Source organism: Lagopus muta, chromosome 3 (genome assembly GCF_023343835.1).
Source record: "Lagopus muta isolate bLagMut1 chromosome 3, bLagMut1 primary, whole genome shotgun sequence".
Taxonomy (NCBI): domain Eukaryota; kingdom Metazoa; phylum Chordata; class Aves; order Galliformes; family Phasianidae; genus Lagopus; species Lagopus muta.
Window position 1 is genome coordinate 34,046,567 of NC_064435.1, and position 71,012 is coordinate 34,117,578.

A 71,012-nucleotide genomic window follows, 5' to 3' on the forward strand; every position below is an offset into this window, starting at 1 on the left:
GTCAGATGAGAACATGCATTTCTCTGCTATTGAACGAGCTTTGGATCAGACGAACTTCTTCTGTTTTGTTCCTCCCCCGCCCAATGCCCATAGTGAAAGTTTGTATTTGGAGTTCTATGGCTACTCATTCTGGATGTTTAAAAGATATGATTACATACAGAGCCTTCTCTTGTCTGAGTAGATGTTTCTTTCCTATTTTAGTTACTATGATTTTTCTTTTCTGGTCTCAGCTAGCTAACTCATTAAAATTTTAAGCCTCGGTATTTTGTTTTTATGCATATCAGTTGAAAATGAGCTTTGGGAAATCAGATACTGTAATTTCTGAGCTACTTACCATATTAATGCTGACTTTTTTTTTTTTTTAAGCTTTCTCCCCTGTTTTTGTTTAGCTCAAAATATACAATCGTCAAGGAAGTCAGTACAGGAAGTTTAATTCTGCATTAACATAGTAAAAAGATAGTATTTTCAAACTGATGTAATTACACCCATGCAAAACTACCTGGATGTGTGCAAGCCAAATATGAATCTATTTTAGTCAGTTGTTTTTGCATTGATAAATCCATTGGTGCACATGAAATTCAAAGAACCTGGTTTGAATTAAGATTATTGATTGATGCCAGGATTTGCTTGGATTGAAACAGCCCGTTTTAGAGCCAGATGTAGTTCCTTGTAACCTGTGATTACCAGCTGAATTTTTGGTTTGTTCTGCACTCCTGCATGTCTCCTCTGCTGTGCAAAGCGATGGTCTCGGCCATGGACTGGCAGAGGTTAGCGGGCACCTGCTCCTCAAAGCGGTGCATGGAGCACGCTTGTGGGTAGAATATTCTTTGTTTGTTGCCACTCCTCATGTTGTGGGGTTGAACTCTGGTCTGAGGGAGTGTGTGCTGTGGTGATAATAGCGTGGAGAACATCGTCTCTGATAAATGCAGCATCTGCAGGGAGTTTGTAATCTAAATGATCTCCCAACTGAACTTGTGGCCTGTAAGCATCTTGCACTGTAGACAAAACCAAAACAAACAGTGAAACCCAAATGGGAGCAAAAATGTGTAGACCTCAAACACAGTCCAGTTCAATCTTACCCAGTAGTTACTCAAGTCTGGGAAAGTCCAGTTGCAATTGCTTTGGTTATTTTTGGTGTTCCAATCTCTAGCAAAACAGTGTAGGTTTTTTGTGTTTCTTTCGGTGGCTGATGCTTTTGTTTCTTGAGCCCTTCTCCCTGTACTTTCCAGCATGTAGTCCTTGTTAGTGTTGCATCAAAGGCTGTCTAAACAATGGTGCTTCTCTGGTGCAAGGCTTGAAAAAGCTGGCCTGCAGCACACGGATATCGTTTCTTCTTGGAAAATGTCTCTAATTTATAAAAGTGGGCCTTTACTAAAAGCCTAGTGGGGGTCTTGCAGGATCCCTGCAATAAAAATGAATTGCTAAACGCAGCAGAACAGGAGTCTGCAAATGGAGTCAGCTATTGTGGCTGCTGGCTGTGGCTTCTCCAAGCTAAGGCAGACTGAAAACTGTTTTACTGCTTATCAGTGTAGTGGTTGTTTTGGTTTCTGCGTACAGTATTTAAACTGACGGAGGACTTCAGGTTGCTGCTGCTTGAGGGGAAAGCAAAGGGCCACAGCTGTGATAGTGTGGAGCCACTGCATAGAGAGATGTCTGTTTCCAAATGTAATTGAGAACAAGGATGCAGGATAGCAGTGAGCCTCTTTTGAAATGGCAGAAAATAGGAAAATGTATTCTCATCGGTGAGTTCCCTCCCTCTGTGTGTGAAAAAGAGGGAAACTGTGGCAGTTGTGAGGAGGGCAAGAGACTGCTTCCTTGAGCTGTCTTTAGTGAGGTCAGTGAGAGCTTAGGAGGAGCTTTGAATTTGTGAGTGAATCCAGAGATGGGGGTTGTCAGGATAAGGTCAAAAGATAAGACACTCTCCTTAGTAGGTCAGGGAAGTAAGGAAGTAGCAGGTGCTCTCACTGGGAAGTGGACGTCTGACCGGATCAGTCTTAGCTGGTGAATCTCTGAGCTTGATGTGTGAAAGAATGGAATGAAATGGCATGTAATGCTTTAATGGAAAACGTTTATGATGAAGCAGATTGTGTAGGGCTCTTTTGTATATGATATCTAAAGGGAAAGCAGGAAGGTGTGCTGTCCTTTTTCATAGAGAACGGGGTCTTGAATAAGGCCTGGAGTGGAGAGGAGAGTGGCAGAAGTGTTCTGCTGGGGAACACAGCGAGCAGGGAGCATACAGGAGGCCCTGCCTGGCAGGGAAGGGAGCTTGGGAAGTTGAGCAATGATGTAAAGGTCTCTGTAGCACAGGGCAGCACATAGTGCTGCTGCTGTGGTGGTCACCTGGCCTCTTACCTGAAGTGGTAGCTAGCACAGTAGCTGCGGATACCTTGTGGGATGTGCAGTGAACAAAAGGGAAGAAAGCATTCATTCAGTATATTCAGCACGTGTAAGCTATAGCTTCTACCTTAACAAGCAAAAAAATTTGGATGGATGATATTTTGCATCCCCATGCCTTCCTACCATATCTATGTATCTATATTCCATGTAGTAACTACATTCACTGATTTTAGTTGGTTATTTACATTCCCCTATTTTAATAGAAAACTGAGACAAATGGTTATTGAGAACTTAATGCCTACAAAAGGATGTAATTTGTATTTCAAGTATCTCAATACTTTCCCAGGAGGTTTGATATGAAGTAAGGAAAAGCCTTTTTGAATGAATGAATATCCTTTAATTTTTCTGCCTCAGGAGGATGGAACTTGCTAGCATTTGCACTACTTTGTCACTACACCATGTGTTGCCTCTGCAAGGCAGGTGAATGGTTAGCAAAATGAGCATAGGTTAAAGTGCAGCTCTTACCTCATTTATTGGGTGCTCTGTCAGGTCACTGCTGTTGTCATCATAGTCAAATTGCTCAGTTCTTTACATCCCTTACAATATTCTAGTGATTTTTTTTTTTAATTTTATTTTATTCTTGTTCATTTTTTTTTAATAAACTTCCAGCAACGTTTAAAGTTACCACGTTTCAATGCCATTTCTGGCATCTTTGAAAACTGCAAGTTCTGTGGGGCTGGTGGGTCCCCAGAATTGCTGTTTCATTTGTATGTGCCCAGAAGAGCACAGCGTGGCCACAGCTCCTACCTGGCTGCCTGCATGGAGATCAGTGCTGCAGCTGCAGGGTGAAGCCTGTACATCAGCTATGTAATGGAGACGTGGCTTTGGGAAAGGTGTAGGGGTGTACAACTGACATACAAGGATATGTATTTGAATTTTGGGAGAGTCTTAGTGATTTTCTAGCATGAGAAATAGGATAGGAGGGGAATGGAGACTTGAGTTTACAGCTTGGCAAAGAACCAGGCGCTGCAGCTTGGATCAAATCAAATTTGGAACCTTTGTACTAGAACCTAAGAGGTTTGTCTGCAGACTGTGCTTTTCTTGAAAGCTGCCCAGGTGTCCTGGGTTCCCATTGTATAAGTTGCAATAACAATTCAAATTCTTAATAGCATTGACGAGTGAGGATTCAGCTTTTACTCAAGCAGTTATGTTTTCCAGCCATTGCCTATAAACTTAAAATGAGAGCATTTAATTCTAATGATTGCGTTTGACTTTTACAGGAGAAGATGTCTGGTCTTATGCAAAGGGCCTTCCTCAATTGTTTCAGCAGGGTGGAGTATTCTACAGCATAATGAAGAAAACCACAGGTATTTTTTTGTTTTTGTTTTTCTCCTTTTGTTTGTCTGTTTTCAAACCTTTAACACCGTAAGTTGTTGTTTATTGTCATGGTACATCTTTCCTTTTTGTAATATTAAGACTTTTGTAATAATAAGACTCCTTGTACACTGCCTTGTACGACTGAGGAATCAGATTATGGCTGGTTCATTCAACTTATCTTGCAAATAACCATGCATCTCCATTTAAAGTTACTGACTCGGATGAACAACATCAGCAAGTCAACTGGAAAGATAGAAAAACAAGAAAAAGCCATGGCCTGTTCCTATTATGCATTTAAACACTTGCTGAACAGGGAGTTCATCTTTTTAGTCTGCTTCTTATTAGGTATTTTATACAGGGTTAGTGTGTGTGTTTGAAGTGGTTGGTTAAGTTTGTTTTTTGTATTCTTGAGATTGTTGTCCAAAAGGAAAGCTACCCCTGCACTTGTGTAGATAAATATCTCATTTTGGGCTGTATGTGGAATAATGTAGCAAACAATTGAAGTATTTAATATGTTAGATTTGAGATGGCTGTAAAAGTGCTACCTACAAAGAGTAACATCTGATTCTTTACAAAGCATTTAGTATTGAGTTCTTTCCTTCATTTGAAGTTTATTTTCTTGTTGAAGTCTTTGCAATTGTAGCTTAGCTCTTTTGGTTTCATCTGTTATAAAGCTTCTTTTGCTGCTTTCTTACTGCCACTAAGCAGTTTTATCAACTGAACCTTGGTTATTTCTGGAAACAGGTGTTTTATCACATCATTTCTGTTACATTTGCAATAATTAAATGTGTCATGTACTCACTGCATGCTGCATCTCACTGAATTACTAGTCTGAGAAATAAAATGGACCTGCAGGTGTCTTAGAGCAAATCTGCTTTGTTTTAGTTCTCTTCCTATTACTAAGCTTGTGCAGTAAAGGTTTTATTTTTGTGGCAAGCAATTTAGCTTAAACGATGCCCAATTCTGGACTGATTAATAACTAGCTGGATCTGAAAGCCTGAAACAAATGCCAGAGATGTTAACCCAGCTTGTCATTAACTCACAGAAAATACCTGGCTTAAAAGTTATTTTTGCCACCTGACTTGTAAGAAGTAAGGCCGTGGGAGGTGATGTGCTGTGTTCGAATGTTATTGCATTTCTGTTTGTTCAGGTATCTTGTGCTGCTGACACTTTGGTAGGGAGAACCATGATTTCAGCATTAAGATACTGGCATGATTTTAGCATTTTATAAACTACTTAATTTCCATGTCAAACAACGAACTGTGCAACTTTTTTTTCCACATCAAGAAGCTCCTTACATGTTTGGGATGTTTTGTTTAATGCAGTGATGCAACTGTTATACTGAATTTTTGGAGCAATGCTGTCCATCCAGCATAGGTATAGTAATTGATTCAAGTTTGATTTAGCAGATACAGTTTGAGAACTCGTTCGGTTTTCAGGGCTGGTCACAGAAGCTCCTACGGGCTTCTTTTGCAAGTGAAGGTTGAGTTGATAAATTAATGTTGTTCAATTTTGTTCTTCAGGCTAACTTAGGTGGTTGGAGTTAAAACTTGCTCTGTACTGTGTTTTGGCTGGTTGGCTATCAGTTCCCATGATATGTAAACACAGGAGCTCTGTCTGAAGTTCTTGAAATAAAGAAAATATCTGTAGATTCCCTGCAGTTGTAGGAATGTGTTAATTGGAAGCCTTGGAGGCAGAACTGGACTGGTCATTTGGGTAATCAGCATAAAAACTGGTAAATTACATTTCATATTATTTGAGTGACCTTTTTATTGATGCTTAGAATATTTGTTTGGACTCCATTTTGGATAACAGAGAAAGGGTTTTGTTGACATCTACTCTGTGTAATTCATGGTGGGTTTTGTTTTTGTTTGTTTGTTTGTTTTTTAGTGATTAAAAAGCTGGAAAACTGATTTTTTTTCTTTGAGACAGCAGTTTCAGAACTGAAATTTTCCTAGTGAACTCTCAATTTTAGCACATCTGTAGAAGTAGAAGTAGAATACTGAAACAAAATAATGTCTCATGTTTGTTTTGTAAAGGTTAATACTTACAATCTCTAAGACTACTGAGCATAGTAAGTTTGAAATGCTTTTTTTTTTAAGCTAGCAGCACTTTCTCTCTGAGAAGACAAGAAATAAAGAATACCGACTTGTTCAGGTTTAATTATAGTTGTACACACCCAAACCCTGCTATTTTAACTGGTACAGAAGGGATCTTAAACAATACTTCTCCAGATTTGAAATGTACTCTCTTTGGATGTTTCCCATTGGTGGGTTTTGGGGTTTTTTGGGGGGGTCAGTAGCGAGCTCTGGGTGGTGATGGTTTTTGGCTTTCCTGGTGTTACTGCAAGCTGATACTGTTTCTTCAGCTTCAGTTGCATTAGACCTGCAGGTCCTGTCAAGTTGGTTATTTTATTCAGTAGTACTGCAATCCTGTCAGTTCATTAGAATCAGCACTGAAAGCAGCACCACTGTGGATGGTGACATCATATGGCTGTAGTTGTTTTTCCCCAACAGCAAAAAGTTTGTTTTCTCTGGTTTGGATGCGATAATTTTAAGTACAGTAATCACTGTGCATTGTGAGCATGCCTTTAAAATATGGCAACATTTTGAGTAACTTTTTTTTTTAATCCTTGTAGGTTTGGTCGATGGCAAGCACTGTACTTTTCCACATCTGCCTGGTAAAAACTTTGTGTACAACGCGGCGGAAGATCGATTAGAGCTGTGTGTGGATGCTGCTGGGCACTTTCCTATCGGTCCTGATGTCGAAGACTTGGTTAAAGAGGCCTTAAGTCAAGTGCGAGCAGAAGCTGCTTCACGAAGCAGGGAAGCAAGTCCATCTCATGGAATGCTGAAGCTGGGTAGTGGTGGAGTAGTGAAAAAGAAATCTGAACAGCTACATAACATAACTGCATTTCAAGGAAAGGGCCATTCGCTAGGAACTGCATCTGGTAGTCAACAACATGATCAAAGAGCCAGGGAAACACCACTTTTAAGAAAGCATAGTACAGAAACAGACTTCAGTCCTGCTAAAATTGAGCCTTCTGTATTCCCAGCTGCTTCTGGTAAGAGCGAGCTGATCCGAATAGCTCCTGGAGTTGTGACAATGAGAGACAGCAGGCAGCTCGACCCTACTTTGATTGAGGCACAGAGAAAAAAGTTGCAGGAAATGGTCTCCTCTATTCAGGCTTCAATGGATAGACACTTGCGGGATCAGAATACAGAGCAGTCAGCAGCAGTTGATGTATCTCAAAGAAAAGTAGAGGCAGTGAGTTCAACTGCTAAAACTGGGAGCTTTCAGGCTGGCTTGCCTGAACCGTTTTCTGCACCGGGTGGTACTGAACACTTGAATATTGAGTCAGCTGGTGATAACATGGTGAATTCTGTGGGAACAACTTTCCCTGCAAGGTCTAAAGCACAAAAGGGAAATTCTGTTGAGGAGCTTGAGGAAATGGATAGTCAAGATGCAGGAATTAGTAATGTAACTGAGCCAATGGATCACTCTTGATAGGTTAAAATCTAATAAGGGTAGAAGAAATTACTGTTCAAATGTAATGTTTATTGGCTGGGCCACACAAAGTGATTAGTTATTAAATCTTGTACGTATGTCAAAAAAATTATATCATCTTATTCAGTGCATGATAAGCAAGTGTGTGATTGGCAATAGCTTTTAATATTACCATACTGCTACCCAGGCTGGCTCTGTTACCTGTAAATTAGTTATTAGGAAATGCACTGAGATGAATATCTGCTGTAATGTGGGTTATTGAAAGTTCTTTGTAATTTTTAATTCCATGTAAGTCTTAAAATTTAAGCCCATGCGAGATTCTTACTGTGCTAGTTGAGGCTACTGGAAAGGCTAAACCAGGCAAAACCAGAAACTTGACAAGGTTAATCCTGTCCCAGGTACTTAATTCCACTCAAGAATACACTATAAACATGAGCTACACATGAAAAGCAACTGAAACTAAACTTGTCTTAAATTTTACAGTTTGACATACACATTTCTTTAATTACATTGTACTGGCACTTCCTCAGATGTAAAAACGTTTTCATTCATACAGCTGTATACACGTGTCAGAAATCTTGGAATAAGTGTAACTGTAGTCAATTCTATTTTCTGCATATGTCAGTTTAAGCAAGTTAAGAAAGTGTATGGTGAAGATAAAGTGAACGTGGGGTGGTTATGCGTGGCTGTCTGAGCCAACACAGCCATGTTGATGCTCTGGTATATTTCCTCCCAAATACTGAGCTGGTTCAAACGTTTTATGACTTTAAATACAGCAGCGGGAGAGAAATTGGCAATTGTAAGAAAAAACAAAAGTTCATTAGCAATTCTGTTTCTCTTAAAAGGCTTCAATTACTAGCATTGGTCAGTAACTGGCAAAAAAAAAAAACCAAACCAAAATAAAACAAGGAAATAACAAAGAACCCAAACAAATAATGGCTGCCCTCTTCAGAGCAAATTAGTGATTTATTGGAAGGAAACGACTCTCTAAAACACATTTTCCTCAAGCATTTGTTAGTAGTTGAGCTTTTGGAAGCTAGCTGTTTACTCAGTGGCAGCAAGGAATGTAACAAGGAATACATGTGTTTCATTGGCTATAAAGACTACCCACCTTGATTGGCTTCAGTTTGGGGTGCAGGTTTCCCTGTGTCTGTAATATTATAGCTGGTATCCACATAAGTAGTGTGTTCATCAGACCTGCAGTGCTAATTTTAAGAAGGAGCCATGATGCTTGCTCCCTAAGGATGGAATGTTTATCTGATATTGCACTTTGCTTCCTATCTTCATAGTCACATTTAAGTGCACTGTTGTTGCTTCTTCTAATGGTAAAATAACATTGAATGAATGAAAGATGTTAATACAGCTTCAGAGGAATTAAGAGCATTTAAGATATTGAAGTCAGTGTTTGTGCACATGTGGGTTTTTACCAGTTCAGAAATGTTTGTATTGTATATGTTTGTATTCAGAAAAGTCCTCGCTTTTTACATTTCTAATCACTTAAACTGTTCTGAGCATTAGTATGCAAAATGCCCCATGAAGATTTATTTTTGTATGTTTTAAAGAAAAAAAAAAAAATTAGCTGATGTGATCCACTTAAAGGATAGGCCCCCCATTTTGTGGAAGTCAATTTGAATTTCTCTCTTGACTACCTGCTTATGCAGAGGGAGTGAATGTGTTACAATGTATAGGTTTAGGTAAAATAGAAGAATCACATTTTCACAAATAAATGCAAAAACTGAAGGCCTCCAATCTGTAAGTTAGTGACTTGGCAACTTGAAATGTATAAAGTAGTCTGGCACACCAGAACCAACCTTGCTGATGCATTGATTAACTGGCAGTGCTTATTCAATGAGAAACAGGATGCACATGCAGCAGCTGGAAGCTTGCCACGACTTCTGAAAACATTTAGTCTCCCATGAATCAGTCTAGCTGTCTGAAGGCTATTTCTGTATATAAAATGTCGAGCAGAGGATTGTGCTTTGTCACAGCTTGAGGTTTAGAAAAGTCTGGCAGTGGAGCGTTCCTGGGAAGGAACTTAAGTGAGGAGGGGCTGAGGGGAAGGAGTCACCTGAATCTTTTGCGTTTTAGAGAAGACTGCTATCACTTTGACACTTTCAACCTTTCCTTTGCAAAAATCTTCCTCAGTTAAAAATAAATGAGCACTGTATATGAGAGAATTTTAATTTTGAAATAAATTGAAATATTTATTGCACATCATCCTTATTCCAAGGAAAGGTGCTTACTTTAATGCCTTTGTGGTAAGGGTGCAGAGCTTTGTGTGCCTTTTACTGTGTAAAGAGGAAGGCTTGGTTTGCTTTTGACACGCTTCCCATTTCAGCAGCAACTCGATATTTTCAATCTTCACTAAATAGAAATAGACACAGATAATAGCTCTGCTTGACTCACACTTACTGTCATCTCTGGGATCCACTAATCTCACATAGATCAGAATTCTCCAGTTCCTAAAACAAAATCGTCTCACAAAGGAATGGTAAAATGGTGTCAAAATTACAACATCTGCTGAAATGAACTCTTTTGGTGTCACGTAGGATTGTGCATTTTTTGGTGCAGTGTTCTTATTTCACCTAGCTTTCTCACGCATTTAAATATTAGTGTTTTTGAGAAAGATGGCTTTTGATACTCTCAAGTAAGGCTAAGCTTCATCTACATGCTGGCAAGATGTGTAATTGTACAGGAGAAGTGAAATAAAGAACACTGAAGTGTAAATTTGAACAGATGTTTCCTTTAATTGCTTCCAGTGGATGCAGTTGTAATTTGAAGTGAATCAGAGTGCCTGCATAAGCACCCACGTGCGTGTTAACTTCCCTGTTAGAGTCAGGAAAACTGGTGGGGCACAAGGGCAGGGAAGGTGTTGACTCACTGTGCGTGTGAAGCCCCCTGTGAACGGAGCTTCTGAAGTGATTTGAAACCTACACCTTTCTCTTAAACAGCAGCAACAAAAAAACATCCAGCCCAACTTCTTGCTGCTGTGTTGCCTCTGAATTTAGGCTGTGGCTCTACGTTTTCTTTGAGCGCTCACCTTGCTTACTTTCTTGTCTAGGGGCCAACCACTTTCTAATACAGCATCTCGTGACAAAGATGATATCAATTACTTGAACATTTTAAAATTTACCTAAATGAGAGTAAAACCTAAACGAGAGACGACTACTGAAAATACAGGCCCAGAACAGCAACCCCACCACCCAGCAACAGCAAAGAAAAAACAAACAAAAACCCAAATGGGAAACCCCAGGAGAACAGATCAGTTTTGGGGGCAAACGCAAGAGTTTTACTACTTAAAACGCCTTAGTTAGTAAGGTTGGTTTATTTATTTTTTTTTTATAGTCCTGTTTCTCTGAGAATTACTTGCATTTCAGCGAAGAGAAAGGAAACAGCAACTTGTTAAATGAAATAACGTGAATACCTTTGGGTTGTCCTCAGTGTTGCGGACATGAAGAAGCAGCATATGTTTGTGGTTACAGTACGCACAATGTGAAGTAGACGTGGTCTCCAAAAGAACACGCCAGCAGCTTCACAAAGGCACAGTGCTGCAAGGCTGTCTGCTAACAGCCCTGTACGTATACAACGGGCAAACTTTCCACAGCAAAATATTTCATTTAAAATCTTTGAAGAAGTAGAACCCATTATCGCTGTCGCGAGGTTAGCAGAGCTCATTGCTGCTTTCTCAGTTTCTTGTGGAAATGTCAGCTAATGAAATTTGGGGTATGCTTGCAGTTGGGAGAGTTATGCTTATGCTGAAATGTAAGGAATCAAAATTGATCATTTTAAGAAGATTCCCCTCTTATCTCTACGTTTGGTTGGCTCCCATTTTAAAGAGAGCAAATTCACCTGCTTTTCTAAAAATAACATGAATTTGATCCCTCCCTTTAAAAAAGAAAAGAAAAAAGAAACAGCCAACAGTAACAAAACAGTGATTTCTTTGTTTTGCTTGTGAATATCGTTTTAACTTCTTAAAATTGAAGAAGCTGCTTATGATCTTTAGAATGCAGGATTCCCTCTGAGCCCTTATGCCTGCGGTTGAGCAATAAAAGGTTGGAGTGAGTGGTATTTTCAGAATTATTTTGTTTAACGGGGATTACTGTTAAGAAACGAAAGAGTGCACTTTCAGGAGGGAATGCTATTTAAAATGTATAAATAAGAATTAATAGTGTATATATTTAGCAAACAAATCTTTTTAAACCGTAGGTGCTTTACGTGTTGACTTAAAAAGAAACTAGCGTAGAAACGATACCATCTTCACAGCACTGGCTGTTATCCAGCTTACTTTGGTTTTGTTTTATTTGTGATTGCTGTACTAATTATATTTGATTTTTTTATTTGTAATGTAACAATAGTGTATTATAACAGTATATAGTGTATTATATTACACTTCACTGTACAGTATTTGGAATTTTCTTTGATTGCTATATTAAAACTGTAAGTTAAAACATTTGCTTTGGCTTTATAAGATGCAACTTTTATCTAGCCTTTCTCACAATAGCCTGTTTAATTAACACTGATTTGGCTACAAAATGAGTGAGTTGTAATTACTTCATCTTCCTCATTCTGTGTATAAATTGTTTTCTACTTGCATTCATGAGCACTGGTACAGAGGCTGAAAAACTGGCACAGACTGGTAAGGTAAGCTTTAGTTATGTTTCTGATTAAAAGAGTTTTTCTGAAAGAATGACTAGAGAAAAGCTTTTTGGATTTCACACTTGCTCTAAATATTTCATTAAACACGTAGGACCTTTGAATTCAAGAGTCTTAAAAGTGGATTTTTATATATTTGAGAGTAAAATCTGAACCTGTTCACAGCTGTCACCAATAAGAAGGTGTAGAAAAATGCTGTACAAATGCTGCCATACTCCTATGGTTTGAAACATTGTTTAAAATACATTTCAAACCAAAATTTAAAAACATGCATTTAGTGTATCCATGTGAATAGTAAAATTTGGAAGAAGCAGGCCTTTCAAAACTTGGCAGTACTTAAGAATAACACATTGACAGCTACTTAAATTATCTCTGTGCTTTTTCATTTCATCTCTTTTTCATCTCTTATGCTATTTAATTTCAAAAATTGGCTGTAATTTTATCTTTTGAGCCTACAAAGAAGTCTTATAATCCATCTGTGAAACTTGTGCTGCTCCTTCCTTTATTTACTGAAAGACCTAAATTCAAAATGAAATAGCATTGAGATGTTCTTTAAAGCGATGGATTTAAATGTACTAAGCTAATTATGATTGTGTGTTGTATCATGAAAAATTGGTAATTATCCTTTAAAAGATTTGTATTTTGAAGGCTTAAATGCCTACTGCAAAACTAGACAGTTATTCATCTATTTTTAATGCAGAATTTATAATCTAAACTCAAACCGTATTGTATGAAGCAATCAAGAATATTTTAAATGTTTTCATTTTTCTTTTATTAATTTTGTTTATCAGTATATGTCTTTGTTAGATTACAGCTATTCTTTTTTTTCTCCTCCTCCTTCAGCCTCCCATATTTATACAGCAAATCTAATATAAAAATCTAGCTGCAAAACTTCATCTTCTTGCCAGAACAAGACCCTCACAACTGATTTTTTTCCATAGGATCAGGATGAGAATTAATCTTGGATGTTCATCAGCAGGTGTAGAGTGTCATGGAAGGTGTTCTGGGTACCATGAAGAATCATTTCAAACATATTTTGACTGAAAAAGTTGATACAAACTATTGCCTTGCCTGATGTGGAGTCTTTTTTTTTTAAGGCTGGAATATATTTCGGCTTCTACTGACCTGTGATGTTTTGAATATTTAATTTTTAATGATAGGTGAAGAAAAGTAATAACACTTGAATCCATAACAGACGTGGTGACTTTATGGAAACCTGGCAGTCAGAGCTGGTATTTGAATTAAACAGATAGCTCAGAAAGTAATGCCTCCTAGAATCATAGAATGTCCAGAACTGGGAGGGACCTCTAAGGATCATCGAGTCCAACTCCTGGCTCCACACAGGACTACCCAAAATCAGACCATGTATCTGAGAGCATTGGCCAACTGCTTCTTCAACTCTGGCAGCTTGGGGCTGTGACCACTGCCCTGAAGAGCCTGTTGCAGTGCATGACCACCTGGTGAAGAACCTTTTCCTGCTACTCAACCTGAACCTTCCTTACTGAAGTTTCAGGTTGTTCCCTCAGGTCTTGGCACTGTCACAGAGAGCAGAACTCAGCACTGCCCCTCTGCTCTCCATGAGGAGCTGCAGCCACCATGAGGCCTCCATTCAGTCTCCTTTAATCTGGGCTGAACAAACCAAGGGATTTCGGCTGCACCTTGTACATCTTCCCCTCTAGACCCTTCACCATTTTTGTAACTCTCCTCTGGACGCTCTCTAGTAGTTTTGTATTCTGTTTGTGCTGTGGTGCCCAAACCTGCAGACAGTACTTGAGGTGAGGCCACAACAATACAATGCAGAGGGGGACAATCCCTTCCCTCAACTGGTTATCAGTGCCGTATTTGATGCACTCCGGATATGATTGGCCTTCTTGGCTGCCCGGGTAAACTCACATTCAACTTGCTGTCTACCAAGACCCCTAAATCCCTTTCAATGGGACTGCTCTCTGGCATTGCATCCCCCAGTCTGTATGCATAGGCAGGGTTGCCCCTTCTTGGTCTTGCTAAACTTCATGTGGTTGCTGATGGCCCAGCTCTCTAACTTGTCTAGGTCTCTGTATGGCCTCTCCACCCTTGGTGGAGTCAGCAGCTCCTCCTAATTTAGTATCATCAACAAACTTGCTCAAAACATCTAGTCCTACATCGATGTCATTTAAGAAAAAATTAAAGAGAACTGGCCCTAAAGTGGAGCCCTGAGGAACCCCACTAGTGACTGGCTGCCAGCCTGATGTAACCCCATTTACTAAAATCCTTTGGGCCTGACCTGTCAGCCAATTGCTATTTATTAATTTCCATGGAGACTACAACAGCTACAAAGAGTACAGTAACGCTATTTGATAGAACAAATGTTCAGCTACAAAATGCTATTTTTCAATGCAGTCAGCTATGCATTTTTGCATGGTTTTGATGTATGAGAGTCTGCATGCTGTGCTAGTAAAATTCTGCACCAGAGGAGGTGATCTGCTGTTGCTACTGCTGAAATGCACCACCCACCTTCTTACTGCGCTCGTGTTCACTTTCCAGTCTCCATGAGCATGCAGCGAATGTCAGTGGGTGCCACTGTTTCTGCATGGGGGAATTCCACCACACACCTGTGCTCCATACGCACTTCCACGTCAGACGCCATTTTGTCAGACTGCCCCTCTGCTGCCATCTGTCACACAGCAGCAAAATGGAATGGAATGTTGGTGGGAAGGCTCAGCCTCTGCTGCCGTACCACCAACAGCCACCTCTGATGTTGTGGGCAAACATAATAAAATAGGAAATGTTATTTTCATGGCAGCCCTTAGACTGAGGATGCTGGCTGATTCTGAATGTTTATTTAAATTTTCAAAGACATTAGGCTTCAATGTGAGCATCACTTCTGTTGCAGTAACCGACAGAGGCTTCAGAAGAGACCATTATTCTCTGTTCTGTTACTTTAAGGCATTAATTTGATGATTATGGCATAGCTGCACAAATTGTATTTGGTCTTTATCCACCTCTGTTTTTCTTTAAGACTACCTAATTTTGTTTTCTTCTGGAAATATTTTTAGTGGATTGTCTTGCTGGTAGCTAATCTAATTTCACTTCTAAAGCAGTCCTGCAGATTCTGTTGTAGGTCTGTGCAGGCTGGAAACTTGCATACATCAAAAAAAAAAAAAAAGGAAAGAAAGAAAGGAAAGATGGTAGGTACAAGGAAACAGAAATTAGAAGGGGGTTTGGGAGGTAATGTTGTGGCTCTTAACAACCAATTGTATGCATGGCTTGGCTGTGTGAAAGGCATGAAGCCACCTCCTATAACCCTTTGAGCTGAGGTTCAAGCAGCTTTCAGAATAAGATCTGATTTTATATGTTCTTCTGTCAACCCAGTATACAAGATCTTATTTCAAATGAAGCTTCTTCTGGATACTTACATTCTTATATAGAGAGATAATTTGTCCTCTCACCATGTTACCTCCTAATCCTGAACTTCCTTTATTTTCTCCTATGCGTTTGTGCAGACTGAGAATTTTTCTGAGTTCTAGTGTCATGCTTGTTTGTTTTTCAACGTTCATTTGAACACCTTAAATCCTGAATCATTTTTATCAGAGATTTCCCAGTTCTTACTGTCTTCAGTTAGTACCACTGCTTTTAGAGACAGAGTGATAATAATACCATTTCACACAAACTGTCAGAAATTAAAATCTTGTTTGGCTTGAAGATCTGTGCATATGGGACAAGAAGGAATGAAGGGATGTTCCTGAGAGAGCAGAGGGCTTGTGAGTGCATTTTTGGAGAAGGAAGTTACTATCTGAAGATCTGTCAGTGGTTCTAAAAATCACTAGTAGTTCTGTGGGCAGCGGTGTTCCCTGTTGTTTCATCTGCAGAGTGATTAGCTTTGAATCCAAATCCGGTGATTTCCTTGATGTCCACCTTTCTGTTCTCCTAGGAGCTGAAGCTGCCAAATAAACCATTTTCTACCTAGTGGAAGGTAAGGATTGAGGCCTACCCAGCTGTTGCCACATCATAATGGTTTGTGGCAGTAAGAGAGAAGCCAAAGACAGAAAAGAGGACAAAGGCATAACTTAAAACTATAATGTATGAAAAGGAGTTATTTCATACTATTCACGTGCTCAAATCTGCTAAAGCAGTGCTCAGCACATCTCTGAGTCCTATGCCTGAACACTGTGCTTACAGGAATACTAACTACCGTTCCCCCAGCCTCTATGTCTTTCTTAAAATAAGACTTCCCTAGAGAAATGCTGAGAATAGTAGTTACTGTTGCAGGAGAGATGAAGAAAATAATAGTAAAGAATACCTTCTTCTTTCAAAATAAAAAAAATTCAAGGCATAGTACAATGGAAAAAGCTAAACACTAATACTTAGCTCTTTGCTACCTCTGGTCTTGGTCCTTGATCTAAGGATGAATTAACTTCTGAATTCATAGAGATGACTTTCTAAGGCATAATACCGAAACAGCATGGGAAAATCTGTACTGCTAATACCTGATTAACAAGTGATTTCCAAGGGACTCTTCAATCTTCAAAGTTGCATGCATGTCAAAGAATATTTTTTTTTTCCTAAACAAACTGACCATAACTAGTAAAATTGTCCCTCCCTGATTACCAAAATAAACAAGTGGCAATTGAGAGATTAGTAAGGTCTGTCAATTAAGACTGATGTTGTAATCTGATCTTGAAGCACTGTGATTTTTTTTTACAGGGAATGTTTGATGGCAAGATCACAGGTAACGTATGAGTGTAAAATTGGGAGTGCTTTTTTCCCTATTTGACTGATACAAGGTTGTTCCACTTTTAACCACTACAAACTAATGTTTGCCTGTATAGTGTAAGTCTGGATGTGGCTCTGGACAGCCTGGTCTAGTGGTTGGTGACCCTGCCCATGGCAGGGAGATTGAAACTAGATGATCTTTTAGGTCTTTTTCAACCCAGGCCATTCTATGATTCTATATGATTCTATGCTCTGTGCAAGAGACAAGCATGAGGTCAGCATGACCTCAGTTTTTTTTATCAAGCTAGTGATAGCTTGATAAAAGGATTGCCAGAAGCAAGGCTACAGAGCAGCTCATGAGATATGAAATGTAACATCATCTCTGAGATCTACAGTTATTCTATGTTAAATAACTTCTTTTCTGAGCAGATTCTTGTGTAGGTCTCTGGCAGGGCTATACCACTGGACTTGCTACTAATCTGAACTTGAAAACTGTTGTTTTGTGAGAGGGTGATTGGTTTTGTTTGATTGTTTTCTTTAATCCCAAGCTTGACCCAAAGCACACTTCACAATTGTTAGAGCACTCATACAGCCTCCTTGAGAAACTGATGTATGTTGTTTGGGAAATGTGCAAGAGACTGTTATTTTTTTTGTGCTCTGAAATGATCCATAACTGTGACAGTATAAATTCTAAGCACATCCAGATATACCCAATTATCTCGATATTTTTGTGATACAGTAGCCTTTAATTCTTACATTTCCACTCTCCTTTCACTGGCGTGATATAAATCTGTCAATATAGTAAAGCAAAATTCACAAAATCACAAAGTACATATGATTCTTCTATGTTGTGATTAACAGAACACAAGCTAATTGGCAGGCAGAAGCATTAGCACTTTTTCTCCTCCCTGAAAGAGAATATAAATAGATTGAGTCAAAAGCACTCAAAGCTTCATTCTTGCGAGTAGTGGTTGTTCCTTAAGACTAGTCACTTCAAGAAAATGTAAGGAATAGTCAAGAGAAAATTTCAACAAAAACAGATTGTTTTCAGCAGCCACAAAGAGAATATTGCCCTTCAGAATCTCTGATACTGATATTTGGTAAATATCTTCTGTTCTTCACCAGAAATTTCTCTACCCATGGGCAACAAGCTCAGCCCCCGCAAGGCCAGTGCAGTCAAGATTATCTTTGTTTCTAAATGAGTAGTGCTGTGAGACCAAACCCAGACAAAATGTAGCTGAGCTCAAATCCTGATGGATGCCTGTGCTTTTGATTTTGTGTTTTTGTCACTGAAGATCTCTAAAGATTATAGACTATTGAGACTATAAGGCATTGAAGTCTACTAAAGGAAAACAGTTCAGCAAAAAGCTGTAAGCTCATTTATAGTGCCCTTCATCTTGATGTTAGCAATCGTGTTTCTTTCACTTTATAGGCCTAAGTTCTCTGGGATTGGGAAAAGCTGTTTGTGAGATAGGAAACTTTACAGAGGAAATAACGCTCCTTGTTTTCACAACTCAAAAAACTGATTTCTGGATTTAACCTGTAAAAGTTATGCTGGATTCCAAGGTTGAAGCTCTCACAGCAAAAAATCAGCTGTGTGTCTTGCTGACTGTCTGTGCAGAGATTCATCTTCCTAAAGACTTCAGGATCCTCTGTGGTACAGCTTCCGAACAGCCTACAGACAGATCATGCACTGATTATTTTTAACTTCCTGATAGTGATATTAAGCTCTGTGTCTTCTGAGGTATAGTGTCCTTGTATTGCTTATCTATCCAGATAAATGTTTAACTGCCTGCCTGAATTCACAATGAGATTTTGTGGAGGGTAGCAGCAAATAATCGCAAACTTCTGCACATTACTTCAGAGTCTTTCCATCATTTCAGCTCCGTGAACCTTTGAAACAGAATAGTGACTGGTATTCTTTTTTATTCATTAAAGGCTTTCCCAGGAAATAGATGACACTGCCACAGAACTGGAGCAGTAACAAATGAGCTCAGAAATATACATGAGCTTAATATATTGCCTAATAATCTGGTAACTTTTTACCACTGCAGGTTGGTGAAATTCTTTTGAAGCATCAGCATTGCAGAGAAAGCAACCTGTTACCCTGCAGGAATGCTATTGATCAGAGGCATAATTAATGCATAATATATATGTAGGAAGTATATATAATATTTTTCTGCATTTCAGCAGAAAGTTTAGCAAAAAGGCATGAATAACAGGGCAAATTACAGGATTGTTGCTGAATCGTTCTGAGTACTTTGGCAAATCATCTGGGTAAGAGTATGTATGTGTGTCCTATCTTTGGAATTGGGATGCCCACTGCTGCTAGCACTTCAGGAACACTGCAAAACCAGCTAACAAACAAACAAGAAAAAAAAGCAGAATCCAAATACCAACAGGTGGTTCTGGTGATGTTTGGGGTTGGTTTGTCAGGAGATCCCACCAAGGCGGTGGGAAAGTGGCAAAGTGGCACTGGAAGTAGATATACTCACGAGCCATGAGCATGCAGTGATGGCTGTACTTTGGTTCATACTGCAAACCTGAACTTGCAACAGTGTCTTAGCATTTGGTCTTGTTTGTCAGGTCTAGGTTGGAATGGACCCTTCCTTTGAGACAATGAAGGCAAGCAAAGATGTAAAGCAGTTCTTGCAGAATGGGACTCAGATATTGCAGACTGGGAAGTGTCCTGCCAGGAGTCTACTGAGGCTGTGCCTGATGGCTTATGCACAGTGACAGCCCAGAGAGTGCATTAAAATGGTGGCATGTGGGAGAGATGCTCTTTATCATATTACAGAGACAGAGTACCAGTCTGTATCTCTGTATCTCCTTTCTTATACATGCATCTCCATCCTTTTTTTTTTTTTTTTTTTTTTTTTTGCTTGTGAACGAGTACAAGAAACTGCAAAATATTGGACCCTGTCAGACAATAATACAAATAAGATTTAAAAATGTATATTATGTGAGATGCATATTTGCTTACTGATGTACTCCATGAAGAGTGTCTACTGTATGTCAAAACATATGGTGTTTATGTATACATATACACATTTAACAGGACTGTCAGCACTTACTAATTCAGTAGTTTGACTCAGCTCATGCTTTCATTAGGATCTATTTCCTACAAATTAAGAACATATGTGTTAGTATGGGAACATACAAGAAGGTACTTACTTAAATAACAATATTTTTATTTCAGGCTCCTTTGACTTTAACATACATGAATTCTAAACATTTGACATTTCATACTGCATGATGCTGATGACACAAATCCTGTTCCGGGCAAGTTGAACTTTGTTCTTTTTTTTAATTATTTTTATTTTTATTTTATTTTATTTTTTTTTAATTACAGCTTTTGTCACAGCTTTGATGTGAGTAAGCCTGCTGTTGTCATCCCTGGATATTAAAAGCAAACCCCAGTGAATGTGGGTTGTACAAAAAACACCGAGAGAAAGCAGCAAGCAAAGACCATCTGAAAAATAAAAGATCAGAAAAAAAAACAAAAAAAAAACCTGCGAATGCACTGATATGAGTTCATCCTGGTGAGAGTACGTTTGTAATGCATGTTAATTTCTCGTTTGCTTTTTGTCATTCCTCCAGCGGTGGATGGGATGTGCCACGGGCTGAGGTTCTGGTGTGCGTGTGCAGGGGGCGCTGGAAGCCAAGGTTTCTCACGAGCCCTACTCCAGAGCCGCCTCCCCGCCCGAAAGGAGGGACGTGAAGATGTACGTCTGCAAACATACATATGTGGGGATAGATGTACATCTAAATTCCACACCTGTAAGGCTTTATTATGGAAATAAATGGAATCTTAAGACTTTTGTGTAGGGGAATATCTGAAAAATGGACTACAACGCATCTTGGGAAGATTTTCCTCTCTTGAGCTGTGTAATAATTTTCAATAGATGAACCTGCTTCTGAAGTTGAGACGAAGTTGTATGAAATAAGAAACCATGTGCTGTTCTGATGATTTGTTTTGACCACTAAGCAAAAAGCACGCTAAAATTAATAAAGGAAAAATATTGATGATTTGGCCCCACAATAAACATTCAGGAACCGAGCAAACACCATTGACAAGTATCTTCAAATGCCAATTCCTGGAATGCCTCACTCATTGTTGCAGGATTGCTCCATGGTTTGTCGGCCCAGTCACTCCCAACCCATAGCCTTAATGCTGATGATGACGCTCATTTCTCCTAAAGGCTGTGCAGAGTTCATGTTTCTGTAAATGCAGCCACAAGAGGATGCGGTGAGATGTTTGGGGTGCTTCCTTTTTTAATATGTAAGTGGGTAGTGGTTAGAGCAGCCACCCAACAAGTGGGATGGCTGGGCATGATTGAACCCGCATTTCTCAGTTCTCTCTTCTCAAGTGCATGTGGAACCGCAGGGCATCAGTGTTTCAGAGAAGGAAAAAACAACATAAGGGCACTTTATTAATTTTAGTGTCCTTGTACTTGGTATGGAGACTGTGCTCCTCATGGGGCTGCCAAGGGCTGCTCCTGTATCCCTACCTTGATCCATCACCGGTCAGCAGCAGAGGCGATGCCTTGGAAATGGGAACCTCACTGCTTCCTCTCTAGGAACAGACACTGCTGCTTGCATTTTTACTTGCTCTTGGGGGGAAAAAAAGAAAAAAAAAAAAAAAAAAACTTGGTTTGCCCTACACAACTTTAGAAAGAGGACAACGGGTGTTTCTGGCCCATCTCATGCATACCCACTCCTGCAGGAGGCGCCCAGGGCCCTGTGCAGCAGATGGATATTCAAGAACCAGAGGTTTTATACGTCTCAACGACCTCCTCTTGCCAGGCCTGTGAGGTGCAGATGCCTCTGACTGTTCCTCTAGGAACAGTCAGCCCTGGGGTGTTGCAACACCGTGCTCAGGGATGCAGGAGTTTGTTGTGCTGAGTGATTCTCTCCAAGCAAGCAGTGCCTGCTGTGCAAGTGTGTCCCTGCCTGTAGCAACACCTCACACCTGGGGAATGCTGTGGGGTCAGGATCTCTCCCTTTAGAATTTTCACAGGTTTGGGGCATGTGTGCCAGGAGAGAGCGCAGGTTGGCAAAGTGCACAAGCTTGGTGTGTAAGTATGTGAGGTATTGCATGGCTTTTCACTTTTTCGGGTGGCAACTGCTTCTCATGTGATGCATGAAAAGCACTATTTATTATTATTAATATTAATAATAATAAAGTACTCTCCAAAAGCAGTGTGACTATAACCAACCCCACAGTCTCTCTCCTTGCAAAGAATAAGGATTGCAGGCCGTGTTCCGCCGAGCCCGCCAAGTTGTGAGGGGCGGAACGGCAACGACTGCCAGTTCCCTTCGATAGCTCAGCTGGTAGAGCGGAGGACTGTAGAGGCGCCGCCCGCGGGAATCCTTAGGTCGCTGGTTCGATTCCGGCTCGAAGGAGGCTTGATTTTGCCTCGCAAGGCCGCAACGGTTTTTTTTCCCTCTCGAGAGCGGTTAACCGTCTCTGCCGTCCCGCAGGGGCTGCGCTGGCCTTGTCCGCGCGGGGCGGGCGCTACCAGACGGCGGCGGCGAGCGTTAGGAGGGGCCTCGCGGCCCCGTTACGCGCCCGCACGGCCACTCCTCCTTTCCCCCCACCCCCGCCTCGGGCGGGCGCGAGGATTCGCGCGGCCCCACCTCCCCCTGGCCCCGCCCGCTCCCGTGTCGCGTGCGGCGACAGCAGCCAATGGGGCGGCAGTCCGCCTGCGCAGATTCAAACGGTGGCTCGGGAAGGAGGCTGGGCGCGAGATTCGGCAGCAGCGACCGAGCCCGCCGCGAGTGTGGCGGTGGCGGCGCAGCCGGGGCCGCGGGGGGGGGTGGCTGGCGGCGGCGGCGGCGGCGGCGGGCGGGCCTGGGTGAGGCAAGACGAAGCGAAGAGAGACCCGGCGGCTGCTCGGGGCGGGAAGGCATCGCCGCAGCCCGTGGCGGCTCTGACAGGAGGGGGGCGGCGGGCGGGAGAGGAGCCGCTGCGCGCCCCGTACTTGCGGGCAGGGCCCGGCCGAGCCATGCCTGACGCGCCCGGGCCGGGCCGGGGCTGAGGGCGGCCGGCAGCGCGCTGCGGATGCCGCGGAGTTCCGCGGGCGGGAGGGAGCCGTCCCGGGAACTCGAAGTCTCCTTCGGCAGCCGCCGGCCCTCTCCTCCCCCCGCCCGGCCCGAGCTCGGCGGTTGCGGGGCGAGGAGCTCGGGCGGGGGCTGGGGCGCTCCGCTGCCCTGGCGGCCCCCCTTATGCTGCGACCCGAGGATGGCCAAGAGACCGCGCAGGTGAGTGCACGGCACCGCCCGGCCCGGAGCGCTGCCGGGAGCCGTCCCCGCCTTTCCCCTCCCTCCCCACGCCGGGTGCCGCCCCCTCCCCGCGCAGGTGCCCCCCGCTTGTCTCCCCCCTCAGCCCACCCCCCCTACAGCCGGCCCGGGCGCTCCCCCGGCGGGAGTCCCCTTGTGCTGGGGCAAAAAAGCGTCCTCGGGTGCTTTTTCGCGGCCCGAAGCCTTCCTGGGGGAGAGCTTTCCTCGGGGGCTTCGGCAGCGGCCGCAGATGGCTCTGATACGTTTGTTGTTTACTGATATGGAGATGGGTGTGTCTTCGCTTTGAATTCAAACGTGGGTCTGGCAGAAGTACTTTATTGCTCCTGTCCTAAATAGAAAATCGCTTTTTGAAAAAGTGATAAAACGACGTAAAAGGAGAACGAGGACCGGGAAAGGAAAGGATGCTCAGTGAGCAGCAGCAGTTAAGTGTGTGTGCTACCCGGGGCTGCTGCAGTGCTCCCATGGAGCTGGTGCCGTTCTCAAAGTCGCAGACAGTTTCTCTGGCAGATACTTTTCTTCTGAAAAAGCGCAGCTGAGCCAAGAAGGCGATATGTTGAGTACTTGTTGTGTAAGGAGCAATGGTGTGCTGAAGGCTTTGATGGCAGAGCCTTGGGTCTGCAGGAGCCAGGTCAGGGGGTGTTTTTGTTGCTTGTAGCATGCGTTCTGTAGCAACATATTTTCAGCAGCGCTCCTGCAAACTGTAGTTTCATCTTTACGAAGCTTCAGCTTGTACTCTCTGTCAGGAGCGTGAAGGGCTTTGATGTCACAACAGAAAATGAAAGTAGCTGTGGTAGCAGAGAAGCCTCTGGTTAGAGACCTGTAGCTCCAGAAGAGCGCTGTGGCAGTGAATGGTGATGATAAAGCTCAGAGTAAACCAGTGTAGTTCCAAGTTCCCATAAGGTGATTTCAAGGTCATTGACTGAAGTGTGGTGTGAAAAGAAACTATATATTTTTTTGCACCAAATGGAATGAAGTTTAATTTTCTTAAGCTACAATTGTTTCTTTGGTTGTTTTTTTCTTTTACTGTGCTGGGAAGTAGTTTTATTGTTTTTTCAACTAAGAATTACCAAATAAAAGAAGTCTTAAGGTAATAGATGTTTAAAGGTGGCCTGCATGTAGCTCATGGAACGCTTCATTGTTCCAGTTACTCATTTGATGGAACTTGGTGGCTGTGCTCTATCCGTGCCGTATTTAAGTCCACTTTCACAGCTGCTGTGAGTTGCCAGGTGAACGATCTAACATCTTTGAAAAATCTTTTGTCCCCAGTTGGAATCACAGCAATCCCCAAATGTCCCTCTGTGTTGGTTGTATAATCCTGTGTCCCACTCAGCACAAGACCAATGATGCAGCAGTTCCCTGTGCTGAGCCAGGTGCAGGTGAGCTCACTGCCTGCAATGGAGTGCACTGGCTCCAGAACAGTGGGTGCAAGGCTTTCAGCTACCTCTAGCTCCATTAAAAAAAAAAATAAAATTATTATATTTTAATTATTTTTAAATATCCGTGGCTTTTCACGTAACCTGAGACTCAGTTCTTGAATCTGGTTGTTGCGTCCTGGTTGAGCAGGGAGGTGCTGTTGACAGTGGGCTGAACTGCAAGGCCAAATCTTTGGTTATAAGTAGATTGTATGGTATGAAATAGGATTATAATACCAAGATACGCTCCTGAAGTTGGTCAAGAGCCTGTGGGGAAGAGGGGGGGAAAGGAATCTTGTTGCTTGTGCTCCTAAACCTTGTTTTCTTAAGTCCTAAGATAATGGAAAACTCTTATAATCGTTTTTTTTTTTTCTTTTTAAATGGACTTCCAGCTTTTTATTCAAGAAGTGTGAATAAGGATATTGATCTTTAGACAAGCTGACTGTCTTGTGTTTTATTGTCTGCACAAAGTTTATTAAATTACTTATTACTTGCCTCATGGTGTTAAGTTGGGAAAACCTTCCTGAGGGATACAGCATAGGGTGTAGTAGGCACGCTGAATGCTCTGGCTTTGCAGGTGTTGGGCACGTCCTATCCTGTAGTAATGCTTTCAGGTAAGCAGTGCTCTTCTTAAATGGCTGTGTGCTCGTGTTAGCTGCAGAGAAGGTGTTCACTTCATGTGAAATAACTGACAGACACACTTGGCTGGTCTACGGGCTGTGTGGGTGAACTGTGGGTTCTAGAAATTAATTCAGAGCTTTGCCATCTAATAGTTCTTAGGACACCAGCACAGGTTTGCTTCATTTCTGAGAGAGGATTTATTTATCTTCGATTGAGGGGGGGCAATAATACATTTCTCAAGTGAGAAGGTAAATTTAGTTCTGAATATGAACTTGTGATACTGTGCTTTATATTGATAACAAAATGGGTGGAACTTAAAATGCTGTGTGAAACTCACTATAATGAAGGCTGCATAATTAGATGTATCTCCTCTGTGTCTCTGCTGAAACTAATGCAGAGGAGCTGCCCTTCCTGCTGCTAGGCCTAGGTTTCCTCGCTTGTTTAAATTAGTGCTGTCTAGCATGATTCACTGACGTGTAAGTTTAAGTGTTTCCATGAAGCGTTTCCCTGTGCTTCCTATTTGAAAGGCTTTGTTTATCAAGGCTGTGAAGTATGCATTTCTCCAGTAGATGGAGTATGACCTACATGGAGCTGCAAACATTACCAGGTTTCCCGCTCCTTTGACTCTTTCCCCAGGGGGTCAGCGCATATACTGTACTGATTTCTTGCTGCGGTGTTTCTGTCTTCAAAGCTGTGATTTGTATCTGTAACACCAGACCTGTAACTCCATCGGAAGAGGGGTGGCCAGCAGGGGCAGGGAGGTGATTGTCCTCCTCTACTCTGCTCTTGTGAGGCCCCATCTGGAGTACTGTGTCCAGGTCTGGAGCCCCCAGTACAAGAAAGACAGAGATCTGTTGGAGAGAGTCCAGAGGAGACCACAAAGACGATCAGGGGACTGGAGCACCTCCCCTGTGAAGACAGGCTGAGGGAGCTGGGCTTGTTCAGTTTGGAGAAAAGAAGGCTGCGGGGTGACCTCACTGCAGCCTTTCAGTACCTAAAGGGAGACTACAAACAGGAGGGGAATAAATTCTTTGAAAGGGTTGATAACAGCAGAACAAGGGGAAATGGTTTTAAGTTGAGGGAGGGGAGATTTAGGTTGGATGTCAGGGGGAAATTCTTTACAGAGAGAGTGGTGAGGTGCTGGAACAGAGAGGTTGTGGATGCTCCATCCCTGGAGGTGTTCAAAGCCAGGTTGGATGGGGCCCTGGGCAGCCTGGTCTAATATTAAATGGGGAGGCTGGTGGCCCTGTGTGTGGAAGGGGGTTGGACATTCATGATCCTTGAGGTCCTTCCAACCCTGGCCATTCTGTGAACACTGGGGCAGTACTCAAGGCAGGAGACCACTTAAAAACTCAAGCTGACACTGAATTCTTTGGTATCCTTGTTGTGTTTGATGCAGGAATTACAGTAGTGGGCCATGAATGGATCTTTTTTTCAGACTAGTGATCCTTTCCATTTTATGCTTTTTATTTTTAAATAAAATTTCACAAATGTGTTACAAAAAGATGATCTTAACAGCTTTTGCTTTAAACTTGCATCTTCACTTGGAAGGAATTATGTCTGTATCCTGGCATATGACCTGGAAATTCAAACTAATTCTGTTCCTTTGACATAGTGATTATGAAGTTGCTACTAAAGGCAGGTCTTATGTTCACGAGAACTTCATTTGTTATGCTAGGGTATGTAATGATTATGGAGAAAACTAAAAGTAGTTAGAATAAATTAGAGTTGTTTATTTCTCTTGTACTCAGCAGTGAAGAAGATGATGACTTTCAGTACGCAGATCATGACTATGAAGTCTCACAGCAAAGAAGCTTGAAGAAGATATGTAACAGGGTGAAATGGACACGTGACGAGGTGATTTTTTTTCTTTGCATGCATTTCATTCCTATTTGATATTGGTTGGATATTGGAAGGTGTTATTCTTTAGTATTGGGATAGCTTTAATACTTACTGGCTGAGATTGTCTTAACAGGATGAAAAGCTGAAGAAGCTGGTGGAACAAAATGGTACAGATGATTGGGCTTTCATTGCTAGTCATCTACAAGTAAGTTGAATTTTTGTTTCAATTAAGTTTCCTTCTGATCTTTGTTTACTTTGATTATATGTTTAGTTTGGAGTTGGGAAGGAGCAAACCAGAAAAGCCTGGTGCATATGTTTTAATGGATGCCTGTAATTTGGACTTGAAGTCTAGCTCAGACATCAGCAAACTTGGGGCTCGTATGATGAACTGAAATGACTTAAGTCATCGATTTAAAAAAAAAAAAAAAAAAAGTACATGTTTTTTCATTTGAATTCACACCTAGTATTCGTTTTCATTATAGAATATATTTTAGTTTTCCATGCGTTGTTTCCCTAGTGGTGATTGCATCTACAGTTCACTATTTGCTTGTGAAGCAGGTAGGAAAGTGGATTGCACCTGGAAGATGCTTCAAAGGAGCAGGATTGATTCCCTAGCACTTTAGGAAATGGTATTTGTATGTTTCTATTTTTCGTCGCTCTCATTACAGGGGTGTCAGCTTCCCTATTAAATGTAAACCTCTCCACTCACTGATATCTTCAGTTGTTACTAATGGAACCTTAGCACATTTCTTGAAAGTTTACTATTATCATTTTTCAAATGTTCTGTTCTGGCAGACAACTGGAATGAGTAAAGGAGAGCTGTCAATTCAATTGCTAAATGACTCATCAGCTGTATGAGCTGCACTGGTAGAAGAAGCTTACAACAAAATGGACGATGGTTCTTTCTATTCTGATTAAATGTTGTAGAAATACATAGTATAAAAACATGGTTAGAATTTATTGAAGCTGAAATCACTACCTAGAAGTGGTACAGAGTATTCGAATGTTCGAAACCTAAAAATCAAGACCCTGTTTTTGGTTCCTATAATATTGAGTGGGATTATATGGTTGCATGAAATTCCAGTGTGAATAGGTAAAAGTAAACTTGAACTCAAAATACTGTAAGGTTTCTTTGTTCTCACAGTATTTATGCAGGGTGCTTCTACAGACTATTTTTCTCAGATGGCACAGATCTTGAGCTTGTGTTTATAAACCTAAAGCTTTATAAATTTAAGAAGCTTGTAAGTAATTCACTATTTCTTACATGTACGTTGTCCCCTCCCAAGAAAAAAAAAACACACAGCAAAATGAGTGAAGGGCAGAAGACGGGGATAATATCAAACACTGACACCAATTTTTTTATACCAATCTATAAGTGCAGAATGGAGTTGCATTATCTAACACTTTGATTTCATGTAAAGTTTTGCAGCTGAAAAAAAATGCTTCTCGAGACAGAAAGCTGTTGTTCAGGTGTGCCCAAGTGAAGCTGAAAAAAAGTTCCCCACCTATCATGGGAAACATACATGGAGGATCTGACTGCCCATAACAGAACTGCTGAGGTTGGGTCATCTGGTCTGGGCCCCCTGCTCAAGCAGTCAGCTGGGGCAAGTCCTGGGCAGGCAGCCCTGACTGACTGTATTCAATCAGGTCTTAAATGTCTCCATGGATGGAGACTCCACAGCCTCTCCAGGCAACCTGTTGCTATGTTCAAATTACAATGCCAAATAACAGGGATCAGTGTGAGTAGCACTTTGTTACTGACTCTCTTTCTCTAGGAAGACCAATTGAGTTACCAGCATGTTTTTAGAACTATTTCATTTTTGTTCTGGGCACTAATAAACCTTCCCTTCTATTCTGCCCAGATAAAAGTGAAGAATGCTGAAAGGTGACTCTCAAGGGGGAGAAAATACAACCTGTGTTTGTTCTCCCTCAATTTACTGTGGCTAAAGCCACAATGAAATTTTGTTTCAACATAACAGTTGAAATGACTTTGTTTTATCTCACCATATGTCTTGCTCCTCTACTCCAAATGTCATGATTTCAGAAACTGAAGGTAAGAATACTACAAGGCTCCAACTCCACAATTTTTCTCCCACCAAAGATGGGAACAACTAGCATATATTGAAAGTCTATCTTTTACAGCTCATCTTTGCTAGCAAATGATGTGTTTATAATAATTAATTCCAGTGTGTTTTTAAACCTACAATGTCTATTTGTGATTAACTTGAAATTATTATGGTAATTTTAGATGTAACAGTGCCTTTTGTGGTCTGCAAACTGCCTCTTGTTTAACTTTTTGTTCATATGGTAATGCTTTGAAATCAGTACTTGCTATCCAGCAGCTTGCACTGAAGGCAGCAAATTACTGTGTCGTAGCATCATAGAAGGCATACTCCTGTATTGTACTGGATCAGGCTCTTATCTGTATATTTCTAGAGATCTAGCCAACGTCTTGGTAATCCCAAATTTTCTTGCAGGTGCTTTTTAGGAGGTGAAGTGAAATCTTCTCTTTTATAACTGGGAGCAATATTTCAAAAGATCTTTGGTGAAGCTACAGAAAAGCACCATCTGTCCTGATCAGAAAAAGCCATGTTGTTTAATTAGTGTGTTAGCTAAACTTGATATAAATCTCTTTTCCTCGATGCTGTAGTGAAAAATTGAGAATGCATACATTTGAGGCTTAGAAAAATATTTTCATGAAAGAAGTAGTATTTCTTTGATCAGTAGTTTATATGGGGGAAAAACGTTGATGTCAAAAGGATTTTGACAGTTTCTTAAAAGTTCAGAAAAGGTGTGGAATAGGATGAAATAACTAAGTTTTTCTTTAAAGGAAATGAAGTTGTTAACTCAATTACCAAATAAGACCATTGCGATCAGATTAGAACTTTGTGTAAAGTTGCTTTTTTAATCCTTTTTTCCAGAAATGTTCTTGCAAGGAAGAAATAATAAGGGAGAACTTTCAAAATAAAGCTTATCCAGATTTTTATTTAATTCAAAATAACTTCAGAGTTCTGGCTAACTAATGTTTATTGTCTTATGTGTTATTTAAAAGTTTACCAACTGCACTGGTCTTCTATTTCAGAACCGTTCAGATTTTCAGTGCCAGCATCGATGGCAGAAAGTACTAAACCCAGAACTGATTAAAGGTCCTTGGACTAAAGAAGAAGATCAGAGGGTAATGAGCACTGATTGATACTGTACTTTTTTACTGTAATAAAATTAACATATGAACTGCTGAAAGTGTTTACCTCTTTCTTAGGCTTCAACCCCACACATGACGTCTCATACATCATGTGACATAGTGAATTACATTGCACTATGCTGTTTGTGAAGGAAAAAAATGCAGCTGCTCTTAAGCAGATGGAGTGTCTGGTCTACTCAAGTGTTTCATTTCCCTTTGCTCAGGCTGCTAGCTGAACTCTAGCTCACTGTGCAGAAGAGATCTCTTTATGGCATCAAAGATCTCATTTACATCTTCTGTTTCTCAAACCCACCATACTTAAAGGGATTGGGGCGGAGGGAAATTTTTTTCATGCTCTGCTGTTAAAGAAGCTAATAATGGTGTGTTGGACTCCTTTTCCACACTTCCGTTAATCTACACTGCAGCTTCTTGCCTGCAAAACCCAGCCTCCCCTTAGAGAGATGCACTTTCAGCTTTCACATACTGTATTTTAAATTGACTGCTTATTCCCACTGTTTAATATTTGTCAAAATCTGAATATGACCTGCCCAATCCATTATTTAACAGTTTTCATTAGTTTTTTTAAGGAAAAACTTTGAATATATTTTAAAACCAAACAGCACAATCAAAAGACTGTGGTTGGGTTGGGAGTGAAAGTTTTTTTGTTTTTTTCATGCTGATGCTTTTGAAAAAAGATTGAGCCAGACATCTTTACAGCTTCCTATTTCAAATTTCTCAATATCAGTTTATGCAATGGATGATAGGAATTCTGCAGCTTCCAAACATTTGCTTTCATCAGTATGCACTTATATTCTAAACCCAGTGAATTTGGAGTTAATAAATAATTTAAAGAAATTAAACCCATTTTACTGTCTACTTCCTTAGGTCTTTTATCAAATTGACTATTATAATCCTTGTCTAAAATTGGACTTCACCTGTTTTTTTTTTGTTTTTGATAGGAAATGTTAGGATTTGAAATAATAACATCCATCCATCTGTGTTCCAGGTTATTGAATTAGTTCAAAAGTATGGTCCAAAGCGCTGGTCTCTAATTGCAAAACACCTGAAAGGAAGAATAGGCAAGCAGTGCAGAGAGAGATGGCACAACCATCTCAACCCTGAGGTAAAAAAGTCTTCGTGGACAGAAGAAGAAGACAGAGTAATCTATGAAGCTCACAAGCGTTTGGGAAACCGATGGGCTGAAATAGCAAAGCTGCTTCCCGGAAGGTGCTTTTCAACTCTATTTATGTTAGCTATTGCAATGTGAAAAACAGTCATTGCAGACTTCTTTTCAATGTGATTTGCTTGTCAGAGTTAATCTGCTGTTACATCTCTATCTTGATAAATAGTGAAATCTGTATCATTGAAGATTTTTGCATATGATTATGTATTCTTAAAAAGAATCAAAGAAAAATCAAAGAAGGACTTCTAGCACCCTGCGGGGTTCTTTCAAAATCCTTCTGACCACTTATAATTCTTCTGATTTCAAAAAACCAAAAAAGCTTTTGCAGAGCTGAAGAGAGTACCTGCAGGTAACAGTGGAAGAGTGCGTTAACATCGTATGGCACAATATCTAAGTCTCTTTCCTGAAGATTTTGTGCAACATTTGCGCGGTGCTAAGCTTGATGATCACTCTATTGTCTCCAAGTTAAGAATTAATTGTATGGATTGTTCTTAGCTTTCAAGTGTGATTGCCAAGTTAAATGCTTGTAGAGAACAAGATTTCAGTGTATTAAAAACTTTAATGAAATAAAATTTTAGCCTTGTTCTGTTAATAATTCAATGTTATGCTTCTCTCTGAATGTAGCGTGTGTGTTCAGGAAGTAACTTTCTAGCTGTGCATAGGGAATGGCGGTACCTGTTCTGGTAGGAGAAAGAGTCCTTTGTAATACTTGTCTAGAAGTTTTTACACTTGATTAAGCACTGAAATCACAAATTTCAGGAAATCATTTGGAGGAATGGGAGTGCATTGAATCTGAATAGAATTTCAGGGAGGGAGGGTGAGTTTATAAGGACAGAGGTACTCCTAATTTAGTCACATCCACTGAAAGCGAAGTCAGGATGGGACTCATCGCTGTAGACAAATAGACCTGGGAGACTGGTGAAGATTCTGACAGTAATGCAATGAAAAGGAGGGATGCATCTTGAAGCTGAGCTCATGTGAAGGATGCAACTTAAAGCCAGTTTTATTTATGCATGCTTCTTTAATGCTAGTAGTAATGGTGCTAGTATTTTAGACCACTGCATTCATCCTCAACTTTTGCCTTATGTGATTTCATCATGCTTGTCAAGCTGTGGGCTTTTCCTTGCCATAGGAGTGGCAATAAGTATTCATCTTTGGCCATGCCTGCTTTCCCTGTACAAGGTGACACTACAAGGCATTGGTGCTTTCTTCCACAAAGCTGCACACAGATTTAGTGTTGTGAATGCATGCTGTCACTTAAGAAAAGATGAGTTTGAATGATAAGAGCACTGTGGGTGGTATTTATCACAGTGCAGGACAGTAAGCCAAGTGTCTTAGCTTGAAGTTCTGCAAATTCAGTAGCGCGGGGTATAGATGGTCTAGTGATAGAAGTTGATCCAAAGACTCGAGGTTCTCACCTGTAATAGTTACCAGAAGCAAAGCCTTCTCTTTTGCTGCTTGTAACATCCTGCAGCCTCAAAATTAAGTGGAAGGAAGTTTTGGAAAAAGCAGCTTTCTAGAAGTTCTTTGGAAAATACCTAACACGCTTGTGACAGAACTTCCAATCAAAGTTACTAGAGTTTCTGGATTTGAGGCCTTGGATTAATTTATGTGCGCAGACCCTGCGATCAATGCTGTATTTTAAACGTTCTGAGATATGGAAACCAGTTTTTGTTGTACGCTTTCATTTTAGGACTGATAATTCAATTAAAAATCACTGGAATTCAACAATGCGAAGAAAGGTGGAACAGGAAGGCTATCTACAAGATGGTACAAAGTCTAGTTCTGAAAGAACAGGTTCCTCCACACTTCCGCAAAAACCTTGTGTGACTATGGAACACTTGCACACTCAGAATCAATTTTACATCCCTGTTCAGACACATGTAAGTTCTACATTCAGAATAATTAGTGTTTCCCAGTTGCAAATTGTATATTTGATTTGGAACTAGAAACTCATCTGTGAGAGTGAAGATCTATTAAACATTGTGGTAAGTTAGGATTTCTAAACTATAGTAGATATTTTATGCATGATAAAATAGAACTAATTTTATAGACCACTTTGTTAAGGGTGTTTAAAATGATGTGTTTCTTTTAGATCCCAGTGTACCAGTATGCCTCACCAGAACACAGCCGTATAGAACATGCTTCTGCATCTGCCAACTTAGTTCAGGTAAATTGTTTTTGGGAATTGTAAATGAAGAGAGAGTACTGTGTACTGTACTGTAAAACAAGGAGTAAATATGTAATTTCAAACTATTTCTAAGTCTTTATCATTCCTCTAAATTTATCTATGTTCCTCTGCAAGTAGATCTTCTGACTTGATTGGTAGTTCTAGGTAGAAAAAAAAAAGAGCTGTCTTTATAAATACCAGTGCTGAAAGTGAGCTTGTTTGCTTTAGTCTCTTTTCTCTCCTTGGGAGAGCTTTATAAGGTGACAGTGAAGGGCATAAGAATTGTTCTGTATGTAGTATGTTAATACAACAGTTGTGCTCATTTCTGACAAAAGTATGGCTTAAATCCTAGTTACTACCTAAATATTTAGGTTGAAATTATAATGTGTTAGAATTATCTGGCTCCTGTGAGATTTAAAGACATGATCTGTGAGTTGAAGGTGCTGTTTTGCAGCATTCTAAATACCAAAGTATATATATTGAGCGACTGTCAAGTACAAAAAAAAACAAAAAACAAAAGCAGAGAGGGAAAACAACCAATGTATCTTTTTGCTTGTTGTTATTACTGGTTTACTGCCAATGTATTTGAAATCGCTTGTGTATTGACTAGATGAATTGGACTAGATAATCTCCAGAGGTCCTTTTCAACCCCTTCCATTCTGTGATCTGGGCTTATAGCATAACTTCCTGGAAGAGTTCTTGTGAATTTGAAATTAGTAAAACAATAACTTTGACAATGGGAAAAAAATATTTTGCTTGTGCTAGGTGTGTTAAAGTCATTCTGCAGGACTCTATGCCTAATCTTAAGTTTCCTTGAGCAGTTAACATGCTTTATACTGAATTTTCTTTGCTGATCTCTATGTAAGAATACAAATCACAACAAAGCTTTTCGTAGCATCTGATGCTATGAAACTGTTTTATGAAGAAATAAGGTATTTTCTGCTCCTTTAAGTCCTCCAACAAGTTTACATTTCTGACAGTTTCTGATTGCCTACATGCTCTGTCTGGAAATGTTGATTTGAAATGCTTTCTTACACAGTGAGGAAAAAAACAAATTATTCACAATTGTAGGAAATGCGTGAAAATGCAAACACTTTTACAAAGATGCCAATATTGTTACCTCTGTGAAAGACAAAACAGAGTGACTTTTAGTTTAAAAGTGCTGTACTTAGCATTTATAGGTTATCTTAGAAACCATATTAGAATAGTAACTTGTGTAATATAACATCAGATCCTTCTCCTGTAAATTTCTAGACTTGTTTTGCTTGCACATGAGTACCGTGTTACCAAATATGATTCAGTTGGTACAGCTTTGTTCCAGCAGATTGTTGGTAAAAATGTAGCTTAAATATCATGTGGAATCCTTGCTGTGGAGGGGTGGTAAAAGTGGAAAATAGTAACGGCTTCTTTCTTAAATTTTTCAGCAGTCATTTATTGATGATGATCCTGACAAAGAAAAGAAAATAAAGGAACTTGAGTTGCTGCTCATGTCAGCAGAGAATGAAATCAGAAGGAAACGATTATCATCTGTAAGGACTGTGCATTTCTATAAATATTTCAGTAGACTTTACTGAGACTAATCTTCAGAAATGTAGATATGGATGTTGGATTTGCCTTTTTTTTTGACCTTTTAAAATGGAAGCTATCGATCAGTTGTAAAACAAAGTCTATACATTGAATTGAGGCAAAACACAGTTTTCTAAACTGTAAAAGCAGCGGAAATGTGACCTGCAGTTTGACAGTTGTTCCTAATTTAAGAGCCATGATTTTAATCCCTTTCAAAAGTTAGCACATGCTTGTTCGTGTCCCTGCAATTCAGTTCTGTAAATCAGCAATGTCAATCAGCTGTTTGACAGAAAAGTGAAAGATGCATTATTATTATATTTGTCAAACTTTTGTGTGTGTTTGCAGTACTTAATATCCATATTCAGACATGTCAAGCAATATATAAATTTGCACTGTATGAAACTTTCATGAACTACAATTGAGAGTGAGAAGCTTGCATGTGATAGACATTTTCTCAAGAACAAAGGACTGGGAGCAACATCAGATACCTAAAGATCTCAACCTTACTGATCACTAATTTAGTTTACAGGTGCACCTCTGTTTTTTTGTGGTAGAGCTATTCCTGGCATTCTCTTAAAATGGTGTAATGTTCTGCTTGTACAGTAGAATAAACTTTTCTTCTAGATTTTAGTCCAAACAAAAATCTGTTTCTTGAGCACTAAGCAATGTACTAAAATAGGGTAACATTTAGAGGGTAAGCAAATTATTAGTGTAGATTCTTCATTAAAAATCTCCTGTCATACTGGGAGCATTTAATCTTCTAGAGTTTCTGATCTTAAAAGGAATCTTGTTCTTTAGTGAAAATGAATTTATATTAAGGTGACACTGAAAAAACAGGAAACTTGCATTGCAGATGGCTTCCAATACATTCCTTAATTATCAGCATATAAGGCATGAATGAGAGTTGAGATAGAAATCTGACAAGATTTGAGAATGTTTAGTGTGTTAATATAAGGAGAATACTAACTGCATTTAATTTGAACAGATAATTAGTGTTTGAAAAAGTGAAATTAATAGTTATGTTTAGTCTTTCCACATTCAACTCTTTTTCTCCCTTGCTTAACAATTGACTTTGCTCAACTTCTAAGCTAAATAAGCTCAAAACATTTTTTCAAATCTTTTAGCAAGCTGGAGGCTTACCTAGCTGGTCTGGAAGTTTTGTTATGGAAGACTGTGTGCCTAACACACTAAATAGCCTTGGAGAACAAACAAGTGAGTTCTACAGCATTGATGAGACCCAGGGCACATCCACTCAGCAGAATTCACCGACTAAGTATTTGGCAGTGGAAGCAAATGCAGTGTTATCATCTCTACAAACCATTCCTGAATTTGCAGAGACACTAGAGCTTATTGAATCAGTAAGTCTGTATTCATGCTATTTTTAAGAAAAGAAAACGAAAAAGTTATTTAGGGACATCAGAGCTTAATTAGTGTAAAATATTTTTGAAATTACCTTATACTGCACTTGGCTGTAGTTTCACTACAAGTGATTTGTTTTATTCTTATTCCTTGCTTTAAAATGTTTTGTGTTTTAGTCTTGTTTGTAAGGTACAGGGAGTGTAATTTTTCATTACATAAGCTGCGCGGGAAGAAAGTTGTAAGATTGCCTTAGTTGTTGTGACATAATCTTGGATAAGCCTGCTCGTGTTTGAGTGTTTTGTATCTTGCCTCATAGGATCCTTTAGCTTGGAGTGATGTCACCAGTTTTGACCTTTCAGAGGCTGTTGCATCTCCTGTCAAGCCAGCTCCATTAAAACTAATGCGGATTCAACACAACGAACGGGCTGCAGAGTGCCAGTTTAATGTCAGTGTCATGCTTGATGGCAAAAAACACAGCAGCATCAGTGGTGAGGAAGAGGCAGTTTTTCCAACCACTCCAAATGTGACTAAATATAGCACTTCACCTGCTATCCTAAGAAAGAAGAAGAGATTGCGTGTTGGGCAATCGCCAGTTAATGAACTGAATGATGGCTTGTGTAACGATGCCATCAGTGTTGCACTAAAGCACACACCAGTGAAAACACTACCATTTTCTCCATCACAGGTGAGTTTATTTTTAAATGTGGCTAAGCTACGAAGACCACAGTGGCTGGGTTATAAATTACAAGTACCTTCTTCCAACCTAAGCAAATACATCCAAAGACTTCTTAAAACGTGTGTTTCGGGTAGATCTGTCAAGAAATGTTAAAATAACAGATTTCCTTTGTTTTCAAGACTGACTATTTCAGTGGGGGACTTGCAGCTCAGATCACTCTTAATCATGCAAGCAATTGTAGGTAAAGGCCTGTTGTCTCTGACATAAACAAGCAGTAGGGATTTTAAGAAGTTTGAGTGATAAATATGGCAAATATCTTGATGTATAAATCAAAACCAGTTTATTTGGGTTTCTCAGTGAAAACCCTTCTGATACACATACAGATTTTAATGCTTGATACAGTGATCTCGTTGTCCTTTGTTTGCTTAGTTTTTCAACACTTGCTCTGGAAATGAACAATTTAACCTTGAAAATCCTGCATTTACATCAACACCAATCTGTGGGCAGAAGGTTCTTATTACGACTCCTCTACACAAGGAAACAACACCAACAGATCAGAAGGAAAATGCAGGGTAGGATTATTTCATTAAGCATCCCTTGGTGTTGCTTAAACAAAAGCAAGTTTTTTCTAAACATTGAGAAATCATTCTACCTATAGTCATGCTATGAATGCATTTTAAAAACTGCAACACTTAAATGTTTGTATGTTAACATAAACTGGCCTTCTATTTAATTTAATAGTGACTTGTACTCAGTTAATTTTTTTCCTTTTCTAAAAAGCAGAATTTAATTTCAATTTTTTATATAGCTAGGGTAATATTATTGTGATTGTAATACTTATTGATTAATGATGGTGATACCTATTGCGTGAATTAAGGTATTTTAAAGTGTTTGGCTGGTAGATTCATTTTATGAAATTACTGTTGATAAAGTAAAATATTTAAACACATGTGAACAGTTTTCTATGTTTAATAGCTTTCGGACTCCCACAATTAGAAGATCCCTGTTGGGTTCAACACCAAGGACACCAACTCCTTTTAAAAATGCTTTGGCTGCTCAGGAAAAAAAGTATGGCCCTCTCAAACTTACGGTATGTGATGACATAATTTATTATCTTGTTATTTAAATTATAAATACTCCCTTATTTTTTAGATGTTGTAAGCCCTAGCGTCATCTTTGGAAGCTTTTTCTAACAATGCTAATGTTTCAGTGCATTTCAGCACTATCCTGCAGAATTGCTAGGCTGTAGATAAAACATTTCAGTTCTTTTACGCCAGACAGACTGTAGACTTTCAGTGTAGTACAGAAGCATTGCCTTTTTGAATGGCATTCAGTACCTGTAAATCTAGGAATACTGACAAAGACTAAAACATTGCTTCTACGTTTGTCAGTTAATTCAGATTGATGTAGCCATGTTAACAATGTACCTCATATTAGGTGGTAGCATCAGTGTCTGAGAATTTAGTTTTAATACTTCAGCATTCTGATTTTTCAAAAAGAAGAATCATAAGTGAGAGAGTGAATGGATTCTTCAGTCAGATACCTACTGACAGCTATCTGGTGCAGCTGAATACGAACGACTTCTTTATTTTGAGCAGTATTCACATTTAACTTGAAAAAATGTGCTATCTTTGGATCTTCTGGACCATGTAAGAGCTAAGTTGTTTTCTGGTTTTGGTTCTTTCAAAACTGTTAGAACGGAAACTTGATGTTTACCACAGCATGCTAGTATTCTGAGCTCTTTTGGATGGGAAGATGCTTAGAAGTGTTCTACCCTTCTTACTTGAAGTTTACTTGAGTGAAGCCCAGAATTTTCTTCATCCTAAAAACAAAACCTTAATTTAGCAATTTGTGACTCCTTTGATTCTTCTGGCGGTGACAGAAGGCTTTTTTTTGGTTGACTATGAATAATGCTACATTTTTTTCCAACAACCCAATTTTTGCTTCCTTCTTAACCTCGCTTAGGTATGCTAATGCATAATAACTTTTGGAATCCAGCAGACACATGCTTTTCAAGTTCTGAAAAAATTCCAGCCAATGTATATTGACTGCTTTTTTTGCAGACACAGAAGGTAGCTCAGACTTTGCCACAGGGCTTGGCACCATCTGTGTTACCCTATAGATTCACAGTCTCTCACTATGCAAATGGAGCGGTTTGGCATGACTGTTTCTGTCCACTGTTAACCTCCTGTTCGAAATCAAATTTTGAAGGCTTAAGGGAATTCTTCTCCTGTTGGTACACAAAGGAGCCATCTGTATGGCTTCTGTGAAATTCTGTACTGTACTGAGGACTATCGATGTCTTATTCAAAGATTTGTGTTAAGACTAATATAAATTCCTTTCCTAGCGAGAGTTGTACTTCAGTATTACAGTTTTTAGTATGTTTGTGTCCATACATGTGTGTACATGTTTGTGTTTGTGTGTACTTTGTGTATATAAGGAGTTTGTATTCCTTTTGTCAATGATTAGCTACTGTAAAAATGTGAACAAATAGTTTGCATGTCTTCTTCAACGCTAACTGGGTGGGTTTTGGGTTTTTGTTCATGAGGCACTGTGTGCGTGTATGTGTTTTATCAGGATAGAAATAACATGGAGTAACATGCATAGCCTTGAAATGTTGATCCTTAGTAGCAGAGAAAGGATTTAAGCTACTGTTATGTTTTGCAATATCTCTTATTTGGCAAAAGTAAAAAGTGAAAAAAAGTAAAAAGTAAAAACTAGCAGCTAATGGACTTCCTGTATTTTCTCCTCTAATTTTTAATAAACTTAGTCACAACCACTTGCCTTCTTGGAGGAAGACATTAGGGAAGTTTTGAAAGAGGAAACTGGAACAGATATATTTCTCAAGGAGGAAGATGACTCTGTGTATAAAAGCTGCAAGCAGGAGGTAACTTCATAATAATAATTTCAGCTAGGCAGTAACAGCTTTTAAGTAATATTTTACAATCCTTCTCTGCAAAACATTTATTGCAGCACAATTCTTCTAAAAAAGTCAGGAAATCACTGGTCCTGGATGCATGGGAAAAAGAAGAGCTTGGTGCCCAGCTCTTCACAGAAGACAGTGGCTTGGATGTACAGGTACGTATTAATATTAATGCAGTATGAATGTAGAATTGAATGTCTTTCACTGTAGCAGCTACAAGAGTTTGGTTTGAGGTTAGATTCATAAATCTATGAAGTGAGAATCACTTTTATTTTGAAATATTACTTCGACTACTTAAGCAGCACTTGAACATTGGGCTTCCATTGGTTAATTCCTCCTTTCAGGCCTTCAGGGCACAGAAACAGGAAATTTATGGCACATGAAGCTCTCTAAACCAAGTAGATGATGTTTACAGCTGTGTTTTGCATGCTAGACATTCTGTTGGACGTGCTATGAGAATACCTACTTGCATACTAGGCAGCACACTTTTCCTTTTCCCATTTAATATAATAGGAAATATAATAAGAAATATCAGCCATGGAGGAGATAAAATTGGTGACATTTCTCTTCCTGAAACAATCTGAGTACCTCTTCCTCAGTGATCAAGACATCAGAAGTTCAGATATGAGGCTGCCTTGGTCCCGTATTCCTTTTAAAAGTAGCCTAATATTATTCCAATAGAATAATTAAATAGCTTAATCTTTAGTCTTGCAGTCTGTGGGAAAACTAATATAAATATTATAATAATGCACGCAGGTGTTTAATTATGAGAGTAAATGTTTTTGAATCTTGATCAGGTGTTAAGCCCTGTTTAAGTACCTAAAACAACATGTGCTTAAGACATACCCCTTTCTGATTATTGTAGCTAGTTTTCTAAATTCCCTTCTTAAATGCCTCACACTCCACCATAAGCGTTTGTGTCTATTAGGTGTTAGGTGCTCTGCCACCTAGTGGAAATTCCCTGCTTCCCCAAAAACATCACTCTTGTGAGTATTGCTCATAGCTGCAGTTGTTCAAAACAGGAATAAAATACTGAGTGTTCTTTTAGTAATGTCTTGTTATGGAATGCTGTATTGTCCTTCACTTATGCTCAAGTTATTAAGCTAAAAATGAGGTGCACCATTATGTACTGCTACAGTGGATTGGGAGGAATCACTTTTCTTCCTTTCCAGTGACAGACAGGTGCTGGTGCAGTAGGAGTGCTCATCTAGGAGGAGAGATGCTAGTGATATCTGATTTTAAAATGTCTTACGTGCAAATTGTGCCTCTATGGGGAGGTCAGCTAGGAGTAAGGTCCAAGGTAGAATAAATATACAAAGGTAGTTTAACACATTTTAATGGAGTGTTTTTGTAAGCAAACAAATACTTTTGTTGCAGTTGTTCTCATCTAATTTTATTCTCTAACACTGCCATATACCTTTCTTCTGCTCTGCTGTAGTAAAGCTGGATGTTTTTCTTTATTTCCAGAAATTCTATTAGCGTATAGAACTCATCTGTGGAATGGTCAATCCAGTGCTTATTTCAGTTCTTAAAACGGTTCTTTCCTTGATACTATTGAGGCAGCAGAAGAAATTGAGCAGAGAAGGTGGGCGTCCGGCATGGCTGAGCAGGGACCTGCAGCTTAAACTGGGGGAAAAGGGAGAAATATACAGGAAGTGGGAGCAGGGCTGTGTAGCCTGGAAAGAATATAGGGGCATTGTCTGCATGTGTAGAGATAGGATTAGGAAAGCCAAGGCACAGATAGAGCTGAACTTGGCAAGAGATGTGAAAAATAACAAGAAGGGGTTCTGCAGGTACATACGCAGGAGGAGACAGGCCAAGGAGAGTGTTCCTCCTCTGATAGATGAGAACAGAGCAGTGGCTTCCTCAAATATGGAAAAACCTGAGGTGCTCAATAAGTGCTTTGCCTTGGTTTTCACTGGTGGTCAGGCTCCCATGTCTGCCGGGACCCTGAACCTCTAGGTGTGGGTGAGAGGAGTGGATTGCGTCCCACTGAAGCAGTGGAACAAGTCCGAGTCCTCCTTATGAAACTGAATGTATGTAAGTCCCATGGGGCCAGATGATATCCATCCTAGGGTTCTGAAAGAGATGGCTGGTGTGGTTGCTGAGCTGCTCTCCATCAGATCTGAAAAATCATGGCTGTTCTGGTGAAGTCTGGGTGACTGGAAAAAGGGAAACATTACTGCCATTTTTAAGAAAGGAAGAAAGGAAGACCCGGGGCACTATAGGCTGGTGAGCCTCGCCTCTGTGCCTGCAAAGATCATGGAGCAGATCCTCCTGATAATGATAGGACAAGGGGCAATGGTTTTAAACTGAGACAGGGGAGGTTTAGGTTAGATATTAGGAGAAAGTTTTTCACTCAGCAGGTGGTTATGTCCTTGAACAGGTTGCCCAAGGAGGCTGTGGATGCCCCATCCCTGGAGGCATTCAAGGCCAGGCTGGATGTGGCTCTGGGCAGCCTGGGGTGGTGGTTGGTGACCCTGCCCATGGCAGGGGAGTTGAAACTAAGTGGTCTTTGAGGTCCTTTTCAACCCAGGCCATTCTATGATTCCATGGACTGTTTTTTGGTTTTTTTTTTTTTTGGGGGGGGGGGGGGAGGGGGGGGTGTTGGTTTTTACTCTAATCTTGTCCTTAATTTTATAAGGCTTCAACTAGAACTGAACTACAAGCTTTTTTCCTTAGCATTGTTCTGTAGTTAACACTTAATAAAGTCTTGCTCTTAACAAAATATCGTCAGCTGTAGCATGGCTCCATATGGGATAGAGAAACTGTCTACACAGTTGTGCTGAAATCACGCTGGATGCTGATCATCAGAATTGACTATGAATTGTAGTCACCAAGCCAGTTAGTTCACTTACATAATGTTCATCACTTTTCCTTTCAGCTTTTTTCTAAGGGTCTATCTGATAGTATTTGTTTTGTTTACATTTTTACTTCCTTGATCACAGCAGTTGAATATTATTTTTATGAAATACTAATTACTATTCATGTTCCCGATCCTTTTTTTATTTATAGTCAGAAAATGCATATACTACATCTTTATTAATGATACCACTGTTGGAAATACATGACAACAGACAAAACTTGACATCAGAAAACCAAGACACAAATTCATCAAACAAAGCAAATGCAGTAATTAAGAAGAAACTGAATGCATGTTCTTCAAAAAATGTCAAACTGGAGAAATCCCTTCAGGTCTGGTTTCAAACTGTTCTTTTAGTTTGGTTAGCAGGTTATTCCTTTTTCCCTTTCCCTTTCCCTTTCCCTTTCCCTTTCCCTTTCCCCTTCCCTTTTTCATTTCTGTCTTGTTCTAATGTCTGTCTGGAAATGTTCTATTGAGCTTTATATGGAACCTAGTTTTTGGGTGTGTGTTTTGACCACCAGGTTTCAGGAGAGATTCTCTTTGACCTGATTTGGCACCTATAGTTTTGTCCCACAGAAGTTAATATATTTCTGCTTTCTCATAACATTCACTTATCTGAATAAATTCTAAAAGTTAAAAAATAGGAAGACAGGGCACTTAGAGCACTTCCATTTTTCACTTAACTGTTATAACAGTGCTGTGTTTTTAAGTACAAAGACAACGATATTATTTGCTGATCCTTTTTAATGATAAGAAAAAATAAACGCCACATAACTTTGTGATTCCAAAAAAGAATTATTAAATGCTGTGAATTGTACTAAAGGTCGGTGTGTCTGCCTGGCTGAGTGCACTTCAGAATGCACTTCAGAATGCTTGAAAGGGGACTCAGCCATACTGTACTCACCAGTATTCTCATTGAACCAACTTCCTCTTTTCCTTCCTTCCTTCCCCAGTGGAATTCAGTTTACTAGTTCTTCTAATCACGAGGGCCTTCCATGAATCAAAGTTATGCTAAATTCATAGTGAAATTCAAATGGATGATTTTCTCTGTGATTTTGGATGAGTTTTTCTCCCTCCTGCACAAATGAGAATCTTGAATACTTCCTTATGCTACAGATTGCTAGTGTCAGTTCTGATTTTGAGCTACTAGAAATCACTTTGAGATTCAGTGACTCATGTGAATGTGCAGGATTTGCTTCCTGGAATAAGCAGGAAAGTGGCTCTTCCATTCATTATTTTTGCTTCTAATGCCTTTACCATGTCTGGCTGTCCTTGCACAGCTGTCAGCTTGGTTCATTTAAGTCCTTTACAGTATTTCTTTCAGCTCTTTTGCCTTCCTTGATATCACCCAGACAGCTGTCAATAATGCTTTTTGCTTCTTGTTCAGCTTAGCATATTTAAAGAAGAATATATCAAAAAAGACAACTTAATTAACTACCCTTTTGTGTTTCAAATCTTGTGAACGAATCTGTTTTTAAGAGCATTTATCGTATGTTGTAGCTCACTGCTGATGAGATGGATTTATGGGAGGATGAAGGAGCTTTGTCACAAGTTTTGGTATTGTTCTTTCTTGCAGAAGACAAATCCTTCCCAGTGAAATACAATATTGCTAGAATTTCATAATTTATTACTACTCTAGAAGGCTACATGAGACTTGCTTAATTCTAAAGAAGAAATATTTTTGTTAAAAGAATAATCTTTTAAATTGAATTTTGTTTTATGCAGCCAAATTATGAATGGGAAGCTGTTGTTTATGGAAAAACAGAAGACCAGCTTATCATGACTGAACAAGCAAGAAGATATCTGAACACATACACAGCTACCAGTAACACTTCAAGGGCTCTGATACTGTGATGGTCACTGCAACTGACAACCATCTCTTTCTATTGAAATGGACTCAGTGTTGAAGGGGATGCCAGCACAATGCTTGTGAATTAAGTCTTTACTTTGAGACAGTATGCTAAGGGAAACCTTCAGACTTTCTTAAAGCTTCCTTTCTTCTCTTGACTGACAAAGAATGGACACAAAACTCCTGTATTCTCTACAAAGGGACAGTACTAACAGTTCTGCAATGCGTTTCTTAAATATTAAAAAAGTAACACCTTTAAATACTATAAAGAACATCAAAGAGCACTGCAGTACATACTGAACATACAGTTTTTAGGTCTATTTTTCATATTTATTTTTTTGACTTGCATTGCTTTTTTTTCTGCTAGTGTATAGAGTAGGTTCATAGGTTGTTACTGGTTTCTGAATGAACAACATACATGACTGAATGTGCTTTTGCTTATGTAGCATTTTCCTAGTATGTAAAGAAACACAACGGAGAGGTGTATAAAGGAAGGATAGAAAGTTGCACTACTAATTTTTTGGTATGCTGCAAAACAGTGAAATTAACTACAGTGTTAAATATATTTATTTGCAAATGGTACTAGAGGTAGGCAGAGAGGGGTGAATTAGGTTTTAGTGTAAAGCATCAGTATTTTCTTCATAAATCTCAAAATGAGATGATTGTTGAATGTATTGTACAGTGTGTAGTAACAAGGAAAAATCTGTAAATTGGAAAGGAGCCTTTTTATAATTTATTTTCATTTTAAAGCTTAAATGTAGATATTTATATGTATGCAGGTTGTCTAGAAGCCAACGTTGTTTCCTGTTAAAACAGCTGAAACGAAAAAAGGACAAGTTTAAACCTTTAATCTTAAAGTATGGCATAGCAGAAGAATGAGAGCTGAAGTGTACAAATCCATACTGTATGTTACATCTACATAAAGATTGCACTATACCCCTTAAATCATGTTGGTCTACGAAATAGTTGCAAGGTATACCTGCAATATACATCAACTCATCCCATACCTTGTTTTAATATATTTAGAAAAGAAGGCTATGGTCCTTTACGTGACCTAGAAGTACTTTGTCCTGCATAGGTACTAAAAACTAATGCATTTTATACCTTATTATTATTATTATTATTATTATTGTTATTATTTTAAAGAAACTTGGCACCTTGAATCTCAAAACAGTTGTATCTGCACTTAAGTTTGACCATTATATACTTACTAAATGTCTGAAGAGCAAAGAACGCTCTTTTATTTATGAAAATCTTGGTCCTTATTTAAAAGTATACAGGTCACAACAGTTGCTTTAGTTGCCTATTTTAGGTATTTGCACTTATTTTGACTTTTTCTTTTTGAAGGAATGTTTGCATTTGGTTTTGTTGTAGAAATGTTTGTGTAGTTAATTTCTAGCAAATGGCAATGGTGTGTTATCAACAAATACTGACAGGTAAACAGAATTGTACACTGTAGTTTTAGCTATTTATGATTCAGACACTCTTCCTCTCCACTCCCGGGTGTGCTGCTACAGGTGGTGGCAGAATCGGCTTGCTGCTATGAGAGATGGAAAGAGCGAGCATCATATGCACTGTACGTAAAGTTACAAAAATGATGTCAGGTTCTCTAGTTAACTTAATGAGATCAACCAGTACTATGCAGGGTGTGGAAAGTAGTCCTATCATTTTAATATCAAAGATGGTAGAGAGTAATGTGTTGCTGGGGAATTTTAACACATGATGAGTCGACACAAAGAAAGTCATTGGTTATTTAACTTTTTTAAACATCTCAGAGCTTATACAATCCTTATTTTTAAGAGTTTTTTATTTTATCTTAAATATTAAATATTCACCTGGCTGTGATAGTAGTAGGCATAAACATTTTTAGCAGTTTTCAATTCAGACCAAAATTTTAAGGAGGAGGACAGAGGGGAATCCTATACCTAATGGGATCAGAAAGATCCATCATGCCAAGATTGCTCACCAGTGAGATCCAAGAGGAGGGAACTGGAATTCTTGGCAGTACTAGATGTAGCTGTACATTATCACAGTGGATTTAACAAAAACATTTTATGCTGGAGGCTGCATTTAATTCTCCAAGGACTAAAGAACTTATTTAAAGAGAACGCATACGCAGAATATGGATGATATATTTCAGCAGAAATGGTATCATAAAAGCTCCCTATTCTGAGTTTCAGCATAGATTTATTATAAGTAGTATTAATTTGGTTTGGTATTGGTTGGATCATCTAGTTAACTCCTATTTTGTTTCTTTAGCAAGAAGGTTTTAATCTTTGATGTCGGGCATCTTTTATTATTTTTTGAATGTTGTGTGCATTTGCATTTCTTTCAGTTTGTAAGTAGACCACATGCAGCAGCCAAACTTGCATGAAAACTAAATACATATTACTCAATTTTTTTTTGTTTGTTTTAAGGTTTGACATAATGTACAACAAACACCTTGTTTATCTTAGTTTTTGTTGTACTACAAACTTTTATGTAAGAGAATCTCACATACAAGGCAGACCATATTAATGTCAGAAATAAAGCATCTATGTACCAGGTTACTGTATGTCCCTTTTGTTTGAGAACTTAAACACTTGGTGCTGTTTAAAGCAACACTTATGCATGCACGTAATGCTGCAAGTCGCTTAATATTTTCTGGGTTGGGTGCAGAGAAACATGGATCACAAGTTCCACTGAGTTACACTGCAAGATGGAGTCCTGTGGCAGTACGTGCTTCAATCCAGGCTACATGTAAGTCTCCTTGTATTTGGTTAGTACTTTTTGTCTTTCAAGATTTCAACACAGATATTTACATAGGGGAGGCAGTCAGAGGGATAAAGAATATTGTTAAAGCTTTTTTGCATTCCTACCATTTTGTATGGTAGAAATGATACTTAAGTGTACGTGTTTGGGTCTTGAAAGTTAAAAGCAAGTGTAAGTTGTATTGTGTGATTTTTTTTTTTTTAATACACGTTAATACATGTTAAACTGAATTAGACTTTATTTCTTCTTGGCTGTGGCTGTGCTAGCCAGATTGCTGTGTGAATATGTCACAGACCAGTCCACGTTTGCATGCTTGAAGTGTTCCATTGCTTGGGACATTGAGGTGGGCAGATTGTGCTCTTGTGGCTGGCAGAAATCAGGGTGAAGCACAGGTAGGTGAGAGTGAAGACTCTCCATGGATGTGGCTGGCTAATCTGCTTTTCCTGTGACAGCTTTGATCAGTGGAAAAAATGAGAGCCCGATTTCCAGAAAGCCAAATGTGGAATAAACTGCAACCTATGTTTGACTATACAAAGACTCTGGGAGCTTTACTCAAAGGCTTTGTTTTATTTAGAAGAAGTGGTCTTTAGGGAATTGATTAGTTTGAATGAGCCCAATTCCTACTACTATTAGTCCGGTTGTACACAAGAATAATTCCACTTGAGCTGTGTCAAATCTGAACTGATCCAATGTTATGAATGATAAAGCTTCACAAAATGAGACTTCTAACACTGGGCACTGACATGACCATAGCTGCACCATGTATGTGACCAAGGTCCAACACAACGTGAGCAACAAACACTTAGAGTGAAATTTATTCCAGCGTTTAGTTTTGTAGCAAACATTCAGATAAGAGTTTGGTATACAGGCAATAAGCACACTAATGTCTTCTAATGCTAGACCTCACTTTAAATATTTTTTTAAAAGTTTCCTTGACCTTGGATAAGCTTAAGCATCACAGGCCTAAATGCTCACTTTCATTAGGGAGCTGAGGATTATTATTCCTGTGCCAGATGAGCCAAAAGAGAGGTCCCTCTTGGAGCTGCAGCTTACTGGTCTGTGTGGCTTCCCCTAGAGAATGCCAGCCTAGCCCTCCGGTGGGTTGGACTCTTGCCCTGCAGCTGGGGCAGAATAGGATCCTTGTAGTTCTGCTAGCATCATGTGCTAGAAACAGCTTTGGAATTTAAACGTTACGTTCATTTTATATAAAGTTAAAACTTGAATACTCATACCCACTGTAGTCCACCTTAGTGATTATGAAGAGACCTCAGTGCTACAGCTTTTGTGTTTAGAGTTAGAGACGTACAATATGGCATTTCTCATGATCAACTTGGGTTGGTCGGTTGCTTTAATTCCATTTTTAATTCTGTTTCATCACTGTTCGTGTTTTCAGAGAGGTGTGGAGCTGGGTAGACTTCCTTGCTATTAGACTGCAGGACTCCTGGATACAATTGCAGTGGCAAAAGGAATTAGGAACCTGCTGCTGCCTTTTATGGAATTTCAAGTTTCTTCTACACAGTCCCCGGGATTGTTTGCCTTATTCCTGCTTTTCTGTGTTTTCTGACAACAGTGCACATGAAAAGAATAGATATTAAAACAAACCAGCTAGTCCAAAAGGAGCAAAACAAAGCAAGCTGGCCACTGAAAGAACATACTCATAAACAATGTGCCTCAAAGATCTCTGCAGGAACTCCATGAACGCAGTGAGCTGTGCATGTGTCATCCCAAGGCAGTGTGAGCACAGAGCTGTACCTGTGCCTGTCCTGCCCTGCCGTGGGTGCTGCTTGGCAGCCTCTTGGTGCCAAGCCGCTTGGTGCCCGACCAGTGTGCTGGCTGCATGGGCGTGGAGCAGAGCAGCCCCTGAACCCACCGCTCGCAATTTACAAGTGAATGCCATCTTCTCCGGGGCCATACGGAGGGAGCCGGTGTCTGCACGGCCCACAGCACCAGAAGTAGGCCAGTCTGTGCCGAGCCCCTGCGCTGGCAAACGGCCAGGCTTTGTGTACGCCAGACACCAGATGGGAAGCAATTATGAGTGTGACAAGCGGGTCATCTGGCAGACACTGCGCGGACCTGCTGCTGCATAATTTTTGGCGGGAAGGGGAGAGCTTTCTCTTTCCCTTTTTGTTGCTCACACAACTTCTCTTTAGAGCAGGCTCCTCAGGGAGCATGCAGGGGTTGGGCGCAGAGCGTCCTGTGTGTGCCGAGTTTGTGCTCCCTTTGTGCCCTTGCTGGCACTGAGCAGAGCACAAGCATTTTCACTTGGCCAGCAGCAAGCAGTGCTGTTCTGTGGCGCACACTTGGCAAATACCGGCCTGCAGTGCTGGCACGAAGGCCTCACTGGCCTGGCAAAACACATGGGAAGGAGGCCTGCGGCACAGGCCCGTGGAGAGGCCATCCCTCTTCCTTCCAGCACCCATCTCCTCCAGTGGGGGAGCCAACATGAGAGAGCAGCCTAGCCCTCCCCAAGCCGCCCTGCAGGGAAACTGGAGGGCTGGGCAGTGAGTTTTGAGAGCAGCCCTGGAGCAGTAAGGGCCACAGTGGACACCAGTCTGTGAAGAGGAGTTTTGCCAGCCTGTGCAAATCAGTTTAACTGCATCCAGCTGAGGCTAGCAGTGCAGCCCCTCCACTGACAGCGTGTGGATAATTGCATTGGGCGAATGTGTAAAATGCACTCCTTGCTCCCCTGCTGTTGCCTGGTGGGCTGGAGAAAAATTTGAGAGGGGCCTGGGGTCTGCTGGGGTCATGCTTCTGGGGAGGCTGGGGTGCTGCCTGTGCTGGGACAGAGTTAATGCAGTGCAGGGCTGAGCTGCCAGAGCTGGAAATGGTGCTCAGCTGGGTGACTGGGTCCAGAGGCTCAGTCCAGCTCCTGGCAGACATGGCACTGTGGTTTTCTCAGTGATTTTCCTCCGGGTGTTTGCCACTGGATGAGGAGTGGAGCAGGATTGGAAGGGCAACCAAGGGGCCAGCACCCACAACCTCAGCAGTGTCTGATCCTGCTTTGGTGTTGGGCTCTGCAGTGAGTACATCCCTGCTCTAATGCACCCAGTCCTGACAGCAGCTTGGTTTACCAGTGGGTCCATTGGCCTGCAGCAGTCCTGGCCCCCTGCATCTGCCCCGTTCAGACTCCTGGAGACAGACAGCATTCACAGCAAAGGCATGTGCTGCAGAGTTGCTTGGAGCCAGCTTAAGTAGTCAGGAATTAAAATAATATAAGAAGCTGAAGAAAAAATACAATGAGCATGTAAGGTAGTAGGATGGGAAAAAGAATAATATTAATTTAAGTCTGCAGAGTTAAATGAGCAAAGTCAGTGGCATACTTAGATGCTGGTGTCACTGTATAGCTCCAAAATGCTGCTAGCTGCAAGGGCATGGATCTGCCTGCTGGGGAGAGTTCTTAGGTTTGAAGCCAAATCTATGTACACCGGCCCACCAGACTCAGGTAGTGGCTGGTCATGAGTACTTTCTGTTGTCCCCTGGTATCCTTTCCACCTTTGACTAGCTTTTTATGTTGAGAACTCAGTGAGGGTACTTGGGAGATATGTGTTGCAGCTCAGAACAGAACATTTGCAGACAGTGCTTGTTGTGAGATTTAGGTTTGCAAAGCAAGATAGACAGGATGGAAGTGATTGTGTTGCAGTATGGATTTTGGGCCTTGGTGTTTCTCCTGTGAATAGCCTCAGAATACACTCTTTGCTGAATGTGAATAAAGCTGTTGATTTACTTAAGCAGTATGAGGGCTGCAAAGCAGACCCCAAAATCTGCTAACTGTGGCCACCTGGCAAGCTTGGCTATATAGCACCAGCCTGCATTGGGTGGGATGGCTACCAGTCACGTTGCTGCTCAGGACTGCCTGGCTGTGGCAATGTCTCATCTTTCCCCCAAAGCCCAACCCTTTTTACCAAGTAATACTCAGACAGTGATGCTGAAAACCTCTATTTAGGCCTGAGGTAAGTGGAAAAAGTGAGGGATCCATAGGAGCAGGCATGAGCAGAACAGTGAAAGGCACAGGCCCAAGGCTGGTTTGTCCACCTGTGTGGGACTCTCCAATTTGCTGTTTAAAGCCACCTAAATGTAACACTGTTGAGAAGGTCCAGAGGAGAGCCACGAACATGATCAGGGGACTGGAGCACCTCCCCTATGAGGACAGGCTGAGGGAGCTGGGTTTGTTTAGCCTGGAGAAAAGAAGGCTCATTGCAGCCTTTCAGTACCTAAAGGGAGCCTGCAAACAGGAGGGGAATCAACTCTTTGAAAGGGTTGATAACAGCAGGACAAGGGGAAATGGTTTTAAGTTGAGGGAGGGGAGATTTAGGTTGGATATCAGGGGGAAGTTCTTTACAGAGAGAGTGGTGAGGTGCTGGAACAGGCTGCCCAGAGAGGTTGTGGATGCCCCGTCCTTGGAGGTGTTCAAGGCCAGGTTGGATGGGGCCCTGAGCAGCCTGGTCTGGTATTGAATGGGGAGGTTGGTGGCCCTGCCTGTGGCAGGGGGGTTGGAGCTTCATGATTCTTGAGGTATCTTCCAACCTTGGCCATCCTGTGATTCTGTAACACACCATGGGCTTGGGAGCTCAGTCTTCCCCTGGCCACCAGTGCTGGGACTTGTCTGCGTTTTTCCCTCTCCTGTGGCACTTGTGATGCCAAGGCCCCCATGGCCTTGCGTGAGCTGTGTGTGGCTGAGCTGGGTAGCACCACTGACAAGGAGAGCGCTTTCCTGCTTCACTTTGGGTGGTGTGGAGTAGTATTTGTCCAGGTGTCCAGCTGGGACATGTATGGAACAGTTGTAGTGTAATGCCCTTTGGATGCTTTGCTTGACTACTTCTGTGGAGAGCCATTTTGTTTCAGGACCCCTATAGCTGTGTCGTTACCAGAGTGTGGTACAACTTGACAGCTGTGTGAGTCTGCTCTGTCTGGATGGACATCAACATGCTTTCTTGTGGTAAATAAAGGGAAATACAGTAACGACATTTGCAGTGTATGGTGGTGACTGGGTGATAGGATCGATCAGGGTGCATCAGCTGTGACAGGGTTTGTGCATGTGCTACTTTCCAAAACGCTCTGCTTAAACCAACGCTGCATAACTAGATGTGCGGGAGCTGAGCTGCGAGTTTTCCCTCCGTTGTGGGGCCTCTGGGGGAACCTGTGAAGGGATTCTGGCTGCCAACCTGATGCCTGAGGTTTCTACAGACAAAAGTGACCACTGTAGCCGTCTGACCTGGCCCCATGGCCTAATTTATGTTTAGCTTTACCATACACTTCTCTTACATGCTTTATTCAAACGCATGGAAAAGAAGATTGGAAAGCAGAGGGTGTGGCTCCTTTGCACATCAGATGCTGGAGGAAGGATGTGTCCAAGTCATCTTGAGGTTCCTCCAAAACCACTGCATTTCATGGAAAGTTGCAGATGTCTTTTTTTCCAGCACTGACTGTAGTTACATGCCTGCTGTGCACAAGCGGTGGGCACCAGGAACTTTGTGTTAGCATTTATACCCAGGATTTTGAATTTGCCTTTTCTCTGTCTGTTATTAATAGTCATCATTGGGTCCTGAGTGAATGGCCTCTGTTCTGGCCAGCAGGTAGGAAGGAGTTGGGACAGTTTAGATGCTGGTGCAGCAGCAATCAGACCGAAACTGCTTTGTAAGATGTGGCTTGGTGAGTCCTCAGTCACACTGGAGGAGTTCATTTTACATCCTTAGGAGAGAAAAGGCATCTCCTGAGGTGCTGCGTGGCCTCTGTGCATCTTTGCTTCCCACTTGAAGACCTGGTGAGCACCTGAGCACCCCATCAGAGACACAGCCACCTTAGTGTGCTGCTAGCACAAGGTTCCCAAATTTCTTGTCTGTCTATTAGTAAAATCCTGGGGACACTTTGTCTTTTCTGCCAAAGGGCCTGCCCATTGAGGAGAATATTAGAGGCTTATTTCTTATTTTTTCTTTTCTGTTATATTTCTGTCTCTTCCACTATTGAGATAACCCACCTCAAACATGCTGTAGTCAGCTAAATAGCTTGACATTTCTATTTATGACATAAATTAATAAAAGTAAAGCTTTGATATTAGCTGTCACCATCTCAATTAAAACAAGCACTGAAAGAGCCAGAGCACTGGTCAGCACCATTTTTAAGGGTTCGTTATAAACAAATCTTCCACCAACTTGCTTCAAATCTGGTTGGTAAATCTACTTGCATCCTAGCTTACAGAGACAAATGCCAGCTATACAGTGTCTACAGAACTCTGGGCGGGAGTTACAGAGAAGCAGAGCTGCAGTTTTCACAGGAAAGACTGCCTTTACTCCAAAAAGTCCCCTGTAGGGCTTTGTGCCGTCTGACAGTTGTGGATAGCCTTGCTATGATTAGTGCTGAACTTCAGGCTGAAGTACCTTGAGATTGAGGCAGTTTTTGCTTTGTAATTTTGTTTTGTTTGACAGCCTTTGTTGCTGGGACGACTGCTTTGATGACGGCATCGTTGCTTCCTGACCTCTGCCTCGCCCTCCATGGCACAGAGCAGCAGCAGCAGCAGGCTCTGCAGCTCAGGGTTTTGCAGCGTCAGCTCTCAGCACGACTGCGCCTGAGCGGGTATGACTGTGCTGAGGGCTGGCTTTACCCACAAGTGCCCGCTCAGTTGCACAGGGAGGCACCGGGCACGTTGCAGGGCCTTTTGCATGTCTTTTCTGCTTTATGGTCCAGTGCATGCCCCTCACGAAAAGGGGAGCATCAGGCAAACTGACTACGTGGTGTCTTTTGCTATTTCACCGCTATGCAAAACGTGACTGTGCAAGTAGGAAAACGTTGGTCTAAAATAAAACAGAGTAAGCTGTGAGGCAGGTGGGTCTTTGGGTGTGGGGCTGGGCCCCATGTGCAGAGTGCCTGGCCTAGGTTGGCGTCAGTGGGGTGTCAGGGCCTCTTCTCTGCCTTTGCATCAGTCTTATTTGTAAGGCTGCTAAAAATGTTGCTGGAGGGGGAGCCAGCCTGACCTCTGAAAGGAGGGACATCCAGTTCATGCTGATTTGTTCTTGTTTGAGCTCAGCTGCTAGCTTTATTCTTCTGGGCCTTTAACTAACTTTATTAAACATTCAGCTCTCTTTTCCTTCTAAACTCTAAGCTCTGTTTTTAATTTTAGCAATCTATGTACCCATTCATTTAAATGATAGTTCTGCCACTTAAAAAGAAAAAAAAAGAAAAATGAATTATAGAGTTGTGCTGCTCACTTGCGAATATCTACAGAGTTCATGTTGAGTTTTTAAAAATCTCTCATAAAATATGTATGGTTATTTGGCATCTGTATCATTTATGGAGTTTGCATAGAGCTTTGTGAGCTGGGATTTCGTCTGAGAAATCTGACTTGTTCCATTTTTGTTTGTGTGTGAGAGTCGAGATGTCGTAACTCTTTTGGCTGGCTAACTTAGAGATGTGAAGTTTGTCATGCAAATACCAGTGTTCCATTTAAAAATGTTTTCTGTAAAAAGTGTATCCCCTAAATCAAAGACGTCTGTGAGTGGCACTTCTGGTAAATCCCTTTGCTACACAGTCTGAAGACTGAATGCAAAAGGGGAAGGAAGGCAGGCAAAGTATATCTGAGATTTTTTTATGCATCAGTAAGAATTATTGTATATAGTAGCCTCGCTTCAAATTCACTACAGTTTATTTAAATAAAGTGGTATGCAAATAATTGATGGATATTTTAAGGAGTAGCTCTGTCGCAAAGATGTTTTTGAAGCGGTGAGCAGAAATTAGAAGCTATTTTTGGAAATGAAATACAAATTACTGCAAGCATGATGCTAAATGTAGCGGGCTATCCTCATGCTATTTTAGTCATATGCATGCCCCAGTTTGAATCTCTGCAGTGCTGGGGAACCAAAAAAATTGTGAAATGACAAGAAACGTGTCTGAAAAATGCATCCTCCCATAGATGTTGTGAAGTGTGACAGCATGCATATGCCAGGCAGTGCCAGCAGCCATGCCCTGAGCTGCTTTTCTGTCTTTGGGCAAAATGGCACGGTTTGCTTACTTCATGATCACTATTTCACATTTTTCTTATGATGTGCTGGAGCTCATCCAACATTCTTTTCTGTATGGGTTCATCTGGAAATGACACTGCCCTGCCCACATCCCGTACCCATTGCATATCCTGTGCCCTGCTCATGCTACTGGTTTTATAGGCTGACAGAGTGTCCAAAGTCCAGGTTGGTGAACGATGCCAATCCCATACATTTTCTTTTCCTACTGTTTCGTGAAGTCTTTCCCTTCACAGGCTTGAGTCAGCTCCTCCAGCCTGAGCTCTGGTGCCCCTGTGTCACCCACCTCGTCTTGGGCCTTGTATTTTCCGAGGTGCAGTGTATGATTTCCAAATGCTGTGCTCTGAGGTAAGCTGAGTGAATTTGCTGAAAACAGAGAGCACTTGGTTTTAGTTTCTACTAGAGCCTTAAATACCCTTGAAGAGAGTCTCTTCTGATGCTCTTATCTAATGGGAGGCAGGTGATGCTGCTCATCTCCCATAGCCATGGAAACTAGGAAACTAGAGGAAACTAGATACATGTCCATGGTGCACTTGGATCATATGAGCAAATGTCTGTGTAATCACAGAGTTGCAGGAGTTGGAAGGGACCTCAAGAGACCATTGAGTCCAATGCCCCTGCTAACATAGGTACCCTACAATAGGCTACACAGGTAGGCATCCAGCCAGGTCTTGAATATCTCCATAAAAGAAGACTCCACAACCTCCTTGGGCAATCTGTTCCAATGCTCCATCACTGTTACCATAAAGAAATTCTGCATGTAACATCTAACTCTTGGCAGCGCCAGGGCTGTTCTCTGAGTATCTAATAAAGAATGATGACTTCTCCACTAGTACAGTACTGGATCTGTTCACAAATGCACACTTCTGGGCTCTTCCTTGGGAGGAATGAATTTTGCATTCTTTGCCATGAGCTGTGTGTGTTCCTCAGTATCACAAAACCTGCCTTTATTTCCAACTAAATCCTTCCCAAAAATCATTGAGACACATATGTTACCTTTTTGGTTTTATTGTTTGTTTGTTTTGTATGAACAGGACATATTTTATTTAAATCAATAAAATAGTAGCTACTACAATGCAAGAAATCTTCACAGCAGTTCCTGCAATACAGAGAAATTTTGTCCTGTAAAATCTTTCTTCCACTTGCAGACCCAAGTTATAAATTAAATAAATAAGGAAACCATAAATACACATGTCAAGATACAGCAACTGTGACGTAGAAATATCAATTATTTCTTCTCCATCATTGTACTACTTAACACTATTAATTAACAGAATGAACTACTAAGATACAATTCTCAGCAGACAAAACTCTTGCTGCCCTGGACTGTGCTCTTCAGGTCACGTTAGCTACATGGGCAGGTATCACGAATGCTCAATCTTAACTATCCCAAATACAGTGAATGGGCACTTCCCTCTGTCTGCTTTTTAGTTTTGCTTTGCTTGGGGAATGAGACCAGTCATTACCATCTTCCTTACTCCTTGTCTATAGTGTCTATAGTGCTGTGCAAGTGAATAGTCCCACTGAATTTACTCAGTTTACCTGTTCACATTAAAAATAGTAGGTGCCTACAGGCTGCTGACAGGATTTCAGGGAGTAGGGGAGGGGGCAGCATGGTTGGTGATATTTGTAAAAGACATTTCAGGAAAATCTTGGGGTGGCTGCAGCACTGTTCAGCTGTGGAGGGCTTGATGTTGGCAGGGTTACACATTCCAGACTATTGCACAGGGGCAGTGGGTCAGGCTCCAAGGTAAAGGTGTGGTGAACCCCTGTGATGGGATAATTGTAGTTAAAGAGGAGCTGCGTGCTGCTCTGCTCCCAGGAGAATGCAAGGAAGCAGGAGAGGAGCTCATCCCTCTGGGCTGTCTCTGTCGGGCTGCTGGGCCAGAGCAGGACTTCTGCCTTTGGTAAGAAGAAGGGCAGAGGTGGTGTGCCTTCTAGGCATGATGCTGTCTGATGGGCAGCTGATGTAGTTTATGAAAGCCTAATTCCTCACTCCTCTTGGCAACCTCTAGACTGAGAGACTGGAGCTGGCATGGTATGTTGTTAAACAAGGCCTTCTTGCCTGTCCCAATACCTTTTCCAGCATATGCCTGCTGGGTATGTGTGCTCTCTAAGGCAGCCTGGGTACCAGACTGCTGCAGTTGCATTCACATCACACAGGCTTTGCTTTCTTAGGTTATCAAGCTGTGAACCTTTCCTGTGCACCTCTCCCCACCACACAGAATAAAACCAATGGACCTGGTTGCTTTTGCAGCCTTTCCCTCCTGCCCAGGCTGCAACCTCTGGTTTGGTGGCCCCTGGCTGTGGATCCCTGCTAAAGTCTGTAGGCTTAGGCAAACCAAAATCCTGTGCAGTAAGTGCAGGGGAGCACTTATGTGGGACAAGTATTGTTCCTGACTAATATAATATTGTCTGTAGTACTGGTGAAATCTTTTTATATGATCTTCTTTTGAAAGAAAAAAAAAAAACCACGGAACTGTGATCAGTAATTTCTAAATTAAAAAAAAAAAAAAAGAAAAAAAAAGGATGAGATTGAAATTCTATTAAATCCACCAGTTCATAAACAAAGATCTCCTATGAGCAAATATTTCATATTTCATATGTAGTTGTTTAGTTGCATCATTTATGTATTTTCTACTATCATTTGTGCACTTTTAGAAATACTCTGTACCACACAGACAGTAAGTTGCTGATTTAGTATATGTGTTCTATGGAAGAGTGTATTTGTTGAGGTTATTCAGTTCTCATAGTTTGATCTGGTAGGGCACTAAAACACCAATCTCTGGCCATGTAGATAAGTTTGGTAAGTGCAAATTTACTCAGTTCTGACTCACCCATTCTTTTAAAATTTTTCCATCTTTTACTCCTTGAAACATCAAAACTGAAGGAAAAATATGTTTAGCATATGTCATTGATCCAAGCATATCATGTGTTTTTTATCTCATATCTCTAAAGAGTGGATATGTGAGGGGGAAGGAGGACTAAAGTGGTACACAGTGAGCAAAGCCCTGGCACTTAGTGGCACTCAATAGCAAAAAGAGAACTGCAACCTTACAGAAGAACACAAACATCTTGGTTGGCTTCTCTTGTGTGTCTGAGACGATTCAGACAGGATGCACACAATAGGTCAGCAATAGTTTCAGCATCGCTGAGTCGAGATGTGAATGTGGTGAGATATTTGGGATTCTAGTGTATTGTAACAAAGAAAGGCTGACACGTTGCATCATACTCACCGTTTTGACTTAATTAGCCTTTCTCCTACCATTCTGAGGCAATGGCATCAAGTAATGAAAAGGATGGGGAGCTGTGCTGAGTCTGTTCCTTCATCAATCCTAGAGCACCTCGTCCTAGCTAAAGGAACTTTTGTCTTTTTGAGTGATGCTGAGACTTATCAGTCTGCCTCAAAGGCACTGTTTGTTGCCCCCAGGTACTCTGACTTCTTCTTGTGCTTCATCCACATCTTCCTCAGCAAGCTGGGCGTCCCGTACAGGCTGCCTCCCGTCAGTGGCAGAGAAGCTTCTGCTCCTGGTGTCATGTTCAAGTCATACTCTGCCATCTTCCTTAAGCGCTGCCTACGGCTGGCAAATAAAGCACAGGAGGCTGGCATAAAGCATTTATCTCCGTGGCTTGTGCCCATCTTTACAGTGATCAACCACCGAAACCCAATGGTTATCACTGTCCCTGTGACACTGTCGCAATGAGTTCAAATGTCACCCAGATCCACTCCTGAGTTAACCATCTACTGATGAGATGCATTTACACTATGGTCAAACTGTTCCTTAATTACGTTTTAGAGAGAAAATGGCATGGACTCACTCTTCTGCAAGTGGGTGGTCATCCGTGCTTGATCCTATGAGAGCCGGCTTCGCTGTGATGGGGAGGGCAAGCGATGTTGGAGGCTGCTGGAGGGAAAAGCAACAGCACGGATGAGTGGAAACCCAGCATTAGTCTGAGGAAAGAGGCTGCTTTTTACAACAGTGAACAAATACTGTACATCTCTTAACAGGAGAACAAAGATTAGATCCTGACTGCTGTACCCTTGTCCACACAAACACCGTTTGCTCATGTGAATGGTCACCGCAGCTTCGACACAGTGCTTGTATGAGCATGAATTTCTCCTACCAGAATAAAGTGGGAGCCTTGCAGAGATTTATATACCTTATTTTTTATGCCCAGGTTCCTGAGGAACTGAGGCTTTCATACGGTTCTCTAGGGCTGGGCAGGAAGCAGCTTTCCCAGCCATCACCATTTCTTGAGCCTTAATGGACATTTCCCCTAAACTGGATACTTTTCGGTGTGCTCTGTAAGTATTTCAGGACTTCAAGATATTTGAAATTACTATTGCAAACATCCTTGGAAATTTGACCAGGATGATTGTTGTGAGGTGCAATTAGTTTAATTGCACAGAATGCTGTTAATTTTGACCATCCTACAATATTGAACAGCCATTTTCCTTGTGCATAGCCCAGCTACAGGCTAGCTCATACATTGTAACCATCTGAAAGGGCATTTTAAGGCATAAACTTTCTGTAGTTGGTCAGAAGCTTTTCAGAAGACTATTTTCTGCTTGAAAATCTGTGTTTTGTTTTGTTTTTAAATGAGGGCTTTTGAAAATTGTTTCTGTAAGGAAAAGAGGAGGGGAGGAAAATATTTTACTGAAGCTGAGTCATTCTGAGCCAAAACATTTTCTCATTACTAAAAAACAAATTTTCAGATTTTGTACAATGATTTTCCCATTGATGTTTTCAATTGGTCTGTTCATCTTTTCAGCATTACATTCTGCAGAGTATGAATTGTTTGATGCTTCTCCATCCTAGAAATCCACGTTGTCCCAATTCATGTGATTCCCTGAGAAGCAAGAAGCTGATTCCTCCCAGGTCTTGCAGGTGGCTAGGCATGCAGCAAGGCAGCCTGCCTGCTCCCCCCCACAGGGCAGCTGTCCTGCTCCCAGCTGTGCAGCCCCTGCCATCAGTCACCTTTCAAAGCTGTAAAGAAGATTTGGAAACCTGCAAGTGCTGATGTAGACCAACACACCGTTACTGTCAGATGTGTTAACAGGTGTTAGGCTTTAAGATCCATCAGACAGTGGTATTTCATATTGCTATATTTACTTACCAAAGGTTTCCCATTTGACTGGTGATTACAAGGTTTGGATGTTTCTCGTTCAGTTATTCCCACTGTCAAACATAAGAAGCAGGGTATTATCAGTGTAAGTATCCCATTGGCACAGCTGGTATTAAAAGCATCCTTCCACGTACTTAGGTCAAGCATGAAAACAGCCAAGATTCAGATTATAGTCCAACCAGATTTGATTATAGCCAAAGGTGCAAAAATTTTCTTTTTTTCTGATCACGTACTGTGATGTCAAGATGAGTGATATTGAAACTGCTTAGTAATTACAGAAAATCATTTAGCTGCCCCTAGACTTTTCACATGTGACAAGGAACTGTGCTTAGACCAATTGGAAGCTCTCCCCTGCTGCTCACACTTAATGTATGTTGCATGTGTATGTGTACACATATGTATGTATTGGACTCAATGTTCTTTAAGGTCTTTTCCAACCCGAGTGATTCTATGATTCTATGATTCTATGTATGCACTTTTTTACATATGTATGTATAAAGTGTGCGCTGTGAAGCTCCTCACCAGGTTGTCCTGTGTAGGAGCAAGGGGTCATTCTCCTTTCTGACTTGATCCAAGCAGTCACAGACAGCAGGCTGTGTTACATCCAGCACATCACGGGGAGGGATTTTAACCTCTCTGTCTGCCTGTTGCTGAGCGGGAAATCTCTGCTGTCCTCAAGCCTGGAGGTTAGCTTGCTGTCAGAGCGAGCACCCAGCCAAGAACTTATCCACGTGGAAATGTTCACTGCTATTCCTGCTAGTTGTGCCAAGGAAATAAATCAAGGAGGGATTCCAGACTTATTCCCATGGAGCCAAATTCTCCCACGTGGCTGTGGGACTGTGGATTGCTTTTTTTCTCCTCTTTTTTTCTGTTCCTGGCCATTTTGAGTTGTCTGCTCTTTTTTAAAAATAGTATTCAAGTAAGAAAAGAGTGGGGATTTACAGAAACACCAGGATTCACCAACACAGACAATACAATGAGACTCACATTTGCTGCTACCAATGGAGTATAAACAATGACTGGAAGCATGAGAAATAATGAAGATGATGCTTATAGCACTGTCCCCAGCATGACTTAACAGTCCGAATTGTCTTGTCCTTCCGGGGGCAATAGTTGACTGTGATAAACATCTTAGCTAACCTTTCTCCTCCCACTTTCCCCCAACAGTAATTCCATTAGGTACCTAATTCCATTAGGTACTGTATCCCTCACATCAAATTTTAATTCAATAGCTTCCTCTCATCTTGTGTATTGGGTACTAACAGTATTCAGAAAGTGGCTCCAGGCATCAGTGCTCCAGCTTTTTGTTTATTTGTTTTATATTATCTGATTCTTCCCCTCAGCATTTCATTTTTATTAGACCCAGAAAAATGTCCTGGCCAAGTTTTGCAAAATATTTAAGCAAAAGTAAAGCCTTGTGGCTTCTGTTTGGTAAGTGCTCATCAGGACAGTGGTGGCGGGGTGCATTGTGAATGCCACTTCCAGAAGGTGCTATGGAAAGCCAAAGCATGGGACGAGGGATTTCCACCACTTCTACTCTGACTTTGCTCTATATTTCCAAGATGAGCCCCTGTACAAAACGGAGTGTTTTTTCCCTGTAAAACAAATGCATATAAACACATATGTAATTATTTAATCAATAACCATGTGAAGCAAAGCACAGCTTTGGGTCCTGTAAGGAGTTTATTGTTCTGGCCTTCTACTCTTGGCTTCCTGCATGCTAGAATGGAGTGTCCTGCTTTTATTTTTGTATGTTGTTACTAATGCTAGCAACAAGCATGTTGATGTTCTCATCTGTTCTATTTGCACATTTCTCACTTACCATGAAAAACTGTTCACTCTATTACCCAGATTTCAATTTGTACTTTACTAAGCCTGAAGTCTCCTTATATTCAACACTCTCTATTTTGGGACCAGGAACCATCTTTCCACAGACATTCTGCCTCATCCAGTGCACCATACAGTGTTCACTCAGAAAGTAGCTATTTATCCTTGGCCTTTTTCATTGTTCAATACACAGTCCTATACCTTGTTTCTCCACTAGTGAATCTCCAAGGGCAGGACAAGTAATATTTTCATGGGCTTTTCTGTATTGCAGGCCGTTGTGGCCATCATCTTCACCAGTATTAAAACAAACAAACAAACAACCACAGAGAACTGTTTTGTAGCCTCCTGGAGGATAAAAGGTTGTAGTGGGGAAACAGAGTACTGAGTTTAAGGTTAGAAATTCCCAGGATGAAGCTTTCAGAAGACTGCTGTGGGATGCAGCCCTTCTTCCATACAGTTTTTGTGGCAGCTAGAAATGAGTGCTTCTGGGTGTCACAATCTGAATTGTGAAATGGGCACCCAGAAAAAAGGGTATGTCAGCTGTACCAGCTGTATGCGCATCACCGAGGATGGTGACACACAGAGCTTAAGGAGCTAGTACAGGAACCTGGAGATTCACTGCTGAGTTCCCTGAGTACCTTCTGGGCCAGGATCCTACAAACAACTACGTTATGCTACACACACTTAGGGAGACCTGGAGGAGCTCTCGTGCCTTGAGCTCCTGATGAAATTGTCTTATCCCATGCTCCTTGCTTCCTTCTTCCACTCCTCCAACAAACCTCTTTGCCTCCCTTTTGTTCTCAGATCTCTTTTGCTGAACACAGTCTAACTTATTTTCAGATTCTTCCCATTTCACGTTTGGTATCCCAGTTTCTTTGCCCAGTCACAACTTTCTCCTGTTATGAGAACTGTTTCCTTAATTTTTCACTTTTATTTTTTGATCCCTCCATCCTTTCTCCCATTGGTGCCTATCTGTCACCTATTCCCCATTGCTTCCCCTCACAACAGACAACTTCTTCCTCCCTTGGTACCTCTCTGCCACTTGCTGCTCCTCAGGCACTCCTTCTCCACCCCCACCCCCTCTCCCCTCACCCCAGGTTGTTGTTTGGTCACATTTAGGCTCTGTTCCTGGTTTCAAATCTTTCTCCATAGTTCCAAACTCTGCTCCTTCGCAGTCATGCAGGCCCGGCTCTTGTCTACTCTGTTCAGAGCAAGTGCCTTACAAGCATGGTGGCTGCTTATTTGTGGTGTGAAGACCGTGCTCATTCATGGTAGAATCTGTTCTACACATTTAGCAACTTTTAACAGACAAACCAAACTTCCTATATCTCTACCAAACATGTGCTATATGGGATTTTTCAAAGATTTATGGTTTAATTGCAGCTGGGTGGTTTTTCATGGGAGAAAAAAAGGTGTGGTTTTGATTAAAAGGCCATCCCATGCCAAACTCCATGTCCTTGCTTGAGTTTCTCCTTCCAAGCATAACACATCAGCTTTGAGCATACTGAACAAGCAGCCTGTGTTTGTTCATTTCCTTGTTTTTGCATTGGCAAATCCTATTTTTTCTTTCACAGGTTCTCACAAATACGATGAACAAGTTTTGGTTGAAAAAACAAAATCATGTCTGTGGCTGACATCCAGAATCTAAAAATTCATCTCAAATAATTATGTTCTGGCAAATTTTAAGTATCTGAACAGGAATCTTAAATAAAAAGATGAGTCAGGCAAGCCCAGTTATAAGCAGTCTATCATCCCTACAATACTGTCAGCTCTTAGAAAGGGAGAGTTTATGCATTTGAATAAAGCAAGCACTGCTTTATTAGCTTGCTTTTGCAGGCAGCAGGGCTCTGCAGTGCCATCGTCTTAAATTCCACTGAGTGTTTTAAGCATGGAAATATTTTTCTATACGTAACAAGTCTGCTTTGATGCAGACCAGAAGACTGCAATATCTAAAATTGTTCTGAAGCTGTGCAGACTGCAAAGCCATCACTGAGGACTTACCGTGCTTGGGGCTGCAGGGTCCCTGCTGCCCACCCTGGCCCAAGCTGTGCACCTCTTCTTCTCTGTAGAGCACCTGGAAGAGGTCGCCGTGGTGGGGCTGCAGCTTGTCTGGCCGGTGGGGGCGACAGTCAGACACTGCTACCACCTGTGGTGAAGATGCAAAACCATCTTGTTACAGCTGGCCAGGGAGCGGGCTGCAAGCTGTCATTGTTAAAGTCACCTGGAGTCAACCCGGGTGAGAGCAGTGCAGCACTTGTTCTTCTGATTGCTTTCCAGTCACTTGAGGGGAGTTTGTTGCTTGGGATTCATTGGGTGCACATATGTCAACATTAGGCTCTGTGTAACTTGAACAGCATTCCTGAACATGAGTCCGAACAAAATCAGATACTTTTCTATGTTGTTGAGTGCAGTGCCCCAGGTAATGAATGGGGGAGGCTGGAGCTAACGTGATCTTAAGGAAAACAGGGTAGTCACCAAGCAGATGGACCCACTGGTGACTGTTATCCAAGATGGTCCACAAACAACTGTCTCGAGAAGATTAAAGTCCTTAAATCAGTGAAAGAGAGGTTTAAGCTTTGTTTCTTACATTCTTCCCTGAAGACCTGCTGCTGTCACTCAGAGAAGTTAAAGGAAGCAAAGATCCAAAGCAGTGAGGAAACAAGATGCATGGCAAACCTTCAGACTGGTATCAGATGTGCACCTGCTGACTGATAGTTGCCCTATACCTGCTTTATGTATAAATACAGTTATTTTGTTTTTATGACGACTTAGACCAGCAAATTTACCAGCTTGCTACTGACAAGGAGCAGAAGGCCTTATTCCATCTACTAATCTGCCTTCTAATATTCACTTGAGATAAAAACAAAACTGCATTCCGCTATGTCACCCTTGCGTTCATAAAATTGTTCATTTTCTTCAAATAAGTTTGAATTCAGTTTACTGTCAATGTGCCATATTCTGTGCATGATTTTCCAGGCAGATTTAAAAACTCATGCAAACAGATGTTTCCCAAAGTAGGAAAAAAAGCCCAAATCCGATGATATTTTACTTTTTTGATTCCCCGTGTGCTTAGGAGCCTGGAAACCACCTATCTAGATCCCACCAACTGTCAGGACAACAAGCAGGAAGGGCTCAACAGAAGGCAAAAATGCTGCTGGAAAGGTGTGGTGAGGTAACCAAAGCCTAATCTGAGCCCTAAGAGGGGTTTTCTTCCAGTTCGGCGAATCTTGGCACACAGCCTAACACAGCGCTTTCTCTGTAAGCTACTTAAGGATGTGCCCAATGTTAAAGCCAAAGGCACCGCTGATGTCCTTGAAGATAAACATGTGCGAGAGGTGGGCCCAGCTCTACTGACTGTGAATCTGGCGATGCTAGATAGGGCCAGGCTTCAGCCCTTCACTGGTCTTTCAGGAAGGAGGGGATGCTGGTGGTGGGAGGCCTGCAGGAGGCCAGGGAGGTGGCACCTGCACGAGCTCCCCATACAGCTCCTGTGCTGGGGTCTGGTCAGCAGCCCTCTGCATTGCCAAACCTTGTGAGCTGCTTAGCAGGGACATCTCTCTGACAGCACAGTGTCAGCAGTGGAGACACCTGTCCTCATTACAGGTGTGGTGTGGCCATGACCAGAGGGGCGTTTTTCATGACAGCCCCACTGCCAGAGAGGCTGCCTGTGGAACCAAGCTCTTCTGGCTTTCAAGGAATGCTGCAAAGCTCAGCTTTCCCACCAACTCTGGAAACACATGCAGTACTTTTGCTCACACTCAATTTCCTTTGGTGCATGGTGGAAAAGTCTGCAGCCTTCTCCTACCAAAACACAAGCTTTTGCTTGCATGGAAAGAGAATTTTTGGTAAGTAGGATGCTGGCAGCTGTATTCTCTATTCCTAAAAGTGCTTATTTGATTAGCATAAACCACTGATTTGAAACCTACCAATCTGCCTGTGCATTGCAAAGGATAACATTTAGTTTGAACTCTGTTACTTGCAGGAATTATTTAGGCACATTATCTGTGTTTCTCCAGGTGTCTTGTTACATACCATTCACCTTCCAGCAAATTTCAATGCCATTTGCCATTACAGTCATGAACAGCAGCCCCATCTCCACAGCACATCTTCAGTTAACATTTTTGTTTGCAGCATTTGGCAGTAGTACACTTTGGGAGTTATTTATCTCCTAAGTCAAGACTTCACCGTGACTTTGACCACCTCACACATTACTATAATACATAAAGACTTATCTAGGTCAGGAATCTAAACCTGCTGCAGCACAGTTTTGATCTAAAGTAGAGCTGACATTTCTCTAGGGTACCTGGGGTGAGGCAGAAGGATCAGCAGGAAGTCACTTTTCTTTTCTAAATGTACCAGGAAATTCAAATCTTGTGTGAGTGGCAGAGTCATCCAAACTCTGCAGAATTAGAGAACTACTCTTAAAATAATTATCTGTTTAAATCTGTAAGTTGTTCATTCTGTTTGCAGGATGCTTATTCTGAATTCAGAGCTCAATGAAATATATTTTTATTTTCCAGTGCAGGACAGTGCAGAGGCTGCTCCAGCAACCCCATCAGCACTCCTGGAATCAAAGCCCCAGGAAGGTGACAATTAAACATCTCAATTTGGGTAAAACTGTGAAGCTTAGTGGCTGGACAGTGAGGTTATTTTCTTATTAATGGAGGAAATGTCAGATTTTTGAAGTTAGGCTCCTTCTGATGGGCTAATGCTAATCTCATTTTTAATGTGGCTGCACTGGGACCTGTAGAGGTATTTGCCAGTTTTCTGCAAAGCTTCCCTGTACTCGTGACAAAAGTGGTTTTAAAGTTCCAGCCATTGATTTGGAGGATAAGAGTGCAAGGAAATAAAAAGGAAGGATCTACTGGCGCTGGGAATAACTTTTTATAGGACAGTAGGGGCTGCAAATATCAATATTGGTGAAACAGTTTCTAAAATGAAGGTTTCCCCTTTCCACAGGCGTGATTGTCCTCTTGGAATGGATTTTCAAATGTCATGGAAGTTACCTCCCAATGTCAGTCATTTGAATGTTAAATCACTTAATGCTACACCACTTGAGTATTTCTGTTGTGAAAAAAGCCTGGCAGATGTCCATGTTGCTAACTATTTTTGCCCTTCTCCGGGATTTAAAGTCATGTCCACTACAGTCACCAAAGCAGAAGCTCTCAAAGCAGAAGCTGAGGCATTTCTGCAACACTGACTGCAGGTGCGAAAGTAAAAGTGAAAAATAAATAATCATTCTGCTACTCCAGTGCGGGTTAGAAATTGGCAATCCCAATTTCCTTACAGGCATGTATATATTCCAGTATATGCAATTTATCTGAATGGTTGCACATTAGCTGCAAGCAGCTGTAAGCACTGAAAAAGTGGAATGCACTCGGCAAAGAGTTGACTGTGCAAATTATGTTGGTTTGCAAGCCTTGTCTAGCTGGGTCTGCAAACCATTCCTTAGGCTTGGTGCTTCTGCTGCTAATAGGATGCTGTGTGCATCATGACTAAGGGCCAATCAAAGGATATCTGTAATTGAGGTCAGGAAAGCCCCAAAGGTAAAAAAAAATCACATCAAAATGCAGCAACAAAATGGGGACTTTCCTCTCTTATTTTCTTAGATCTTTGTGAGAATAGTGCTGCTACACTGATCCAACCCAATAAATATTACAGACTCCCACATGATGGAGAGAACTTTCTAAACATAACAGACCTATGATTGTCCTAGCTTTTGATGAGAGCTAGCTGAGCTAGCTGAAGAATTTCCACCTGAACAGGATTATGAGAAAGTTCTGATTAGAAATCTGGTCATTTGGTTATAAAAGTACTTTTTTTCTTTAAAAAAAAAATTTAAAAAAAAAAAGGGGGGGGGGGGGGGGGGAAAGAAGTCCTTATCTAAGCATTCTGTTTTATTTAGTCATAATTGTTCTTTTTTTCTTTTGCATTCTTATGCTATTTTTACATTATGTGACAAAACATATTGAGGACATAGCAAATAAAAAAAGGAGTATCTCAAAGTGGCTTATTTTGAGCATCACAAAGACATTAAATTTTGTCCTCTGTTGGGATGAAGAGTCATGTTGAAACCTCTGCTTGAGTGATGAAAATAAGATTTTCACAAACCGAGAAAATACATACATGTATGTTTTTCACTCAAACACCAGAGGTCTGTTACTGATTCTTCTGAGGTGCACTTGAAGCATTCTGTAAATTATCCTGTGATTTGCTTTGTTACCCAGGAGATGGGATTGAATGTGGTAAGGTTTTTCCCAGTGCACAGGTAAGTGTGATAAGCAGAGGGACCTACTGTGCCAGACGGAGATTAGGGAATCTGGACTGTGAAGAGGAGTGTGTCTACAAATGGGGATCAGGCAGGGAATCAGAGCATGGGAAGAGGAAAGATCATGGAACGAAGCATTTCAACGAAGTGCTGGAGAACTGCCTGTGTCTGTAGGGAGAATACTTTGACAGAAGGGTCTCTCTGAAAGGTTTAAGAATTCTTGGAGAGGTGCATGGAGGTCTAAGAGGTTTAAGAGTGCTTTGAGGTTATGAACGTGCAAGAAGTGTGGCTATCATACCTGTAAGATAGAACTGTGATAAAAGGATCGTGGAATGAGTTGTGTGTAGGCTAAATGCATTTAAGGACAAAAAAATGTCTCTGAAGACAAGAAAACTTGAACCAAACTAACATGTATGAATGTCTAAACTTGGAGAATGTTTTCTCACTCTGTTCAGCTCTTTTTGTATTGCTGTTATTGTCACATAATAATTATGCCCAGAAGATGTAATCAGGGGCAAAAAATATTTACAGACCTATTGAAAAGAAACATTCAGTGGAGGGAAAGTGGAGAAGAAAAAAGCTGGGATTGCATGGCAGAGGGCTGCAGGAAACGTTCATCTGATTTCCTTTCTTAGGCAGGAGTGAGCACTGTGCTGAGTGGTGGGTTGGAGAGACAGGAGAGGACCATATGCAGCTACATGTTGCTGAGCTGCATAGGTGCCAGGTTATCTCTGTGCCACCAGGATCAAGGGGCAAGCATCCTCCTGTTGCTCTCTCAAAGCCGTTTCTCTGGGAGGAGATTACAGCTCATTGCTTGCTGTTTTCCTCCCATATTCCCTGGGAAACGTGGTACTGGCTCCTTGATTGCATGTGCATTGCTACAATTTGCTTGCTGTCCCTCTGGCAGTGTTATTAGTGCTTTGTGGATAAGAATTAAGTCTGTGAGTCCCTCAGATGACCCGTGTTGATAAGCTATGTTCATTTTTACTAGCTCTGCACAAAGACCTTATTTTTTTAAGAGTTTCAAAGCGCTCGTGTGATAATCTGTAAGTACAGACTGAATCATCTGTAGCTGTACAGGAACTGCCCTTTCTGTTTCTCACCCCACTCCCTACACCAGATGCTGCAGCATTTCTTTGCCCTGAAAGATCTGCTTCCCATTGCTCCATAGCATTTTGAAGGATAAGCTTAACCAACTAGAAAGAAAACAAAAGAGTGGGAGAGAAATTTTTCTTACGCTCTTTGTCAGGATGTGATGCGCACTTTTGGCTCTCCTTCGGGCAGGACTACATGCTGTGAAAAGAACAACAGAAACGTAGTCAGGGTTGGGCAGAAGTGGACAAGCTCAAATAGCACACCAGAGCAGTGGCCATTGAAAGTAATGGTGAAGATCTTGCTGGTTTGTGGAGCTGGAAGACCAGTAGCAGGCTTTCCTGTCCTGCTGCAGGAGGGAATACAATGGGGAAGAGCCTTCAGAGAGGATCCTGGTGTCAGGCACTTGCTGGAGGCCCTGCACATGAGCCTGCTGGCTCTTCTGTTAGCTCCCATGAAGCCTGTGCTGGGCGGCAGAGAAAAAGGTGAGGGCTGGAGACAGCTAGTGTGGGATAAATAATTGCTATTAAAAAAAAACAAGAAACATTTCAGTATCTTTAAGCTGTTTCTCATTACTTTGAGATGCTGTAGCTGTGCTATAGTGGTGAGATTATGTCAAGTATGTCTCTGAGATGCTTCCATGGGGATTTATTGAGGGCGTGGTGGGAAGAAAGGAAGGATTTAAGGAAAATTCAAGCTGAAACAACCCAAAAGAAAGTCTTTTTCTTAATGTTACTTCAGAAATGATCTTCTGGCTATACAATAGACATTTGTGGGCATGGGGAAAGAGCCTTCCTGAAGTTCCTGTGCTTCTCCTATGGGTGTCCAGGAGGAATCTGCCATTTCCTACCTGAGGCTGTGACCGTGCCTCCTGCCTGATGGATGGGAGTCTTTGGTGGAAAGCTCTTCCATCCAGTCAGCTTAGACCATGACTTGTACCTGCATTAACTTTGGAGAGGCCAACCACTGTATCTAGGTACAGACTTCCAGTAATATCAGACTGCTTCATTGTGTTATTCCAGATTTACTGCACTGTGTCCAAGGCACAACACACTGCATCCACTCCTTTTTTTCACTTGTCAGAATATCCCATTCAGTTCTTTAACTTTATGAGGCATTTTCCTTGAAGCTTTTTCTCAACTTTATTTCTTAAATCCATGAAGACACCAAAATCCCAGGCAAAACAGAAAGACTAGCTGCAAGACACATGAGATACCTGGATCATAAGCCAGGTTTTTGACTGGACATTGCATTCACACTGAAGTGATCGGTTTTGGATGGTCATTTTTGGATACAGCAAGGGCTGATTAAACATTCTTCCAGTTTGACTTGAAAATTATTCTCCCAGCTCTCATTATATCTTACTCTTTGCACTTTAAAATTAATTACCCTTCCTGTATGCAGAATACAGGTGTTATGACTAT

At 41.1% G+C, this 71,012-nt stretch overlaps 3 protein-coding genes and 1 non-coding gene across 8 annotated transcripts in view; 3 read left to right on the top strand and 1 right to left on the bottom strand.

Moving 5' to 3' along the window:
• Positions 1–11,671, top strand: part of VCPIP1 (valosin containing protein interacting protein 1) — a 16,546-nt gene extending 4,875 nt beyond the window's left edge. The window contains exons 2-3 of the mRNA XM_048939578.1: positions 3,618–3,704; positions 6,353–11,671. Coding sequence (XP_048795535.1) covers positions 3,618–3,704; positions 6,353–7,221 — 956 coding nt within the window. The 3' untranslated portion in view covers positions 7,222–11,671. The remainder of the gene's footprint in view (positions 1–3,617; positions 3,705–6,352) is intronic.
• A 10,211-nt stretch (positions 11,672–21,882) lies between these two features.
• Positions 21,883–21,972, top strand: TRNAY-GUA (transfer RNA tyrosine (anticodon GUA)). The gene is given in 2 exon segments: positions 21,883–21,919; positions 21,937–21,972. It is a non-coding gene; the product is annotated as a tRNA-Tyr (tRNA).
• Positions 21,973–22,444: 472 nt separating this feature from the next.
• Positions 22,445–47,530, top strand: MYBL1 (MYB proto-oncogene like 1). 5 transcript variants are annotated; one of them, XM_048939789.1, is made up of 16 exons: positions 22,445–22,830; positions 26,654–26,759; positions 26,878–26,949; positions 29,827–29,919; positions 30,932–31,152; positions 32,802–32,991; positions 33,204–33,278; positions 34,703–34,807; positions 35,969–36,202; positions 36,520–36,888; positions 37,309–37,451; positions 37,876–37,969; positions 39,650–39,766; positions 39,853–39,957; positions 42,818–42,997; positions 44,391–47,529. In XM_048939789.1, exons 1-16 carry the CDS (start codon positions 22,631–22,633, stop codon positions 44,517–44,519), a joined length of 2,433 nt encoding a protein of 810 aa, XP_048795746.1. In that variant the 5' UTR covers positions 22,445–22,630; the 3' UTR covers positions 44,520–47,529. The 5 variants fall into 5 exon arrangements, with proteins under 5 accessions (XP_048795746.1, XP_048795744.1, XP_048795743.1 ...); XM_048939787.1 differs by having other exon boundaries at positions 26,657–26,759; positions 37,855–37,969; XM_048939786.1 differs by having other exon boundaries at positions 37,855–37,969; positions 44,391–47,528.
• Positions 47,531–58,668: 11,138 nt separating this feature from the next.
• Positions 58,669–71,012, bottom strand: part of VXN (vexin) — a 14,572-nt gene continuing 2,228 nt past the window's right edge. Inside the window, exons 2-6 of the mRNA XM_048939882.1 lie at positions 69,734–69,789; positions 64,230–64,374; positions 60,393–60,454; positions 59,094–59,176; positions 58,669–58,855 (exon numbers count right to left, since the gene is read on the bottom strand). Coding sequence (XP_048795839.1) covers positions 58,669–58,855; positions 59,094–59,176; positions 60,393–60,454; positions 64,230–64,374; positions 69,734–69,789 — 533 coding nt within the window. The remainder of the gene's footprint in view (positions 58,856–59,093; positions 59,177–60,392; positions 60,455–64,229; positions 64,375–69,733; positions 69,790–71,012) is intronic.

Bases quoted from the DNA above. Each gene is read 5' to 3' on its own strand.
- MYBL1 (XM_048939786.1), top strand. From the start codon at position 22,631: ATGCCGCGGAGTTCCGCGGGCGGGAGGGAGCCGTCCCGGGAACTCGAA. The intron at 22,831-26,653 runs GTGAGTGCACGG...TCTTGTACTCAG, and splicing joins ATGGCCAAGAGACCGCGCAG to CAGTGAAGAAGATGATGACT. The intron at 37,452-37,854 runs GTAGGATTATTT...TATGTTTAATAG, and splicing joins GATCAGAAGGAAAATGCAGG to CTTTCGGACTCCCACAATTA.